Raw genomic sequence first — 72,089 nt, forward strand, 5'->3', positions numbered from 1 at the left:
ACTTTTAAAAAAAAAAAGGGGGGGAATGTTTCTGAGTCATATTTTCTCACGCAAAAGTTTATAATTAGTTGGTTTTTTTTTCGATGGTACCAATTCAATATTTAACACTATAATGTATGGGGAAACTTTGGATTCAGAATATTTATTCATCGTTCTCTACTGCTAGAAAAGTTGTTCGAAAATTTGAATTCGGTTCTACGTAATGAACATTTTTAAAAATGACATATAGTTTACAGGTGTGAACAAATCTTATGTACAGGTAGCTAAACGAGGTGTATAGATGTGAACAAATTTAATGTGAAACTAGTGTACATTACATTAAACCAAATGTAAACATGTTTACTGTACACGGCGTTTGGTGTGAACACGGCCTTAGTTGTAAGCTTCCCATATCTGAAGAGCGTTAGCTACCAAGATATGAGACAATTAAATCTGATTTGCATAGCAGTTATAGATAAATTGACCCCTGATCAATGCTTTTGTGTGGCAGTATGTATCTCTGTACTATCTTAACTTTTCTGATTTAATCGTCAAACCCTTTTTTGTGCCGATATATTATATTCTTAATCTACATTTATTCTCATGTTTTCGTTTCTGTCGCTGGAGAAATGCTAGGAGGTGGAAATGTTTGAAATGTTTCGAAAATTTCTTATCAATGTGAGACTGTTTGTGTAAAATAAAACATGTATATTGTTAGAATGTCTCAATCAACTCTTTTTCTAATTCATAATGGAACAGATTTGTGTGATAGAAAACTTTAAATGTACACTGACTCATAGAATCTTTTTTGCAAGAATACTGAAGAAAAACATATTTATAGTAAATCCCGTATCAATTTAAAATCCCAATACAAATGAGTTTTGAAATACAAGTACATGACGTAAGAGAAAATTATAAAAGTACTTCAGTTTTTAAAATTGCATGTTCATGATTTTTCGCATTTTTCTCAGAAACGATATTTCAAGGATTTCCAAATTTTGGTTTCAGTGTTATATCAGTCAGCTATACCGTGTGCTGTGTTTTCAGGTGCATCAGCCAATAACTTCCAGTCTATCAAACACTTGTTTCATTTAACACATGATAGACAAGTTGAAAATTTTCGTCACATTTTTCTCAGGAACTACAATACAAGGATTTCTAATATTTGATTTCAGGGTTTATATAAGTCAGTTATATCTGTGTTGCGTTTTCAGATTTATCACTAACAAGCACCGACATATTTGGACGGTGATAACTTCAGTGAGCAGTAGATAGCAGTTTCATTTGTTTCACTTGTCCAAAGACAGAACTCGTCTTTAAAGACCAAACAGCCTATTGTTTATGCGCATCAGCTAACGCAACTTGGTAGTGACATAAAAGCTCTATGACGTTGTTTCTAGCAATGAAAAAACGTCAAATTATAACGTCCTATTTCGCGTTTTTTCACGGATTCCAACATGGTGTACGCTACGTAGGTACGCTACGTCTTCCAAGAAAAGAGGAACTATTATGCGTCGCGCTACTTTAATATCCTGTGGAGATTTAACACAAATGGACACATAAGATACTACACTATATTTAACCTTCGTTCTAATAAAAATAATAAAAATAAATTTTGATCTCGACTATTTGCATTTGCGCCGTTCTGCATTTCATTTTTTTTATTCTATCACATGCGTAGATTATGTCTTATATTTGCGTCGATCTGCATTTCATTTTTTTCTTCTTCACTTGCGTAGATTTTGTCTTTCGTTTGCGCCGATTGTGTACAGGTAAGGTGAAAGGGGTTTTTTTTGCCCGATTTATGGGCATTATGTTTTCTGGTCTGTGCGTCCGTTCGTTCGTCGTACCGTCCGTCTGTCCCGCTTCAGGTTAAAGTTTTTGGTTACAGTTTTTGGTCAAGGTAGTTTTTGACGAAGTTGAAGTCCTATCAAGTTAAAACTTAGTAAACGTTCCTTATGCAATGATCCTTCTAATTTTAGTGTCAATTTTTCAAAAATTAAAAAAAATGAGTATTCACAAGGTTAGGCCGATAATCAAATATTCCTCAAAGTTTTGACATACTGGCAACATGTGTGTGTAACTGATGTCTGGATGATTCTCGTAAAATAATGTCCGATCTTGCAATGAAGTTAAAATTTATTTATACTGCTTATTTGACAAAATCTTATAGTAAAAATAAAATGATAAAAAAGGGTCATTTTTGTTTGTCATTTGGTTCATTTCAAATTGTCTTAAGGAGAAATGATAAACATATTGTCTAATCTCACTGAAACGTACAGCTAATTTCCTAATGTATGTAGATCAACACTTTGGTTTGCCTGCTTGCTTTGTTTGTATATTTTGTATAATTATATTTTGATAACGTCCAATTCAATTAAATAGCATGTATACAGGTTTACATACCTATATATAAAGATGCCAATCTTAATAACAGAGCTTGAGTAAACATTAATTAAGGAAGCCAACCAAAGTTTCACCCTACATTCATTAGGAAATTAGCTGTAAGGCAAAAAGTATTAATAAAACTAATACTCAGCGAATGTGAATTAAAATCAAAATGTTCGGTGTTTAAAACTAAATTGTTGTAAGTTTAACTTATGACAAAAACAATTGCTCCAAGAATAATATCTTAAATAAAATCGCTCCTTTTCATTTAGCTGTGACCGGAAAGATTGAAAACAAATTTCGATTTTCAATGCCGGCATCAACCTTTTCTTTGTTTTAATTTCCAAAATGAGCAGTTTAGATTTACTACATTTTATCCTGTTGGAAAAATCTTACTTTGTAGTTTTCAACGGAAAATTATTTCTAAATAAATTTTTGAATCAAAAACTTTTTGTATTTTATATTTTCTGTCTCGTTTATTGAAAACACATGAGGTAGTAATAAAAGGATTGTATTTTAAGATAGATGTATAACGTTTTAGAATCAAAACTTTCATTCATATATAATACCTATAATTTTAATTTCCTTATATCTTAAATATTCTCAAATAATGAATTCACAAACTCGATGCAAAAAAAAACGTTCGTCCTAGGTCGGCAAAAATAATGGTATAAAGAACTCCGTCCATGCTTTTGTATGTCCGTCTTTCAACAGTACCGAATGAGTTCGTTACGGCAATCTTCTGAAATTGACGCGAAAAAAAAACAAGCACATCTAGTCTGGTATAGTCAAATACTCTGTAAGTTAACCAGTGCCATCTTTCATTTCTTTTATTATTTTCAATCATTTTGCTTATGTGGGACAGAGGACAAAAACAGACTTTCCTAACAAAAGCGGTGTGAAAGGTTATTTTAAACAATTTTCCATTCCGACGGATGGTGTTTCTGAAGGTTGATATTGTGCGGCAACATCGTAAGATCTGATACTGACACATGCATTTAATCTCTTGTATTACCGGATAATAAAGTAGCTGAATATAGTTGTCATTCTTGGAAATTTAAATGTGGGTTTCAAACCTCCAATTTGCGATTTTTTTTTCAAATAGTGCGCCAGCAAGGAAAGTTTGTACTATGACGTCAGATGCAATGTTATGAAGAAAGACAACTCTTTTCTTCAAAATGAACGAGAAAAATACATGAAAATTACTCATAACTTTTTTGAAAGGTCGGTGACATACGCTTTTTATTGCTTTATTTTGAAGAGTACACATGGCACTTTCCTTCTTGAAATTATTATGAAGAAATCACTGGTAGATATTTTTTAATACTGGAAACGTTTTTCATTTTTACGTTTTATTTTTGGCGGGAATGAAATAAATCATATTTTTAAAGATCAAAACAATACGAGTCTTAAACTCTTGAATCTGTATTTGATAGATACAAATCTACTGTTTAACGTGAAACAAGAATTATGTTTGAAGGTTTGATATAAAGTATTTTTTGAAGAGTTTATATAATTTGTCGTTTATCCACTGATGAGTTATGTTTTTTTTTCTTGATTCTTATTTAAATTAAAAGATGTGAAGTCATTGAACTATCAATGTAAAAATAATTCCAGCATTTTCCCTTTTTTCCCACGAATATAGAGGACGAACCGTGCACAAACGTTAAAGTCACAGTTGGGTATTCAACATTGATAAAAAAAATTAAGCAAAGAAAATACCAATGCGATATTGGAAATATAGTGGGAGAAAACAAACAATACCATGGACAAAAACAAAAAAAGGCGAAAATACAAATAAGTCCAAAAAACAACACTGAAACATAAAGACTGAGCAAGACGAATCTAAGTTATGGATGATCTTTGGTGAGCAAATCAGTATGGACTAGTGGCAACACACCGTGTTGCTTATCATAATAGCAAGTCAACATTTGGTGATATGTTGCATTCGATGACATCACAATTGAGAAAAACAGGGCAGGATAGTGCCACTTTTAACGACTTTAAATATAATTTACTTAGTAAATAAATACTTACTTACTTTAAAGATTTTTTAGTTGTTGTTTTAATGTTGTAATGGTTTCTATTCTATGCTCTTTGTAATTTCAAGGGTGAACATGTCATTATTTTCATTTTAGGCATTTATCGACATAAAGTTCCGAACTATCCATTGTAATCAAGTTATGGAGTCCAATATGTGTATTGCATTCATACTAGTTTTGGGGGCTGTAGATGTTAGTAATTCGTTTCCGTGTGTATCGAACAAGACCATGGACGAACTCAAGACATTTAGAGAAAAACTAAAACAGTTTGGAATCGAAATTAAAAACAAATTCAGTGGATTTGACACCGATCTTCAATCTATGGAGAGCGATATTGCAAGTAAGTTGTAAGGTATACGACTATACTTTTTTTTTTATTTCCAGTGTACTCATTTCGATTCATGTTCTTATATCGGACAAAACTAAGAAATGTAAGAGTTAACTAGAATTGCCATTGTAAGCAATAGCGGATGTCACACTTCCCCCTATTGCCACCAGATTGCAGCCAGTTTTAAAATTTTAAACAATGAATGCACATATATACTGATGGCTATACATCTTTCTGTAATTTTCCATGGCAACATAGTAGTTCCAATGATTGCCAAAAACATCCAACACCAGTATATAGTGGGCATCTACATTGTATTAAAATATAATTATTCTAAGCTTAAGCATATCCAAATAGTTCACCAACCCAAAAACCGTATTTTTTCACATTTGTTCTGTTTCCCAGGTAACGGCAGCAATTTTTTGATTGTGTTTAAGACCTACTGCAACCCGAAATTTTGTGTTCCTCCTTATAGTGAACTATCATTAAGATTGGTTCCATTGGCTCCAAGAAATATGCCGGACAAAAAAGTTGGAAGAATAATCATTACCAAAGAAACAGAGGAAAAGCAATATGTCACCCGACATTGTCGATCGGGTGACATAAATATCTAATAATTCGTATCATGTAGCAATTGCCAGTGTTTGTCGATTTTTTTCTGAACAAAATATCGATTAAAAAAAAAGTTATCTCTGAGGAATATTAGAATAGGCTTAATTCTGATAATTACAAAACTTGTCTTCATTAATTACAGTAAGCAATGTCAAATTGGGTAAAACAGAAAGGCCAATAACGGTCCCAAAATAGAAAGTCAGTTTTTAAATGATACGTGTGAACGTTTTCAGTTTGATACTGTGTCGACACGAGTTTGACGTTTGATTTTAAGTCATCACGATAACAGAATCTTATATACTAGATAATTAGCTAAATACGTTAATGTATTGACCATATCTTTACATAACCTTAAATCGTTACATTTCTTTCAGAAAGAACGTTTGAAAAGTATAATGGACATTGCTATTACTTTGGAGAAGACAATCTTAGCTGGTCTAACGCACAGGTATGATTTAATTTATTTAAAAAATTGAGAATGGAAATGGGGAATGTCAAAGAGACAACAACCCGACCATAGAACCGACAACAGCAGAAGGTCACCAACAGGTCTTCAATGCAGCGAGAAATTCCCGCACCCGGAGGCGTCCTTCAGCTGGCCCCTAAACAAATATATATACTAGTTCAGTGATTATGAACGCCATACTAAACTCCAAATTGTACACAAGAAACTAAAATTAAAAATAATACAAGACTAACAAAGGACAGAGGCTTCGACTTGGGACATGTTTATGAGATCCCAACCCTCCCCCTATACATCTAGCCAATGTAGAAAAGTAAACGCATAAAAATAGGTGTTTTAGTTTATTTGTCAAACATATGTACAATGCCTTGAGCTGCACTTGTCTATTACATATTGTTTTAATATTCAACGCCGAGAAAAGGTGAAGGTATCTAATTTATGACCCATCCGTCAGTATTCCGTTAGTGTTTTTGCCAGACGCTACCTCAAATACATCATATCGTACTTCAACTTTATTTGAATATATAGTCAAACGTTAAAAGGGAAGATTCATATTATTAATATTAAAAGTTACTAAATTAAACCGCAATTTGTACCGAAAAGTGGTTTCCTGCCAGTGGTGCTCAATCAAATACTCCATATGAGATCAAAACCTACATACAAATCCATAGGCATTTTAGGATCCTTATTTTTAAAGTTGGGGTCAAAGTTACTAAAATCAACTTGAATGTATAAAAAAAGAAGTTACTGTCGAGTTATTGCAGAACAGAAGCATGTTCTTAGGTAAACAGAAAACACTAACTGATACGTTTTACTCTTAGATGATTGTTAGCGTGTGGTAAATGAGTGTATACAGATTTTGATCAGTTCGTCAGTCATTTTTGGCTTCTGGATGTTTCAAATACTTTATACCAGATTGCAACCATCCTGGATATCAAATCAGATATAATGGAAATAGATCTCTATTAATTGTTGGTATACTACTTCCAGACTTTTAAGTTTTATTTTACAGCGGAAGTGTCAACTTATAGGAGGAAATCTGGTTAAAATTACTCATCTGAAAACAGTTGGTTGAAATCCAACACCAATGGTAAGTTTGTTTTTTTACATTATGCGCATTTGAAAAACCCCAGCCATCATCCCTCATTGCAATTATTCATTATCGTTACAGTGAAGACTTTCTAAAGATAAAATGCCACCCCATGTCAACATATTTATTTGCTATCACTTTAACCATCACGCTATACAAATAAATTGTTCACTTGTAGGAGCAGGATTGGGCTCTCTGATCTTGTCGAGGGAGAATTCCAATGGACCAATGACCAAGAAGTTGTAAGCTATAAAAACTTTAGACCTGGAAAACCAGATAACGCAGGAGGAAAAGAAGATTGTGTTTATCTCCACTACAACACAGGAAAATGGGAGGACTATCCTTGTAAAAGTAGCCTAAATTACATATGTGAAAATGATTTCTGTAAGTATGTCTTATGTTAGATGGGGGAAAACATTTTACAATAATTCATATTTATAAATATAAACAAGAGGAAGTAATTAATTGCAAATGAGACAACTATCCACAAGAGACCAAATGACAGAAGCTTTATGTCTCCATACGGTCTTCAACCATGACTATATGGCATAGCTGGCTTTAAAAGGCCCCTATATTACAAACGTAAAACAATTGAAACGAGAAAACTAACGACATAATTAATGTAAACAAAATGAAGGAAAAACTAATATTTAACATATTTACAAACGACTATCACTGAATTATAGGACCCTGACATGTGACAGGCACAAAAGAATGTGGCGGGTTAAACATTTAACCGGGATCATAACGCTCTTCCTGATCTGAGATATTGGTGTAAGGTTAATACAAGGTCTATTTTCATTTGTAGTATATAGTTATTATATCAATTATATGGTCATTTTTATAAATTTTCTGTCTATAAAACTGAATTTTTCGAAAAACTAAGGATTGTCTTACCCCAGGAGTAGATTACCTTAGCCGTATTTGGCACAACTTTTTGGAATTTTGGGTACTCAATGCTCTTCAACTTTGTATTTTTTTGGCTTTTTAACTATTTTGATCTGAGCGTCACTGATGAGTCTTATGTAGACGAAACGCGCGTCTGGCGTATAAAATTATAATCCTGGTACTTTTGATAACTATTTACACCACTGGGTCGATGCCACTGCTGGTGGACGTTTCGTCCCCGAGGGTATCACCAGCCCAGTAGTCAGCACGTCGGTGTCGACATGAATATCAATTATATGGTCATTTTTATAAATTTTCTGTCTATAAAACTGAATTTTTCGAAAAACTAAGGATTGTCTTACCCCAGGAGTAGATTACCTTAGCCGTATTTGGCACAACTTTTTGGAATTTTGGGTACTCAATGCTCTTCAACTTTGTATTTTTTTGGCTTTTTAACTATTTTGATCTGAGCGTCACTGATGAGTCTTATGTAGACGAAACGCGCGTCTGGCGTATAAAATTATAATCCTGGTACTTTTGATAACTATTTACACCACTGGGTCGATGCCACTGCTGGTGGACGTTTCGTCCCCGAGGGTATCACCAGCCCAGTAGTCAGCACGTCGGTGTCGACATGAATATCAATTATATGGTCATTTTTATAAATTTTCTGTCTATAAAACTGAATTTTTCGAAAAACTAAGGATTGTCTTACCCCAGGAGTAGATTACCTTAGCCGTATTTGGCACAACTTTTTGGAATTTTGGGTACTCAATGCTCTTCAACTTTGTATTTTTTTGGCTTTTTAACTATTTTGATCTGAGCGTCACTGATGAGTCTTATGTAGACGAAACGCGCGTCTGGCGTATAAAATTATAATCCTGGTACTTTTGATAACTATTTACACCACTGGGTCGATGCCACTGCTGGTGGACGTTTCGTCCCCGAGGGTATCACCAGCCCAGTAGTCAGCACGTCGGTGTCGACATGAATATCAATTATATGGTCATTTTTATAAATTTTCTGTCTATAAAACTGAATTTTTCGAAAAACTAAGGATTGTCTTACCCCAGGAGTAGATTACCTTAGCCGTATTTGGCACAACTTTTTGGAATTTTGGGTACTCAATGCTCTTCAACTTTGTATTTTTTTGGCTTTTTAACTATTTTGATCTGAGCGTCACTGATGAGTCTTATGTAGACGAAACGCGCGTCTGGCGTATAAAATTATAATCCTGGTACTTTTGATAACTATTTACACCACTGGGTCGATGCCACTGCTGGTGGACGTTTCGTCCCCGAGGGTATCACCAGCCCAGTAGTCAGCACGTCGGTGTCGACATGAATATCAATTATATGGTCATTTTTATAAATTTTCTGTCTATAAAACTGAATTTTTCGAAAAACTAAGGATTGTCTTACCCCAGGAGTAGATTACCTTAGCCGTATTTGGCACAACTTTTTGGAATTTTGGGTACTCAATGCTCTTCAACTTTGTATTTTTTTGGCTTTTTAACTATTTTGATCTGAGCGTCACTGATGAGTCTTATGTAGACGAAACGCGCGTCTGGCGTATAAAATTATAATCCTGGTACTTTTGATAACTATTATTAAAGGTACCAGGATTATAATTGAATACGCAAGACGCGCGTTTCGTCTAAATAAGACTCATCAATGACGCTCAAATCAAAATAGTTATAAAGCCAAACAAGTACAAAGTTGAAGAGCATTGACGATTCAAAATTCCAAAAAGTTGTGCCAAATACGGCTAAGGCTATCTACTCCTGGGATAAGGAAATCTTCAGTTTTTCAAAAAATTTCAAAGTTTTAGTACAATAAATTTATAAATTGACCATATAATTGATATTCATGTCAACACCGAAGTGCTGACTACTGGGCTGGTGATACCATCGGGGACGAAACATCCTACAGCAGTGGCATCGACCCAGTGGTGTGAATAGTTATCAAAGGTACCAGGATTATAATTTAATACGCCAGACGCGCGTTTCGTCTACATAAGACTCATCAGTGAAGCTCAGATCAAAATAGTTACAAAGCCAAACAAGTACAAAGTTGAAGAGCATTGACGATCATAAACTATATTACACTAACATTGATATTTTATATAAAATTCCCTATTTCGTTATTCTACATATTATGGTACAACGTGAATATGTCTTTCAATTTTGATTGTGATCGAAAAAGGATATCCCTTTTTACTATTTTCTAGATTTGCACAAAATAATATAGGAAAGAAAAATTAAAACTGTGTAAATTTTAGATATAATTAAAGCATGTGGATTTCGTAACTATTTACGAAATTCCAAAATATTTACAAATTGAACACAAAACTTTCTCTATATAGCGGGTTTTTTATATTGATTGGACTTTATGTCAAACAAACAAAAACCCAACAGTTATCCTCTTTATTGAGAACTGTGTATGTATTGTCAAATTAACACAAATGAGATCATTCGATGGTCATCTAGGAGAAAAATACAGTATTGTTAATGTTTCGTGTATTAAACATTCATGAAAAATTACAACATTCTACAAGAGATACACGTTTGCTTTCAAGTAGAAGCAATGTTCGATGCGAATAATGACTCCGTGAGCAAGGTCGTACTTTAACCTGTAATGGTTTACTTTTAAAACATGGTGACTTGGGTTCAGAGTTGTCTTATTTCGTAATACGATGGCCGAAGTAAGCCGACAAAAATACAATTTTAACTTTGTATAGTACTGTACAGAAAGTTTGCACATAGTACTTTCTTGTCGTTTTACTTCCTGGTTAAAAGATAGTACTCTGTACAGAAAGTTGGTACATAGTACTATCTTGTCGTTTTACTTCCTGGTTAAAAGATAGTACTCTGTACAGAAAGTTTGTACATAGTACTATCTTGTTGTTTTACTTCCGGGTAAAAAGATAGTACTCTGTACAGGCAAGTTTGTACATTGTACTATCTTGTTGTTTTGCTTCTGGGTAAAAAGATAGTACTCTGTACAGAAAGTTGGTACAGTGTACTATCTTTTTATGGGATCAGAAAGTACAAGAGCAGAGTTTGTGGAGACTAGCTATTTGATTTATAATTAAATGCGGTTCCTTCAACCAACATACGTAATAAATCTCAAGACTTTACACCGTTTTTTTAAATTTCATTTAATGAAAGCTAGTTGCCTATAATTAAAATAATAACTAACAGTGTTTCGGGATTTTTTGCTTATACTATTAAAGCATGCTCAATGTTTAATTGTCAAAATATAACCAATATGATACAAAACAAGTGGCTAAACCGATAACCGGAAACAAGTAAAATTGTCCTCACTTCTAAATGCGAAGTCGATAAAATCAATAGTAAAACAATGCCGGCGAGGATACTGATCAAACGTTATTTCTGAACAACAATAGTACATATGTACATGTACAAGACAAAGACATTATTTGTTAAACTGTGTTCCTAGAAATATACATGCAAATGTTTTATGATTATTGTTTATCGAGATGATTGCATTAGAAGTTTGTGAAAATGAAATTTGAAACAGGTTATCTTTGCTGTATATTGATGAAAAGAATTTGGCAAAAAATCATTAACCTACAAAATCAAAAGATCTGCTATGTCCCAAAAATATACGGAGTGTTCAATATATTCCTTAACATGTTAGAATTTTTCAAAATATACCGTAACTTGAGTACTATGAATATAACTATTTTTTGTCATAAAAAAAATATCCGAAGAAATCTTGTCTTTTCGTGAAAATAGCAATTTAAAAAGTTTGTGCAGGTTTAAAAATTAAAACTAGTAAATTATCCTTAAAAACCTTTTCTCTTTTTCATTCATCTTTAGAAAAAGTTTGCTTCGATATTTTTACATGTACAAAAATAAGTATATCATGTATGTACGGTCTATTCACAGTAACTTAATTTAAAGGTGTTAATTCTTTGCTGAATATCATTGAGTTATTTGGGATTGTCCATCTGTACTTCTCTGATTTAATTACATACATATACGGGTAATTGGCGTGTTCAAGAATCTGATACAATGTATACAGCAACATGAAAAAGGACCACTGAATAACAAGCTGCTGACTTTGGACAGGCATTTACAGAATGTATCGGGTGCTTAGCCTCTTCCTAACCTCGGCACAACACAATAACAAATAATGTGAAACAATCAACAAAAAACAAATGTCAGAAACAAAACAAACAAAAACACTTCGTTAGTTTGTAATTAACATATTCTTTAAAGATATTATAACCTATTGATTTAGAATAGTACAAACTACTTCATAATGTATAGCTCTACTAGAGCTCATGCACCATTGCAGATAAGATTGTATGGTAAATACAATTTATCATAGCATTGTTTTTTTTTTTCTTTTATAGGTTATTGAACATAGTGATATATCAACAACGACAACTAAGAATCTACAGTATATACAAATAAAGTAAAACGCCTGAATTGAAATTGTTTGTTTTATATTAACAGTCACTTGAGGGACATGCACGATATAAACCAATGCTAGAATAGTAAAACATTTGAATTACAATTGTCTATTGAATTTGCTATAAAAAAAAGTAAAATAATTAAACAAAAACAAACTCTAAGGAAAAATAAAATCGGATAGTCCTTTATCAAATGGCAAATTCAAAAGCTTAAACAAATCGAACAAATGGCAAACAACTGTCATATCCCTGACTTGGAACAGACATTATCTTACGCCGAAAATGTTGGAATTAACCATGTTTTATATCTAGCTAAACCTCTCACTTGCACACAACTCGCATAAAATTCCAATATATTGACATCAATGTGTGAATAAATCGAACAGACATATTAGGTAAAAATGTCAAAAATGGGCTATGAAAAATTAATTATGTCAACAAAGAAAAACAAAATGACCATAACTGAAAGACTACTGTCGCCTTTATTTATGAAAGACTATGTTAAGAAATATTCTGTCAAGTTATTCTGTCAAAACCTTATGAAGTAAAGTTCATACATTCTTACAACAAAAAATAACAGTTCAACACTGCAAGACTTTTGTTTATCATGGCCAGAACCATGTTTTGTCATTATATATTCACTTTTCTCCGAAAACAAATTCCAATGTAAAGCATATTGGGTTTTTTTTCAGTGCCTGTGTTTATCATGCTCGGAGCCTCTAGTAACATGTATCCTGAAAAATCTTAACTATAAGAGGTGTAGACAAAGAAGGATAATCCACATGTCATAGTCATATTAATGATAGGAAACGTATGTTTCATAGAATGTATGAATCACGGTGTCAATATTTGCATGGAAAAAAGAAATGGGTCATGTAAAAATTAAAGCACCCTGTTTTGCTAATATGTACTACCCGGTTTTGTCCTTAAATTTCACAAAGCAGACCTGGTTTTGTGATCGGTGATTGAAAAGAAATAAAGGTTTTGTAACACAATTAAGATATTTTCTTATATCAATTATGTAAATTTAAATTTTAAAACTAAAAGAGTGTACGGCCTTGAAAATTAACATGATTAAAGGATGCACATTTGATATGTGATTACTGGGACAACAAGATGGTTATGTTAATGTTCCGCTCTATCTTAAGTGGGAGGCTACATGGTCGTTTGAAAATAAATATTCTGAAACTAACTGTCAATGAGAAAGCAAGAGAAGAAGACAAATGCATGCTGAATCGCCCTAGAAAAGGAATTTATGAGTAATGCAAATGCTCACTATAATTATGCGTTCAATATTGTTTTTACCCCGCCCTTGTTACGAATATAAATCATGTATTCTGTGTCATTTTGGTCTCTTGTGGACGATTGTCTCATTGGCAATCATACCACATCTTCTTTTTTATATCCAATATACATCAGTTCTAAACTATGATGGTAGGCATTGAACACATACATCGTTTGTTGAAGCTTTTACAAATAGCTAGTAAAGTGGCAGTGGCAGTGGTTTCAAAACTTCTTTTTAGATTCTTCAGATTTATACTTTACCTCGCAGGAAACTTCCGTCTATATAAAAAAAAACGTAATCAAGTGGTTTGACAAATAACCTATAAAAATAGATTTCGCCCTTAAACTGTTTATCTTATATTTGATTCACTGATATAAGTTAAATCATTAATAGAATAGCATTGTCTTGATATCTATTTTAATGTTTTGCAGAAAAACACGGCACACGTCTTCCAACAATGGCGTTTTTGTTCTATTTGATTACAACGGCGAAATGATAAATATTGAGTAATATAATATAAACAATTCTATAAGCATTAAGTGATGTAATTGAACAACAATAGATTAGTCATTTACAAATCACTTGAGACATCGGAAATAAAACGATTTCCTGTTCAATATATTTCAATTTCAAGTTTTACATATTTAAGAGTATATATATGTTTCTTTAATATCATTACCATCTAGCAGAAGGATTTATTTTGATTTTTTTTGTCATCTGGATAACATCAATTGATTTCAGTTCTTAAGAATACAACGTTTATTTGTAAGTATGTAACTGCACTGATATACACTAGTATATGAAGTGTACAGATAACCCTATTGGTTGTATAAAATGATATATAAAAAATACTTCATAAACTACATCTTCGAGACTCGTTGTCTATCACATTAGTTTTTAAGACTGAACAAGGACTCTCTATTTTCTCCGTTTTTACTTCAGAATTATTTACATCAAAAGGTCAGTTTATTTTAAATTTGCTTTACTTTTCTTACTTAGATATTCATTTTTTTTATATAGAAGTAAAAATTTTAGAAGTACATATCAATTATAATGTTTATATTTTTACATTATATACCTCCATTACAAGTAATCTAAAGGAACACAGACTATAAAAAGGGGCTCACTTAAGGATGGAGGCACCAAAAATGTAGCCAAATACGTCTAAAGTTTTCTTTTCTTACCCTGATTTTGGGTTGAATGACTGTAAAATAAGTAATTGGTGAAGAAAAAAAATCATATGATGGTGCACTTCTCTTTAAGCTACAGTACTTTGAAAGTACCCAATTTTGATAATTTTCGGATTTTTAAAATTTTTTTTTACCCATTTTTGGGCTATTGTCATGAAAAAATCACAGTTACCCAATTAAACTTTTTCTCAAACTTAAAATAAAGATGAAGTGGACCAATCCGATTAAATTGAACATAAAACAAACTATAGGTAGGTGTTAATATAAGAAATTTTTATCATGTTTTGTTGCTTCTTTATGTCAAATTTACCATGCTGTTAATTTTGTAAATTTGGGATTTTTCGCTGTTTTTAGAACCAAATGTATATTATTTCAATGTCTTTGTTATAAATAATTGAAAAAAAAAAAACAAAATACATATCTAAGAAATTTGAAAAGAGAAAAAGTAATATGGGATTTAAATGATTGTAATAAAATCATTTATTGTACCCCTCATCTATTTACTCAACATTTTGGCTAATAAAACTGACTTGAATGGCAATAAAATTTTAAAAAATTATTAGTAAACGACAAGAAAATGGGGTACTTTTGATTTTTGGATTTGGGACCCGTTTTTTAAATAGGTTCATATTGAAGTCTAAAGGGTAGAAATTTAAAAAAAAATAATAAATCAAATGTCCAAATCTTTTAGTTCTTAAACAACATCAATTATGTATCAGAAACCTATGCTATGTCAAATATATAATCACAAATACTAAAAAATAGATATAGCCTAAAATTTTAATTATAAAAATTATGTATAAATAAAGTTTGACATTTACAGTTTATTATTAGATATTGCGAAAAACAAATGATATTTTAGAAATAGTTTTTTTTAAGAACTTTGTGGTAGGTAAGTTTGTTATTCTGTAAACATTAATTTTCGGACTGCTATTAATTTTATGACGCGAATTTCTTTAAAAACTTAGCAAATATTGTTTATTGATAAATAGATTAAAATAATAGATTAAAGTCCTTTTTTTTTTAAATCTTTGACCGCATTCACACTGTGTTTGAAACCTATTTTGTGTTAAAAATTTAATCACATTTAAAATTTGGAGTTGTATCAATCTTGAATGTAGTGGTCATAGTTTCCCAAACTGTTCATGGTTCGAACTGTGTGTTCGTATAAGGCTTCGCCCCGCGGAGCATTTTATTTGAAAGCATATCGGCAGTATGGATTTTCATTTTCAAAATGAAACATTGAAGCATAAATGTATGGGCTTTGCTCATTCTGGAAGGCCGTACGGTGGCCTATAGTTATTAATGTCTGTGTCATTTTGTCTCTTGTGGAGAGTTGTCTCATTGGCAATCATAACACATCTTCTGTTTTTATAAAGTTGTTTCTTTAGTGTATTTATATTGTACAGTAATTGCTATTAGGGGAATTTTCAAACAGTTTACTTTGCTTTATATGGACTGGTAACTTACGTAAAGTCTTAAATTATTACGCACATATATACATCCTTTTAATGTGTACTTTTAATTCGGAAATTATCTATTCATCATGTTCACTTAGATGAAAAAACACTAAGTGCAAAAATAAAAGTGACATGTCTGTCGCGTGCTTCTATATTAAGTACATCCCCCAAGTTCTGTTTATATAAATTAATAAATTCAAAAGAATACACAAGTTGCACACTTGGATAGTGACACGACGTACTAGTACCTGATTCAAAGAAAGTAAAAGTAAGTAAATGAAACTAGAACGAAATTCAAAACAGTGTAGCTGTGGCCATTGATTGACACATTAAAATCATCCATTGACTGGGACAATTTAGGTGAACGTTTGTATGTAACGACCAATGCTCACTATGTACTTTTTAAAGACACTTAAACTATGGGGTCACCAAAGGTTCTCAACACCTAAATAAAGTAATTCGAAAAATTAATCAGAAATAACACGATATTTTGATTTATATCAATTATATAAATCAAAACCCAAAGGTTATTCCTGATTAATTTTTCGAATTATTTTATAATTAAAGGCGTTAAGAAACCTTTGGTGACCCCACAGTTTAAATGTCTATCGTAGGTACGTCGTGAACAGTGGTCGTTACAGACAAACGTTCACGTAAATTGTCCCAGTTAATGGATGATTTTAATGTGTCAATCAATGGCCACAGCTACACTGTTTTGAATTTCATTCTAAGAATGGAAATGGGGATAATGTCAATTTGTCAATTTGTATGTGATAATATAGAGTTTAAGGTGCACGAGTTTACTCACCAAATAATCATAGAGTGACTCCAAATTATATAAGTTTTTTTTTTGGTACAGACAACAAACCTTTAATTATAAAAAAGAAGATGTGGTATGATTGCCAAATGAGACAACTGTCCAAAAGAGACCAAAATGACACAGACATTAACAACTATAGGTCACTGTACGGCCTTCAACAATGAGCAAAGCCCATACCGCATAGTCAGCTATAAAAGGCCCCGATAAGACCATGTAAAACAATTCAAACGAGAAAACTAACGGCCTTATTTACATAAAAAATGAATGAAAAACAACTATGTAACACATAATAAACAAACGACAACCACTGAATTACAGGCTCCTGACTTGGGAAAGTTCTCTCTTTTCATTCCAAGAGTGTTAATTGTCAAACCGGTTATCTTTGTTTTGGTCTTTGAGTTTTGTTAGTTTTGCGGGTTTTTATTTTTATGTGGCTTGAGAGTTTCCTTTTGTGTTTGTTTCTCAATGACTTGAACATTGGTATTCCTGTTTCTTTGTAATTTAGGGCTTTAAGTGTCGCTTTCGCTTCTGCGTGTTTGTCTTGTTCAAAGCATGGTTCCCATTAACATATTCGCGTCCTGATTTTTGTGTAATATTTGCCACTGGAGATTAACCATCAATCCAACATCATTACATCAACAAGCTGATAATAAAATGATAGCAAGCTTTCAGGACTTCTAAAAAATGTTTCTGTTCAATAGTTGACAGAAAAATCACATAACTCCAATAATAGATATACGGCTTTTTTTTCTCAAGAGCCAAAACAAAAGTAAGTAAGAAAACAATTCAACCAGAATGCTCAAAGTAAAATAGGCAAAAGACAAATTAATCAAAAGGGACATAAAACTAATAAATTGCCCCATTTCTCTTAAGGAAGATCAAATTAAGTGGCAGTCATTTCATGTCAAAACTATATTGATCCTCATTTTTACTTAAAATTTCAACAAACCTTTAATTGCACATTAGAGCGTACTGTTTTTCAGTAGTTTGATAGTACAAAAACAGGTACTCCTGATCTGAAAAACAGGACAAATGTACCCTCATAACATGATATTATACACCCCTTTATTATTCAAAAGAAAACTGTCAACAAGGGTTTTTAATTAATCCAAGTCCCTAAGCTTTCATTTGAAACAAAAAAATATATCGTACACTCTTACGCTTTTTCTTGGTTTACTTGGTATGCACAAACCTGAACCTTTGAAAACCAGTTATGTACAAATACGTAGAAACTAAGGATGTATATAGACGTATAAATCAGGAACGTATAAATACGTATACGTAGGAACCAGGGATGTGTAAATAGATAGAAACAATTGCAAGGGACGTATAAATACGTGGACACCAGGGAGGTATAAATATATAGAAATGAGGGACATTTTAATACGTAGAAACAAGGGACGTATAAATACGGTGAAACAAGTAATGTGCAAATACGTAGAAACCAAGGATGTATGAAAACGTAGTAGAAACCAGAGACTTATAAATACATATAAACCAGCTAGGTATAAATTTGTAGAAACCAGCGACGTATAAATACGCAGAAACCAGGGGCGTACAAATACGTAGAAACCAGTAATGTATAAATACGTAGAAACCAGGGACGTATAAATACGCAGAAACCAGGGACGTTTAAATACGTAGAAACCAGGGATGTATAAGTACGTAGAAACCAGGGACGTTTAAATACGCAGAACCCAGTAATGTAGAAATACGCAGAAACTAGGGACGTTTAAATACGTAGAAACCAGTAATGTATAAATACGCAGAAACCAGGGACGTAAATACGTAGAAACCAGCCAGGTTTCAATTTGTAGAAACCAACAAAGTACCAATACGTAGAAACCAGGGATGTATCAATTCATAGAAACGAGGGATGTATTAAAGCGTAGAAACAAGGGACGTATAAATACGTAGAAACGAGGGACGTATAAATACTCAGAAACAAGGACGTATAAATACGCAGAAACAAGGCATGTATACAAACGAAGAAACTTTGTATGCTCCATAATTACGTAGAAACTGGATATACGTATAAAACAGAGATGTACATTGTATTAATACGTAGAAATGAGGGATGTATCAATACGTAGAAATGACGGGTGTATCAATACGTAGAAACGAGGGACGTATAAGTACGTAGAAACGAGGGATGTGTCAATACGTAGAAACGAGGGACGTATAAGTACGTAGAAACGAGGGATGTGTCAATACGTAGAAACGAGGGATGTGTCAATACGTAGAAACGAGGGACGTATAAGTAGGTAGAAACGAGGGAAAAGTATAATGAAAATATCGTACTCCAAGGCAAATTCAGTAAGGAGAAGGCCATAAAAATTGACACAATCATTCCCTATCAATCAACAGAACCAATCAAAAGTAAAAACACAAAAATACTGAACTCCGAGGAAAATTCAAAAAGGAAAATCAAAAATCAAAAGGCAAAATCAAAAGTCCAAACACATCAAACGAATGGATAACAACTGTCATATTCCTGACTTGGTACAGGCATTTTCTAATGTAGAAAATGGTGGATTGAACCTGGTTTTATAGCTAGCTAAACCTCTCACTTGTATGACAGTCGCATCAAATTCCATTACATTGTCAACGATGCATGAACAAAACAAACATACTCAAAGAGTAAAAATGTCAAAAATAGGGGTACAACAGTCAATATTGTGTTATCATCTTAATATCACTACATAAACAACAAATGTAACAAAGTAGCACAAAAAGGCATACATCAAATTTAACATTCTCATTTTGCTTTTCTTTAACTTTTTTCTTTTCTCAAAGCAACTATATATTTTTTTTAATTTATTTTTTAATACTACAAAATTTTTACCAAAGTCTAACAATAGACATCAGATATGTTTCATACATACAATGTTGGTGACCTTCTGCTGTTGTCTGCTATATGGTCGGGTTGTTGTCGCTTTGACACATTCACCATTTCCATTTTCAATTTTAATCTTTATAAATGTATAAATCAACCCTAAGATTACAAAGTGAAGAATGAGATATTATTTTTATTTGTATAACCTGATATGGGGAGATTTGATTTACTTAAGAGAGTATGCTGGTTAATTATATGTATACCTCAATCATTTTCAGTTATTTTCAGTGACAAACAGGAAGAACATGGGGTTTGGTTTTCCATGCACTTATACAATGTTATATTTGTACCTTTAGAAACTCATGAAATTTCCTCAATATTTTCAAATCATCATAATTCATAGTAAATACAAATGAACTTGTTTATATTTAATAGTTTGACAAGCATGACTTGCCAAGTTTAAATTTAAACTTTATTTCATGTCAATAGATACACAAATTCATAAGATATAATATAGATAAAATCATGTGCCAAATTTAAATTTAATATGGAAGTCAGGTGTATTATTAATTATGAACAATATGTGAGTGATGAGATAAACAAGATACCCCCTTTATCTGTTTTAAAAAAGATTTCTGGAAGATATGTTTACTTTAATTGAGTTACCGTGTAATTTCAATGTAATCGAATAACAAGTGCGTGATTGTATGAAATTTTAAGTATCTATTTTTATCTAAGTGATTTCCCAAATATGATTGTAGATCATTGTAATATTGTAATCGGGTAATAATATAAACAAAGGATAGAAACATGGCAGGTGTTTATTTAGAGGAAGAAACCGCTCTCAGGTACATACATGTAACACTGCTCGACATATAGATACAATATAAATACATAGTAATATATATATAGTATGAACATTAAGTAATCTTAAGAAAAGTATATGAAAGTTCGTAATGTCAAAAAGTAAATGAAAGTTCGTGATGTCAAAAAGTATGTCATTTGTCAGTTCTATATTTAGTATGCGGATTTGTTTAGCATACAGATACACATACACCCGATCGAAAATGTGATCCGCGCCAATAACTCTTGATAAATTATGATACACAGTTTAAGTGTAAAGAAATTAGTTTGCATACTATATCCCCATTAACTTTATCGTTTATCGACACTCGTCCACACTTATAAATACTTCCTTATTGGAACACTTGAAATAACTTTAAGAAATAACCAATAAGTTGCATCAAGTACACATGTATAGATGTATTTATTTACTGTAGCAATGTCCATAACATACATCTCTCTCTCTCTCTCTCTCTCTCTCTCTCTCTCTCTCTCTCTCTCTCTCTCTCTCTCTCTCTCCACTGATCATTGTACCCTTTATATCAACCCTTTATATCATCAAACCACTGATCATTAATTTTCTCCCTATATGTATTCAAACATGGATTTACTTAGAACATTATGACTTCTATTTATGGATTATATCAATAGGTAATATAAATGGTAGATTTTAGCAGTAAATAGACTAAAACTCATGTGTAAAACTTTTTGTTAAGGCTTAACAACGTTTGTTCAAAAAGAAGAATTTAAATTTTAAAATAATATTATCAGATCTTGTTCTTTGTTGACTGAGTAATATAATCGATCATGTTTTAGCGTAATATTTTCATTTCATTCAATAAATAATGTGAACTAGCTAGTCATGACATACCTATGTACTATTCATCGAGTTGTACAAAAATGATTTACAAATTATACTATGTGGCTACCACGGAATTAGTTATTTTGTGTCACCCAAATACAACATTTTTGTGGATTTGAAACAAATTATAAAATATGAAGACGTCGAACAACAATGCATACTTAAAAACAGACATCAGGTAATGTTATTTTGTGAAATTTTCACTTTAATTTTCCGGTTATCAAAGTAACCAGTTAAAGATTATGCATGTTAAATACTTTATCTATCTAAGAAATTAATTTTGAAATACCATTTATTTTTTTCGTTTTTGTAGTTTTAACCTTATTTTCATCCAAGTTCTTCAGTTTATTTGCAGTTGAGGCATCAATTTGTACATTTATTTTTATTCTTCTTTAAGTATCGGTTTCTACTTTATTTGATGGTTATATCTTTACTACATAAAACATTTTATGGATTTTGAATCGTAAAAGTAAAAGTCAACCTTGAGATTTGTATTACTTTAAGCAATACAATATATGTAATGGTTTTAAAAGATAAGATAATATATTTTATGTGTTATATGATGCACTCTTTTGTCTAAAGTTTCACTTAGAATATATATTTTTTGAAACGTGTTACATGTAGGTTTGTCCAGTCCTTGTTGCAAGAATGGTACATATATTCTTAATAAAATCTATAAATAGTTTTTTGGGATGCTAGCATTGATATAAATATCAATAATCACACTTATGGTCTTTTTTATTCTTGTTCGCTGATGCTTTCTAAAATCAGAATTTTGTTTGCTTAAGCTTTCAGAAATTAAGGTCGCATTTATATGTTTGGGTTTCTGTTGTTTTTCCTCTCCGAACCTTGCTCACCGGCAAAGCTTTCAGAGATTTCTATGCATCAGAAAGGTTGTGTGTTTGAAACTTTTACAGATTCATTGCCATCTTAAATGATACATGATTCTCCTTTTTTTCGTTTTTTTCTTTTTAATTATATCACCTTTTTTTGGTGAAAAAAAACTTTCTTCAGGAAGCAACGTTTATGATGAATGGTTGCATTCCTTTCTGTTTTAAGTTTAACGTATACATTTTCTCGCTGTGTTGAAGACCTATTGGTGGCCTTGGACTGTTTTCTACTCCTTGGTCTATACACAAGAGTACATTTTCTCGCTGTGTTGAAGACCTATTGGTGGCCTTTTCTACTCTTTGGCCTGGTTGTTGACTCTTTGCCACATTCCCCGTTTCCATTCCCGATTTTATCAGTTGTAAAAGAACATCATTTGTATTATTAAAATTTATATAAATGTAAGTGCTATTGATTTATTGTCTTCCCGTTCCTACTTCGCTGATATTTTCCCGTTTGCCGTTACCTTAACCACAAGAACTTTCGTTAGAACTTTGGCCATTGCACATCGCAAGTGCTTAAGGAGGGGAAAGGGAGGGGGGGTCGGAATCGTGATGAAGGAATGACAACAAACGTGCACTGAAAAGGCAAATAATAAAACATAATTCTTTTACAAAAGCACAAATTTGATACAGCAAATTATTTCACAACTTTAAGCAAATAGGAAATCATAGATAATCCGTTAAGCTTCGTCAACAAACTCGAAAGTTTATAGCCTACGATACACAATAGCAGTATGAAATATTGTTTGTCGATTCACGCTAAAGATTTGTAACTAACGTACAAAAACAAATAGGCCTTTTGCAGTTTAATATGCGGGATGGGTTTTACTCATATTCGAAGGCATTACGGTGCCCTATAGTTGTTAACTTCTGTTTCATCGGTCTATTGCGGAGAATTGTCACATTGGCAATTATACCACGGTTTCTCATTTTATAATTATGTAAAATTTGTTCTTCATTTGGAATAACTTAAGGCTATGAATTTGTATGGATAACGGTTTCTTTATAAAGACCGCGTGTACAAATGTACCTCGGTCTTTTGATAAAAAACATGTGTTACTCTGGTTGATATTTGAACTTTTGTGTTTTTGTTTACTTATTTCGTTAACTTAAAATACCCCTCAACTGCCCTTATTCAAATTCTAAATATTAATTCGGACTTCATATCATTTTCTATCGGAAATAATTATTTTTGGTGACAACTTTTCTTTTTTCCTCCCTTTCTTTGATTACACAATGAAATGATAAAAGTTTGTTTTTGATGAGGTTTTGATGGTTTTCGTGTATTCATTTAACCTCTATAGTGATATTCTGTAAGGTTTGGTGACAGATTGATACTCCAAAGAACACGACAAACTATCAAACACGAAGGCTAATTATTATTATACATCATATGCAAAGCAGTATAAAACAATATCTACACTTTGATGGCTAATTCATGAATGTAAATAGTAAGTCTATACACAATCTAATTACCATCAATCAAACAACGTTTATAAAAATACAAACGCCATTTTTTTCTGAACGATTGCACTTTTTTATTCGTTAATGAATGATTACTTTTTTTAAAACTCGTCCAGTCAATCAATCAATCAAATTCTAACACCTACAATTCCGACTGTGTGGATCGTGTTCAAGTCAGATTGTGTGGATCGTGTTTCTGTCAACAAGTCAGATTGTGTGGATCGTGCTTCTGTCAACAAGTCAGATTGTGTGGATCGTGCTTCTGTCAACAAGTCAGATGTGTGGGTCGTGCTTCTGTCAACAAGTCAGATTGTGTGGATCGTGTTTCTGTCAACAAGTCAGATTGTGTGGATCGTGCTTCTGTCAACAAGTCAGATTGTGTGGATCGTGTTAACGTTTCTGCCCCCCCCCCCTTTTCGTGGGAGAAAAATGGTTGATTATATAGGGAATCACTGAAGCATGACTGGAGCGGGCCCCCCTTAGGTCAGTCAGGGAATCCCTTATGGAAAGTTCTGGATCCGCCACTGGCTTCACACACACACACCCATCCATTCCCATCCAGCCCTAATCCTTTTACCACAAGAAAGAGTTTTTTACATTTCTTTTTTACGTCCTTTAATTGTGATAAGACTTTCAGAAAGTTTGTTAAATTTTAGTTTCAGAAAACATATAAGAGTTAGTTAAATTTTAGTTTCAGAAAACATATAAGAGTTAGTTAAATTTTAGTTTCAGAAAACATATAAGAGTTATTTAGAAAACATATAAGAGTAACTTAAGATTAAAATAAGTAGTGTCGATTTGATCTGAAGGAATATTCAGGCTATATATGAATTATAACCAATAAAATCTATGCAAAAAGTACGACTTAATAAGATATAGGAATTAGGGAATGCATCTCTCCCTAGCAAAGATCAAGATAGGCAGTGTTTTTACCCATTTTTGGCTTGATCAGCACTTAAATATTTGTATATGAGACTGAAAATTTCACACTACTATTGCGTTTTTCATCCCTGACAAGACTTAATAAGATATAGGAATTAGGGAATGCATCTCTCCCTAGCAAAGATCAAGGTAGGCAGTGTTTTTACCCATTTTTGGCTTGATCAGCACTTAAATATTTGTATATGAGACTGAAAATTTCACACTATTATTGCGTTTTCCATCCCTGACAAGACTTTAACTGTCTCAGAATTATCTGGTTTTAACCAAATTGGAACCGTTTATGTAAATGATATGCAGAAACCTGTAATAATTATATGTAATTGCCCGTATGCAAAATCTTTCAATTGAAACAACAACCAAGAAATGTGTATTGTCCTAGAATAAATGCCAGCCGACACCCCTGGTCAGCAACAGTTGGATAGGTTTTTGACAGATATGTAGTTTTCTGAGACGCCGTCGTGACAAAATTGACATCCATAATTATCGCAATCATTTGTTATTGATAAAGTTGTTACCTGAGGGTCTGTTGTGTCTACGTGCTGCTAAAAGGTGTTAAATTTCATAGTCGAGTGGAAGTGCAGTTTTTGTTGGAAAAGCACGGTATCTACAGTTGCTTTTATATTCTTGCAGGGAATTTACATTGAAAAGAGGTTTGCGTTTATTTTTAATGTTACATTTAATATCAATTGGGACTGTTAGTATAATAGTCCCAGTTTTCAATAATGTAAGTCTGAATGGAAGCAATTTTATTTTTGAAAATAACAATTAATTTTATAATTTTTAATATTAATTCACTTGTTTGCCTTTATCATCATGTTTATGTGTTTAAAGTATTATTGCAACTTTATACGTTAAAGAAATCTAAATCTCTAAATAAAAAAAATAAAAAAACATGCTATAATATGTATTCTTACCGATACGAGAGGAAAAACAATGTGCATGTAGGGTAAAAACTTTGACATGGAGGTTATACATTTCTCAGTTATTTTTGACAAACTATTGTAGATGAATTTTAACCATATTGTTGTTGGACTATAACAATACATTAGTACTTTTATCGGAAGTAGAATGGCGGTTTATCATTTAAGTAGGAACAGGTTCCTATGTATTGTCTATCCGGTTACATTTATATGTGTGATCAATGTATATTTATGTACATTATCATTTATTTAAAACAATGTCGTGTGTGGTAAATTTGTAAATAATGGAAATGTCGTTTTCAAGACTAAAAGATTCGTGAGTATTTTTGATGTTTTAGTCACATTTGAGCATTCATTAGGTTTAAGTAGTTAGTATTTAAAGAACAATTGTAACTATTGTACCTTTTCTATACATTTATATATATTTAGTGTGTTGTATGTATCATGATTTCTTAGAAATTCTGCTTTAAATTACAAGTATAAACGCCGACATCTTTCCTTCAATAGCGGACATTTAAAAAAGTATTTAACATATTGGATATAATCAAAGCCAACGTCTTTCCTTCTATAGCGGTTTCCTCCTAAAGCGGACCTTTAGAGTCTATACTGGATGACCTTCCAATTACAATGAACACAACACTAAATTAATCTTTAAGTTACATTTAAAATAGATTGTATACTAAAATACCATTGACTTAAGAGCCTTTTTTTTTACAAGATTTTGTTTATTTCGGATACAAACTGGCATCGATTAATGTTTTTTTTCCTAAAGTTTATTAGATAGATAATCATAACAGTGAGTGAGAAGTATAATTGATAATTGTCTCCCTACACACACAGAGATCTGGAAATTATCAATGTCTTCTCATTAAAAGAACTGCAGCCAGTATTGCTATCATTTTAAAATCTTATCGTGTATCGTTGGCTACAAAGTTTGACATATATAAACTCTTCTTCTCAATATTTAAATTCGATCCTGTGAAACTATAATCGGCTGCAGGAAATTCCTGTCTTTTTATGTAAAAACATATGTCATTATTAACACATAGTAATTGGCATTTATCTGTTCGGACGGTTCGTCTCACTTGCCATGGGCAAATATGTGTTGATGCTTATCAGAAAACGATAAAATAGTCTTATTTGGTCTTTTTATTTTTATTAAAAAGAGATAAACCAAAGGTACAGGAGCATTAATTGTTTTATAACATTGCAATATTTAAAATTTAGTATTCTTCAATAGCAAAAAACCTTTCACTTTAGAACGATACTTATGTTAGTTAGAGAAGATTAAATAAATGTTCAAGTATTTACAATAATACACGTAATTCTAACTTGAAGTTATGATTATTGTTAATATTGAAAAACCTATGCTATTGGTGTGGCGGTCCGATTGTTCACTTGTTCTTTTTATGTCAATTTCATGCTTAAAGTTATTAACCACATCATCTTCTGAATAAATCCTCACTCAGTCTATATTCATTAAATGGAAAGGAGAATTCATTAAGTGGAAAGGTGAATTGAATTCAAGAATCTTTGATGAAAAATCTCACTTTTTATGTGTATTCCATCTTTCTTGTGAACAAATACGTTTTCCTCAATCATATACATGTAGGATTGCTGGATTCGACACTGGGTTCATATATTGAATAAAGAGGACCTTGACTTTCTATTGATATTTCGAACTACAAATAAAAAAAAAAAATGATTCGATCTCTAATATCCGTGAACAATACCTAACAAGCGATAGCCTTTCAAAAAGTGCTAAATTCGACTCTTAGCTGATGAAAATGGAAAGAGCTCTCGCTTTGTAGATTAATTCATTTACTAGAATAGCCACGTGCATCAATCAACAAATTTTACCACACACGTGAGGTCACACGTTATGAACTTGTAGTATCGTTTAACGTTGTTGTTTACTCCAGAAGATTCGTCTATTTATAGATAAAAGTTACCTGTGTAAAATCTAATTGCTAAAATAGAGACGACAAATCCGATACTCTACGGGATTGAAGGACAGTTACTTGGTTTGGATTGTTCTAACCAATCAATAAATTTTAATTATTCACGTCTCGTGATATCTTCCAATCAGGAAGCAAGAAAAATTCACGCCCTTAGTGTCCATCGTTCAATTCTTAATCTCGACTCCTAGGAGTCGAGAATAATGGATGTTTTACTCTGATGACAGAATGACAAAAATATACATTTGTATTTGATTATTCTAAAATGTTAAAGTGTTTAAATGATTTATAATAATAAACCCTTTCAATTAATAATGCATTGGATAAAACATAATTTAAAATGATATATACTTTGATTAACGAATGTGCTGATGATAAGTTCAAATTCTATAGACAGAAGGAGACACATTTAAATACATATGTTACCAAGATAACGTGATGTCGTTTTAGTTTGATGTTCAGCATATTAATTAAAAGAGCCATTGATATACAAAATAGAATCTTTTCGACATAGGGACCTTTGTAGTTATTTTTGTTCACAAGTCCTTTGTATGGGTTTTGTTCGTGTACGTGGATTGATAAAAAAGGAACAATGTCTTCTCAGTTGAATTGTTTACCGAAGATCTGCACCGACACAAAACTTTTCCATATATATTCATAACAATTGAATTCAATTTCCTTTTTTTTTTCGAAGGAAACAAATTTTACTCTCTAAATTCATTTTTTGTATACTTCTTTGTTTAAATTGTCATACAATTTGTCTTTTGTCAAACGGAAATTCCAGGGAACCTTATAGTTTTTGTAACTAATTTCTATATTTTATATTGACAGAGGACCAGAGTCCGAGAAAGATCTACCAGGAGTTATGAGTTTTGCTTGCCTTGTTTGTCTGCGGAAAAGACTATTCGTGTTACCATTGATAACAGCTATATGGATTATTGTCTCTTTTTTCATCACGTATGTACAAACTTATTCACAATTATCCAATTTGCAAAATTTGATGCTATCTACATGTACAATGGGGGTATGGCCATGCTCCTATAAATGTTTTATTAACTTAATTTACGAAAACATAAACCAAGATTTTACAGACCGAGTTTTTGAAATATCCGCATTCCAGCTCTAGTGATACATGTATATTATAGTCGTAGCGAATTCTTATAAACTGGCTACTGTAAGGTGTACATATTTTTGTTAAAGTTGGCATTGACAATTTGAACGAAAACGATTCAATTTGTATAACAATAGCTTTAGTTTCAATATAAAATTTGTTATGATTTGTAAAGACTTTCCACACATTTTTGGAAAAAAATACCTTATCCCAGATAATTCTGGAATATTGATTAAATTAATGTTAATTTAACTTCTGACCAGTCCATGATACACTGTATGTTGGTAGAATTTAGATTCAAAGATTCTTTAAGTGGTATCCCGTTACAATTAAATGTAGAACAGGAAAATGTCCGTACCTCTGTTTTTCATTTGCTAAATGATGGCGCATGGGCATCATGGTTACAAGGTACATTACATGCATAGAACAGTCGCCATTATGCGTTGCTTTTTATTCCATTTAATGTTTTTGAGGTGATGGTATTGTTAGATTGCTATACATGGTATTGTAAGATTGCTATGCATGGTATTGTTAGATTGCTATACATGGTATTGTTACATTGCTATATATGGTATTGTTAGATTGCTATACATGGTATTGTAAGATTGCTATGCATGGTATTGTTAGATTGCTATACATGGTATTGTTACATTGCTATATATGGTATTGTTAGATTGCTATACATGGTATTGTAAGATTGCTATACATGGTACATTTTGTATTGTTAGATTGCTATATATGGTATTGTTAGATTGCTATACATGTTATTGTAAGATTACTATCCATACGTATTTTTTTTAAAGAACCTGCACATCATACACTCAATATGCGTTAGTAATTTAATTTGTGAATCCCCGACAGCTTAAGAAATTTCTTCGAAAGTTTTATTGATCCCATCACCATTCAGGTGACTGTTATGGCAAAACTATATCACGGACGACCTCCAAAACATGAAATTGTCGTATCATACACACAATACTCATTTCTTCGATGCCACGAAAGCAGGAGTGCAAATGTTGGTCTTGGTAACCCTCAGGTAAGAAGTAGGGTCATATTCAGCAATCTGCTTTAAGTCAAAGGTTTGGCTTATCAGAAAGTAATATACATTAATGTCTTTATACATCTTGGAGTGTTGGGTGTGACTTATCAGAAAGTAAAAAAAAATAATGTCTTTATACAGCTTGGAGTGTTGGGTGATGGGCGTTAAATACCAACAGACACTCAATATGATGGATATATTTTGTAGGTACGCTATTGCAGTAAGTTATGGTCATGTAGAACCTGATTTTCCCTATATAAGGTAAATATAAGTTTATAAGAATTGGGTTATCTTTGTCATAGACGTTTTATTTCTTTTCTGATCGTTGTGTGTGCTGGGTTTATTATCATCTCTATCAAATTAATGCACTTACGATCTTTTTTCCATTTTCATAATCATACTAATTTACGGTTTTGTGTTTTGAATAATTCTTGTTAATGTGCTAACAGAAATTATGCAGTCAGTTAAATAAAAATTCTGTGTAGTAAATAACAAAAATCATCATGAATGATTCTTTTCTTAGTTACGCATTATACGTGTTAATAGTATATGCATTATAAATTGTCTTACATAGATAACACTTCATATTTAAACGTTTGATTGATACAAACCTTAACACGATAAAATATTCATCATGCCAAGATTATATCAGTGCTTGACACGTTAGTTTTTTACGTGTTAAGTTTATTGTGTAAATATCATGTTTAAACACCCAAAACGATAAAACGTTAAATCATAAGCTTACTGCTTTATGTTTATGTTCAGATGGTAAAATACGAAGAACACATGTCTACAAAAATTTATTGAAAATAACACGAATAATGCACTATTATATCCCAATAGGGTTGATGGCATACATGAAAACAAAATAACACATTACATAATTCGTCCAATTTTTTTTTTAAATCAATTAATACATGTACATATATTTGTACATATCCACTCTCCTCAGAGACCAGGACTTATTTTATGAATGGAGCCGAATACCTCTTGAAAGTTCAAAAGTTTAAACCTATTTTTGATATTTCTTTGTTGATACTTGCAGCCACACAGCCAGAGATTCTCCTGAAAGATGTGTATTTGGACAGCTAATAAACATTGGTGCTGTTATGTGTAAGTTTTATTGATGTAATCCGGTCGATAGATATTTTTCTAAGCCGAATTATTAGCAAAAGATCGATCATCTAAATAGTACATAAAAATTATAATACAAACTTTTAGAAAAATGACATAACTACAACAAGCAACCACCAACAACACAATACTTCGATCAAAACGACACATTCAAATATTAACCATATTCGTGGCTTAAAATTGTTTAATAGACGTATGTACAAACCTTTGACTTTTCCTATCTTCACTATTTATCGTAAAAGTAAAACGCACAGTGTTTAATCGCAATATGTAAGCACTATATTTTAAACAAAACAAAACAAGACGGTTTACAAGATTAAAAAATCTGGTTCAAAATGTACTCCCTTATTCTGAAAACGGAAGTTCGTTTCTTTGTTAAATATAATTACTACTCAAACGATTAAAAAAAAACACTCCTTACATGTTCCCTAAAGCCTCCTGATAGATTTGTGAGAAACCAAAAGGTACTCAAAATCATCAGACTATCCGCAAAAAGAACAATATCCATTGATCAGGACGTTTCTGTAAATAAAACATTTTGTTGGTCATCTATGACATAACTTATCAAGTTGTGTTTTGGTGACTGTAAAATTAACTTTAGGACTTCCAGTTTCAGTTCAATTTTATTATATGTAGAAACCTATATCAAAACATTTTTTTAAGCTCTGTTACATTGATTTACCTGTTGTTATACTCCATACATCAGTTGTAGTATTTTTGATATATTGTTATTTGTATTTCATATAAAGTGGGCATGAACGTTATTGTAAGATACTGGTATTTGAAGGAAGTTTTTAGACAGAAAAAGTTTTCAGATGATGTTGTATGGTGGCAGAAGTTTAATATAGCTGGTGCACTGATCGGAATTGTATCAGCACTTGGGATCAGTATGGTTGCCAACTTTCAGGTACAATGTAGTTGTCAAACTGTTTAAATTTGAATAGCTATAATTGTTACTATATAATGTTCAACATTTTATTTTAATGCAGACTCACGTCAAAAATATATCTGAATTCTACGTACAATGTCAAAATGTTACTGCAATAAAGTTTGAAGCTATGATAAGATTATAAATTTAAGTCTATACATTGTCAGTTTATAACTGATATAAGTATATTATATAATTGTTTTGACAGAAAATTGGCTACCTTTATTTCAATAAAAATTTCGGTTTTTCATAGAATATGTATATTGCGTTTTTTCTCAAAAAATAATATTATGTTTCAACGTGTTATTATAGAATTTTTTAATTATCTGTATTACTAGGATCATTTTTGGAATAGAAAGAACACCATTTAATCTATTGTGCAACAAAAATGTCATCATAAATTTATTTTACAAAATCTATATGATGTTTGTTGAAAAAAATATATTTAATTATTTATTTATGACCCAGATAACGGCAAATTGCAATGTTTCTATTTCATTATTCATTTATGACCAAGATAAGAGCAATGTCTTAATACAACTGATTTATGATTTTTTCAGACAGACGCACAGAAAGCTCTACATTACATTGGAGCAGGACTGGCATTTGGATTGGGAACAGTTTATTGTTTTGTACAAACGCGGTTGTCATGGAAACTCAAAAGTAATAACATTGGGAACAGATATATAGCCATCGCACAACTAATCAACAGCATAGCTTTAACAGTGTTACTTGTCACTTGTATCCTTTATATGATGTCCACGAATAAAATAAAATATAGTATAAAACATATATAGATAACTGTATCACATAAAAAATATAATTATACAATAATTATCACTTCATGAATTATTCCCCTTTTAAATACTTATGCTAATTATTTCTTCAATTTATTGAGTTTTCGTTGTTATAACTTTTTTTCATACAAGATTTCAACTAGGGACTTTTTTTGACATGTTTATATTTATAAACGTTAAATATACTAGAGATGTAGACCTTTTAATCTATCCTCTAATAAAATAAGGACATTTTTTTTTGGAAATTTTAGACTTATGCTAGATTTCTCCTGACAATTCTATTCATTTGCAAAAGCACATTTTAAATCATTTTTATTTTCCTTACATCGCTTATTAGTTGGTATATCTAAAATATTGTTCAAACTGAAGGAAAAAGAACATGGATTCTCAGAGGCAAGGGTGAGTTATACATTATAATTCTTTTATGTGGCTTCTTTTGTTTTATTTCACTGGTTTCGATTTAAAGAAAATGTGCTCAGAAACCAATATACAAATTATTGAATGTACTAAGTCACGAACCATGCAACTGATTTGTATTAAAAGGAGGGTAAATTACTCAGAAACCTTGTTTAACCTCTCTGAATTGAACCTTTGTAGCAAGTTATGATCTATGACGCTTGTTGTGTAAAGGTTTATCTTCCTTATATTTTTGTCCTTTTTAGTATATAATAGACTTGTTTTTATCTAGTCAAATAGAAGGTGGCAATTTCAGTCTATATATTAAGACATAAATTTGAGTTTTAAGAATAGCTGGCCTATTTCAGGCGGTTTATCTAAAATATACTGTTCGCGATATTTTGCCTATTACAGAGAATGAATGTACAATTATATATTGTTCACGATATATTGTCTAAAATGAGTTTTGTTTCCGTTGCTCGTCCTTTAATTGCGTTGTGGCAATCTTTTTATGATCTATAAATGAAATGTTTTTTACGATTTCTTGTCTATTTCAGATGATGTTTAGAGGCGTATACTTGTTATCCACTATATCAGAATGGTTTCTAGCCTCTGCTATATTAACCTTTGCTTTAACATATACCTGGGACTTCCGTTATGTAGAGATGGAGTCTCCTAAAATATTACTCAAATTACCAAACAGAACTGTTACAAACCAGGTAAGAGAACACAAGATTACTTTAATAAATCAAACAACAGAACAGATCGAAAATAGGTTAGAGAACACAATATTACTTTTATAAATAAAAAAACAGAACAGATCGAAAGCTGGTAAGATAACACAATATTGCTTTAATAAATCAAACAACAGAAAAGATCGAAAATAGGTTAGAATACACAATATTACTTTTATAAATAAAAGAACAGAACAGATCGAAACCTAGTAAGATAACACAATATTACTTTTATAAATAAAAAAACAGAACAGATCGAAAGCTGGCAAGATAACACAATATTACTTTAATAAATCAAACAACAGAACAGATCAAAACTAGGTTAGAGAACACAATATTACTTTTAATTAATAAATCACACAACGATGTGTTCACGGGAAATATTGCTTCAGTTCTCACGTGACGTTTTGCTTGGTGCATATAAAGTTCAGCATTTTTCTTCAGATAGCATGTCACATATTGAATATCAATTTCAGCCATTTCTTATTTTTGTAACGGATTTTTTTTTCAAATCCCCAAAAAATGAATAAACTATGCTCATTTATTTACGACAACAACTAAATGCAAATATGAAGTTATAATTTTTAAATTCCTGTCAATGAAGCTTTTTAATGGTTACGTATCTCTATGTTGTAGAATGGTGGAACAGAAATGACGACCCAGCAAGTATAAGTGTAACAGTATAGTGATCATTTGAAATCCTGATGTAATATGCCATGTTTATGACGTACCGCTGGATCGGTTACGATATCTGGAATATCAGCTTGTACAATACCAACAGATGCTATAGTGTTTGATAAGATAGTTTGTCCGTTTTATAATTCAGAATCCTCAAAGACAGCCTAATATTTTCTCACCATCAGTTTCACACAGGGATTAATCAACAATGTTGGTACTATGTATTTTAAATTAGCAATGTAAACATAATACTCATTTGTCTGCTCAAATAACATATTGTGCCATATGTCTGCTAAAATGGCACATTGTGTCAAAAATCGGCTTAAACAATACATTGTGCCACTTCTCGGCTAAGATAACACATTGTCTCATTTGTCTGCTTCGTATAACTATAACAAGTTGTTTTATGTCTCAAGACAATTTCCAAATGAGAAAATAGATATTTATAGTGTTTTTGGATGTATAGCAATCATGTCAATGTGGCTTCTTTTTTTGTTATGTGTTAGAAAAAAATGCCAGTATTGCATTTTGTTATGTTTGAATGAAATAAAATAGATGTAAAAAGTGAATTTTAATATTTAGTATGTTACTTTAACCTATGTCTTTAATGTATATTTTAAAACTCTGCCTGATTTCTTGCTTCGTTTGGTCATCTGTAAATTACCACGGAATACCAATATATCGTAACAATATAATATAGTTTACCGAAGAAGAGGCAACAGCAATTACCGATGTTCAAATTTTGAGAAAAAAATACAAAGAGTAAAAACAAAAACATAGGCGAGATAACGTTATGACTAGTTGAGCGTCTCTCTTGCTATAATAGCAAAAAGTAAAATAACAAAAACACCGAAGAAAATTCAAATAGAAAAATCCAAAGCTCAAACGAATTGATAACAACGGTAATTTTCCTAACTTGTTACAGGAATTTAGAAAATGGTTTTATAGCTAGCTAATCCAGTTAACGTTAATTTAAATTAATGCACCGATTATTACTTGGTCAATTCACTTGATCCATATAATGCATTTCCAAGGGTTACGTTTTATTACTACTTATGATAATCAAAATAAGGTTTGAGAAAAATCAAAATAATAAAACATTTTCCCTGGAAACGTCTTTTGTATATTGACTCATTTGTCATTTCAAACTGTAATTCTGAAGAAAAAAAAGAAACAGAGGCACTTCTTTTTAAATACAACCTACATTGTTTTTTTTGTTTATGAATTTTATTATAAAAAACGAAAATACCTTTATAAGAATTAATTTAGTTTTACGTCTGTTTTAAACAATTATCAAGAGAAATATTTGACAAACACTGATATCGACATTTATGAAATTGTAAGAAAACAATTCTTCTTAAGAGATCTTTTTTCCACACAAACATGTAAATTATTTAGTTAAACAACACAAGAATGAACATCGGATATAGAAAAATTCAGCATGAAAGTATAGAATATTTGAGCGTTCATTTATAAAGTATATTGAAGAAAAAAAATCAAAGATAATTAAATTTACCGAATGGTAAGCAAGAGATAAGTACTAGTATTTATAATTGATCTGATGTCAGTTCAAAATAAGGCGGGAATCTGATGAACCATGTTATAGATAAAAATACATTATTTCTACCATTTCTAAATGTGTTAATAGTTATCAAAGGTACCAGGATTATAATTTAGTACGCCAGACGCGCGTTTCGTCTGCATAAAACTCATCAGTGACGCTCATATCAAAATATTGATAATGTCAAACAGGTACAAAGTTGAAGAGCATTGAGAATCCAAAATTCCAAAAACTTGTGCAAAATACGTCTAAGGTAATCTATGCCTGGGATAAGAAAATCTTTAGTTTTTCGAAAAATTCAAAGTTTCGTAAACAGAAAATTTATAAAAATGACCACATTATTGATATTCATGTCAACACCGAAGTGTTGACTACTGGCCTGGTGATACCCTCGGGAACGAAACGTCCACCAGCAGTGGCATCGACCCAGTGGTGGAAATAGTTATCAAAGGTACCAGGATTATAATTTAGTACGCCAGACGCGCGTTTCGTCTGCATAATGTTAAAATTATTTAATGGGACGTTGAAGTCTCTACGCACGATACTGATGGAATTATACGGTATTTTACAAGAAACAGTTTTATCTTTTATTAGGCCAAATCACCGCGTTAATAATTTTCCTTCCATAGATCTAAATATGGACTTGGAACCTCATCACAATTTATACGACGATTCCTGAAAAAAGACAAAAAGGCGTTACTACAGCAATTCAGTGTTATTAAAACAGTTATAAGCCAACGATACCGTAAAACATATAGATGCAAATTTGCGACAGAGATACTTTTATTTGTATTATTATATCTTGTTTCATTGAAGAACATTGCTTAAGTAAACGAGCTCCACGAAGTCAGAGTTTAAGAAAACAAATAAACAAAAATGATTAATGTTAAACAAGTGAACTAAAAATGATATACACAGAATAACCATAACATTAAGTGCGTTTTAGAATATGATCTACTTTGTAAATATTTCCGAATATATCAAACAATTGTTTTACAGATCTCAAATAAAGGTTGTAATCTTTAATTCAGTAAGACAAGTTGTGTTCTTACTACTTTTAAAGATATTCTGTATTGTCAGACACACTGTTTATAAAAAAAAACATCGTCACAAATCTTACTTTTATCAAATTGAAAATAACGAATATACAAATAGTGAACAAGCACAAAAAGCTGAGAGAATCGAATGCAGCCGGATGTAGAGTTCCTGGTTGTGTAGACTCCAGAAGAATCGTTTTCTTTTTACGCATCGACTGCCATGCGTACGTGTTGTTCAGTTTTTAGTTTTCTATGTTATGTTTTATTGTTGATGAAGTATTATTTGATTAAAATTTAATTTTTAAACAAAACTTTCTTGAACTGAAAGTACAAATAAATGTGAAAAAAAATGTATGGTTGAAGGCAAAGGGCCTACGTTTGAGACATATTTTGTGGTTACAAAATCCATGGACGACATAAACCATCAACGAACTTAAAAAAATAGTACAGGCTCACGCTTGTGCATTTAGGCATGGGGATTATCATTCAACACTCATTCTATAGGAATGCATTATTCAAAGATGAATTAAAACTAAAGTTCTTGTACCTGTTTCTATACAAAACATTGATAATCATGATAATGTTCCATAATTGCTGATTAAAAACAACAATAACTACACAAAAAAGATTATAAATAACAAATCCGTGTGATTTTTGTGATTGTTGGTAGTAAAAAAAAATATTAAAATTTAGTTGGGAGTTCAAGCACTTTGTTTCAAATTAAATAAAAGTTAAATTGATAGAGTTGAGAATAACTTAAAAGAATACTTACCCATAACCTCTTTTTTCAAAAACTTTCTCTTGTATGACAGAAAGCTTCAAACTGCGACAAAATATTCCAGCAAATGTCTGTTTCTTAATTTCATTTACTTGTTCTGCAAGAATGAAGACATACATTGATCAAATGTGAAGAAAATCCACTTCTTTTAGAAAAAGATTGTAGTGTTTTACTGGATACTACACAAACATACAACTCGTTATATTATTGACTTTTAAAATGACGATTTTTACACTTTTGTCAAGTTTGACTACACTTTTTATTGAAATTGAGAATGGTTATGGGGAATATGTCAGACCAAAGAGCAGATACGTATTTGTCCATCACTAAATTGTCTGAATTTCGTCGACTTAATATAGCTTTGATAAAAACTATATATATTTCGACCTTTTAAACTAATGTTGTTGTCGGACAGGGGCAAACTATATCAAAAGGACAGTCAAAACTGATAAGTCGAGGAATATCATTTTTTTTGGGGGGGGGGGAATCGAAAGAGACTACGAAAAGATAAAATAGTCTACATGATGCTACAAAGAAACTAAAGACTAAGCACACACATGAGTCCCAATAAACGGAGATTCTCTAGTTTGTTTGCTGAGATCATATTTAATAATGTCTCACAAGGAATATATATAAAAAGATTTTCAAGTGGTGAAGTTGAAATCATCGCTTCGAAATTATTACAGGCGCTATCTCGAATTGGTTGATCATTGTAGAATATCTGTTTCAATGATGACAATGGATATGTTCGTCTTTCTCCCTGAATGTGACCTACTGGTATAGACTTATCACCGGGTATGTACTTACATAACATGAGCACAATAATGGGTGTCACAGGTGGAGCAGAATGTGTATACCCTTACTGAGCATCTGAGATTATCCTCGGTTTTTGGTGGGGTTGGTTTGCTTAATGTTTAGTTTTCTCTGTTTTGTTTTGTACGCTGATGTTTGTCTTTTATTGTTTTTTCGCCATGTCATTGTCTGTTTATTTTTACTTGTGAATTTAAATGTCCATTTGGTATCCTTTCATCTCTCTTTTACAAGTGATATAATGGCCAAAGTATACTAGTATATATCAAAACCTTATTGCAATCCAATTTGAAAATTGAGATTAGATATTTGCAAAACCTACGAGTAGTGAACCCTGTAGTTTGGAAAGGGTTTTCGTAGAAGAACCTATCTCCTTCTTTGTATCTCTGGAACTGTTGTGCTATCAAACATTTAAATGTTGGTCCTAATATATCACCGTTCTGGTTTGGTTTTTCTGATATACCACCAACAAACAGATCAACGTCATCCGGATGTCTGAAAAGTATTTATAGCACCTTTAAACCAGTTTATTATATACATATAGTTTATACTATTCTATAACTTATTAAATGGGATGACATTTGCATACTTTTATGAGTTAGTCCATCCATATCTTTCCAGACAAACCCCTTATACCTTGAGGAATGAAAATAACACTGTTCACCTGCCTCAAAAGTGGACCGGATAAGTTTTATAGGACTGATGATATATTTAAACATTTCAACTATGGGATAAGGAAACTTAATATAAGTCATTATCAACTCAGAAAATTAAACAATGCTAGCAACCTAAAATCTCATTTGTTTAATCAGTTCTTATCCGAGAACACTATTTGTGCAAACTGTAATCACTCTGTTTTGGATAACCAACATTTCTTTTTTTATTTGCCCTAAGTACAATGATGTAAGACAGATCCTATTTGATTCCATTTACTCCATTGCCGATAATGTTGACATATATGTTAATATTGAATTATTACTTTTTGGAAACCGATTATTTTCATGTTATATGAATATTGCTAGAAATGGATACACCATTTGAAGCGGTAAAAATTACTTCTCTCAAGCACAACCGGAAAATCCTCTCACGGTTTTCGTTGCAGAACCAAATGTTCTGCGTGTGTAGATTACCCGCCATGCTCATCACAACCGAAAAATCCTCTCACGGTTTTTATTATAGAACCAAATGTTCTGCGTGACTGTGTAGATTACCAGCCGTGAATAGACAGACTATATAGTGGTGCCATCTTTATGTTTATCATTTATTAGTTTTTGTTATTGTCTTTATAACACTGTAAAACTGCAAAATATACTGGTAAGTTCTTGTTGATATGTTCAGTTTTTAATGGATAAACCACTCATATTATATGAATATATTATACACTCTGTTTGTATGTTTTCATTGCTCAATCCTGAAATTTTGTATTTTTGTTATTAAATTTGTTTTGTTTTATTCTATTTGCGAGCATAAAAATAAATGGAACTTCATGCATTCATTAAAATTGCACAGCAGTGTTAAGTCTTGACGACTAGAAACTGAGCCATAACAAGTTAGGTATCAACTTCTACGTTTAGGGACTTATATCAACATATACATGTACGCATCTTTGTTTTCCTGACATGTTTTTCTTTTTGTTAATCAATTATCTGTCATCAACAACGACTATTCATATTCCTGCCTACGTACCTATATACTTGTCGCAGTTTTTCTACAGTTTTGTCATCATGATCTCGGAATCCCATTGGTCCATCCTTAAATATAGTTGCGGGATATAAACCACAGAACTCTCTAAACTTATTGTAACCAGGAATGCCGTGATCTCGTCCTCTCTGGATGTTAAAGGCAGCTAGATCAAAACCATTACTAGGGAAAGTAAACTTGGTTTCAAATAAATGATTTCTCACTTGGTCGGAGATAACTTCGTCCCTTTCCCTCATTACGGTTTCTGCCATCCATCGACCAATACGATTTGGGCCTATTGTGGGGTCACGAATTTTCTCGTTATCAAAAAAGTCTAATCGTAATTCATTTGAGGTCACTTGTTGGAAATTTGATTTCAGTGCCCGTGTGAAACTTCCAACTAAAGAATGACCGAATCTATAGGCAGCTACTCCAAACCCATTGTTAGTACCTGGGTTGACGTGGGAATTGTAACTGTTTCGATGGCCTTTGTTTGCACTTAACAAGTTAGAACCAAAGGCTGTACTATGTCCAACCAACAGCGGTAGAAACTCGTTATATACTATATGTTGATAAATTCCTGTCAGAATTTTTCGTGCTTCCTGAAATAGTCTTTCGTCGTCCCATTTCGGGTTGATGTCATGTAATTCTCCAGCTATACGATTATGCTCCCTTAGGAAGTTAATGTGAATAACGGTAAGCATAGGAATTTCCTGGAAACGATCATCTCCTGAAAGTATATACAAAAGCAGATTATCCACAGTTGAATTTCATATTCTTAGCAAAAGCGCAATGTATATCAATGTGTATATTTTTTTTTTTTTTTTATAGACTTATATATTTATACACAAACAATGAATTTAATATTCGGTGTTTTATACCACCACAATTATAAGGAATGACCTTTCAAATTTTCAAAATAAAAAAAATGTTGTTTGATTTATTAAATGATATAAGTACCCTACCTGATCTTTTTTAAAAAACGCTTCAAAATTTAAAATGCGTCCCCATTACACGGATGCTCATCCGCAATATCCTTTTCTATGTTCAGTGGACCGTGAAAATGGGATAAAATCTCGAGTTTGGCATTAAAATTCGAAAGAACATATCATAGGGAACATGTTTACTCCGTTTCAAGTTGATTGGACTTCAATTTCACCAAAAACTACATCGACCAAAAACTTAAACCTGACGCGGGACGAAAAGGACGGACGGACGAACGGTACAACGAACGAACGGACGGACTGACGAATGCACAAACCGGAAACATAATGCCCATAAATGGGGCATAAACATATTCTCTTTTAGGAATCTTTTTTTATGTCATTTTTTGAAATAGGAACCGCTTTGTATTAATGGACACATGCGATCAATTTCGTATAACATAGTATTCTGGCATACTGATATATCAAATTGTTGCAAACCAAGGAACACAGATGCTGTTTCTTAAAATTGCGCAGGAATGATTTTACCACTGATTGTCGACCAATATATTGTTGGTGACACTAGAAATTAATTTGGAATTGCGTAGTATGCATTTTTACTTGCATTGATCTATCAAACAGTGAAGTTCAACACTCTTAACATGCATGAAGAGACGTTTTTTTTTATGCCCCCACCTACGATAGTAGAGGGGCATTATGTTTTCTGGTCTATGGGTCCGTTCGTTAGTCTGTCTGTTCGTTCGTTCGTCCCGCTTCAGGTTAAAGTTTTTGGTCAAGGTAGTTTTTGATAAAGTTGAAGTCCAATCAACTTGAAACTTAGTACATATGTTCCCTATGATATGATCTTTCTAATTCTAATGCAAACTTAAGAGTTTTTGCCCCAATTTCACGGTCCATTGAACATAGAAAATGATAGTGCGAGTGGGGCATCTGTGTACTTGGGACACATTCTTGTTTATGATATAAAGATACCATCAATCAATACACAACTGTTTTAGTTGTTTTTGTTTAAATCCTTGTAAAAAAAAAGATAATTCGTAAATTTTCTAATTTGTTTTTTAAAAACAAAATCAACATTTATGTTTCTATTACAAATTTGATAACTTTCACTAACTGTTGTATTCAGGCTACTTACTTCCAGAGATTCTGACTACATTCAGCTCTCATCGATTAACAGTTAAGACTCATATATTATCGTTGATCATCTCAATAAGATTGATTTTTTTTCGCTTGAGCCAGAACGGCCCTATTTTACCTTTACGATGTCGTCAATTTCTTGTCAGTTTCATTATCAAGGACACGGGCCTCCTTAGTTTCTAGCAATAATTTTTAATCTAAAGCGAGAAGCATTTTATGAAAAAAAAGATCAAAAGAAAAATGCATAAAATAGGAATAATCCTTTTTATTGAGGATCAATTAAACATACTCTATATCTGATTTTACTCATCTTGAGTACTTATGTGTAATACTTACCAGAAATAAAACAAATTTGCTTTTTTTTACAATCATCCACTCGTGGACCATCAGGCAGGAGATCATCTTTACTTGCATCCAGTCTTCCACCTTAAAATATGAAAGACATCTAATGTCAATAAACTGGTTCGTCAAAAATTCAACGTAGAATCAAAATATTATTGTATGCTCTTCACGAGGTAGAACCAAGGTTGAAGAGATAATTTCTAAATATGTTCGGGAATTATTTTATAAATATTCATGTATCCTTGGATTTCAAATTTTTGTCGTCTAGGGAGTGTAAATGTTCCGGACCACATGAGTATTTGGACCATACGCGTATGGTCATGACCATATGGGTATATACTCATATATTAGACTAAACTAAATTAAAATAAGAAGTTTCACACAGTTAATTGTACTTCCGTGTCAAAACTATAATAAACATATGTTATACCGATGTCCATTACCGATTTGTTATTACGAGTGAATAGCAATATGTCGACCTAAAAGATAACTCCCAAAAAAATATTTCAATAAACTGTTAAACAAGAAGTCACTGGCAAGGAATATATTTTATTTAATAAGTTGTTTGTGAATATGGTGTACTGTAGTCATATTACGAGACTTGAAATCAAGAGCTTCATAATCACCGTAGACACATCGGAATAACTCAAACCCTCGGCATCACTGCACGCAGCTGCAAAGAATGCTTTCTTTTCACTTGGTATAAGGTGTAACTGAAAAAGTTCGTGTACAACACAAGTGTATTGTATTATTGAAACGTGTGTAAAACATATTTGAAAAAAATACCAATCTGGTCAAAATACTCATATGGTCCGGCCCATTAATAACCATACGAACCATACGAGTATATATGTTACAGTGAATTTGTATAATCAGGGATTATGTAGAATCCCTAAAATTTTCAGGGATAATGTATAATCACTGGTTAGTTTAGGGATTATATATAATCACTAAAACTTTCAGGGATTATGTATAATCACTAGAAAAAATGTCAGGGATTATACAGAATAACTGAAATGATACTAAAATATATAACATATTGAAATATCTTAAAAGTTAACCTTAATATATCATAACAATAACCTTAATATTTTAAAACGTTAGGCATAATTTATTAATATGAAAGACACAAAAATATTGAATGGTAAACACAAAATCATTAAATGATAAGCACAATATAATTAAATGATAAGCAAAATATATATAGAATAAATTGATGTTTTGTTTTTAATACTGACTTTATCAATAATAATATCAAGCAAGCCCTTTTCGATATTGACTGTATTAGTATAAATAATATCAAGCGAGCCCACACGGACGGGTTGATGAAGTCAGTATTGAAATATTAAATTGCATAATGATTATTCTTTTTATCGTATTGTTTTAGCAATTGTTTTTAGGTTGATAATATGAAATAAAATGAAATTGTCATTAAAACTATTTTTATGCGTACAGTCGTTTTAATAAATATTAATGTTAGGTATAACATTTTAATATTAAACATTTTATTTACAAACTAAATTTGGATGGCATCGACTATTACACATTTGCCCTGATTTTCTAAAGGCATTATATCTATCAAGTTCACATCTGTTTTTACCACGATATCAACATTAGAAAAAACCCTTGTCCTCAACATCAAATCAGATTTTACGGCACGTCTCAGAGAAAAAGAGTTTTCACTATTGAGGCTTGTAGATATATTGCAAAAAATTACAGAAGAGACATTGCATACTATTTTCTGTATTAAATGATGATCGTAAACAAATCAAAATTTTCCACGATTTCCTCCCTGAAAAGATGTATGCAAATTATAATCTTGATTTTTTGGGGAATCAAAAATATTTTTTTATTTCTTTTTACTTCAGATTTCACAATGTTCTTACCTTTAAATTGTCTTAGGTCATTTAAGCGTGTTTTACTGCTCCCATACGTCGACGATAGATCCAAGAATGAAGTCCGTTCATTTAATTGTTCCCTTGTTTCTACAATTATGAAATAGATTTTTATATAGAAAAAAGACGAGGTAGATTTCAGGATTTTGCTGACGGGAAGTAAAATCACTGAAATTGAATTAATTCTTAATTGTTAAGTGCATCTGCGACCTCATGTTCTGATTCTTTGTCACATATATTCGTCAAGTCAACCCACAGGAGATGTTATTTATCATTGGGAACAAGACTTTGGGGTAGACTACATATTATCTATACTTTTAAGCCAACTAAAAGGGTGTTTCTTTTTTATAATGGGTTTGTGGAACTTGTATCTAAATCCGTATATTAGTCTGAATACCAGTGGATCAAAATTTAGAAAGTCAAGTACCATGTGATAGCAAAGTTATGTTTTCTTTTTTGTAATTGGTCCGTCAAACAAACATGTGGAAGTTACTAACTTGCCATACAATCCTCTCCCGGTGCTGGTTTATTCCTCACAAAGTGCATACAATTCTTCATAAAGTTATCATCTGGAACTTTAATTGGAAAACAGTGTTCTCTAAACCAAATAAAACAACATTTTAATAGTTGAATAATTGTTGTTCGCATTAACCTTTATATCATGCATGTAGATGTAGCAAAAACATTTAAAACATATAATTTTCAGTAGGCCAATGTAAGATGTCATATTTGTTATTTTTCAGAGATAATATTAATGTAGATAAACATAATTTTCACAATTGCACTTTAAAGTTGCCGTAACGAGACAGCAACGTTTTTATTAATGCCCAAGAGCTGAAATAAATTAGACATAAATTTAGGTTTCGTAACCAGCGACTACAAATGGAAGTTTTTAACGACCTTGACTGGCTATACAGCCCGCGCACAGTCGGTAACCAGTGAAAGCTGGAAATTACTTGATATAACTCGAAATATTCACTTCCAGTATGATATAAAGGAGCATTTCCCGATTTTATTATAATATTGAAAAAAAATTGAGACCTGGCATCTGATTTCTTTGAAGGTAAACACATTCCTTTAGTGAAACATTACTGTAACTCACACATACACATACATATGTACTAGGCCTCAAACAGTTTAGTCATAAATTTGCTTCCGGTGTAAAACAATAACATCAAACTTTTTCAATCATATTAATACGTACTCTTTAGAATGGAATCAATAGAATATTTCCGGGTAAAAAGCATGAGTGTTTGATGAAAACTAAAATTTCAATTGCAACATGCAAAACGAAAACTGTTCTGACATTGCAAGTCATTATTTAATTAAACATATCACACTCCGTTCAATGCGATTAGAGAAATGTCTCTTTAGAGAAATGTCTCTTCTTTACGCGGGAGAAAGAAGTCAAGCCACAACTATACCAGAAAGGCATAACGACAAATTAATTATTGAACATGTATTTGAAAAACAGCATATCATATTAAATCATATTAATTCGTATATTAAAAATGCAATCTATTGTACAAAACATTACGTTTCAAAATTACTTACTTCGGATTATCACAATCTGCATCACAGTCTTTGACTTTTATTTCGTGGTAGGGATCTGAAAATTCAACAGAACATGCGATAATACAGTTGATAACCTTCAACATTGCAACAAGTGCTTAACAAAAATGCCTGTTGAAAACAACTAACGTGCAATGTCTCATATATTGCAGACTATTAGAAAATATTTTGATAATACTTCTCAATGAATTAATTTGTTTGTGATATTGTAGTGATAGTCATATGATCAGGAAAAGGACGCCACAAGAAGACAATGCTAAGCAGAGGATAATATAGATGTTCAACTTGGTTCTTTGTGAAATGCAATATATACTTATTGTTAAAACATCGAAATTCAGTCTAGAAAAACATGTACAAAGATAGGACATACTACAGTAACATTGGGGTTAAGGAACGACTATTTAACTTCAAGGAAGGAATTTTAGTTTTTAGTTTTTTTTTTAAATATTTTACGATCCACAATAAGTTAATTGGCAGCTCCCTTATATGATATAAAATGATTGACTATTTCCTAAAGACCTTGACTGTACTTACCGTTTGGTAGAGGTTTTGAAATCTTTGTTGCAGGAGTTTTTACAACATCATGGTCTACAAACTGTGCAAAATGTACCAATGTCAAAGTATGCCTCGAGCTTTTTGGGGACCTAAAATTTGGAGTAGTACTTAGGACCACATTTGATATTTTTCTTGCACTATCCAGCTCCTCTCCATTTTTTCCGTGTGTTCTTGGAAGGTCTTCTTTACCGCCATCTTAATAAAATACTATACAAGTTCTAATTAATACTACAAAACACTCAACTTAAAAACATATAATTAAAACCTAAAACTTCATGTTGCAATATAAAATGTTCCATATTAATAGATATAGGAAGATGTCATGTGAGTGCCAATGAGACAACTCTCCATCCACGTAACAATTTATAAAAGTAAACCATTATAGGCTAAGGTACGGTCTTCAACACGGAGCCTATGCTCACACCGAACAGCAAGCTACAAGGGGCTCTAACAATTACTAGTGTAAAACTATTCAAACGGTTTCAATGAGATACATGATGTGTCTTGAATGCAGTGTTAATGCACAAAATCATCAATTTCGCCTTTATGTGATCTATCGTCCTCCTCCATCTCGGAAAAATCTGCTGAAAACTTCGACATTTCTTGAGGAGTGGTCAGACTTCCTTGACTACATTGTCAAAATTCCAGAAGAAATCATTTTGACTGGGGAATAAAATTTCTATCTCGACGATAAAGATAATTGTGACAACCGTAAATTTGAACAAACAATAAGCGATCATGGTCTTATACAGCGCGTTGTTAGCGCTACGCATTATCCGTGGACACACACTCGACGTTATCATATGTAGGGAGAATAGTTCCGTTCTTGCTAGAGTGCCATCAATTGAGGATATGCCAATCTGTGATGACAAAAGCATTTCCTCGGTAGATCATTTTGCAGTTCTTTGTGACCTTAATATAACGAAACCACCAAAGCAAAGAAAGTCCGTGAGTTTTCGGAAGTTCAAAGAAATAAACATTGAAAACATCGAAATGGATATAAACAATTCTCTTCTCCTAATGAGCAAAATACTTCGGTTGAACATGTTGTTGCGTCATACGACTTGGTGCTTCGAACTGTCCTCGACAAGCATGCTCCAGAGCAATCAAAATTTATTACTCAGCGACCAAACACCGAGTGGTACACTGATGAGTTGCGATTAGCTAAGCGCGAACGCCGCAAAGCAGAGCGCCAAATGTGAACAAAACAAACCTCGAAGTACATAAACAAATTTACATAGAACATTGTTCCAGGACAAACAAACTGCTCTTCAAATGCAAGGCGGATTATTACTCAAATAAAATTTGAACATGATCAAAAGAAACTGCATAAGCTCACAAACGGTCTAATGGGAAACACAAACGATGTGGTTTTGCCATTGCATCAGAGTGATATAGATTCGGAAATGTTTTCCTTGGAAAAATCGAAACAACAAGGACCAACCTTTGTTTAGTGAATGAATCGTCTGCCTATGAGAATGAAAAATTCAAATACGATTTAAAATTTGAAGGCCATCCACTCACCTTCTTTACACCTGAATATGTACAGACAGTACGTAAAATTATTTTGAAAGCTCCAACAAAATCATGCGAATTAGATCCACTTCCGACAAAGATATTAAAACCGTGTTTGAACAGTTTGGCTGTCGTCATCACCAAGATAGTGAACTTGTTACTCGAACAGTGTTGTGTACCAACATCTTTCAAGGAGGCAGTTGTTCGACCACTCTTGAAAAAGGCCGATCTAGACAAGGAGTTATTGAAAAAAATAGACCCGTCTCGAATCTTCCGTTTGTATCCAAAGTAGTCGAAAAGGTTGTTGAGACCCGCCTTGAAAACCATCATACGACAAACTCTCTTCAAGACAATGTACAATCAGCCTACCGTGCGTGTCATTCGACCGAGACAGCATTACTTCGTGTACATCATGACATCACTGTTGCACTTGATAACGGCTGTTGTGCCGTTTAACTAATGTTAGTCCTATCGGTTGCTTTCAATGTTATAGATCATCCTATTCTGATTAAGCGGATAGAATACTCTTGTGAAATAACCGGTACAGCACTTATTTAGTTGAAGTCGTATCTCAAGACGCGGACTCAACGAATCGCTATTGGGTCTGTTTTTTCAGATTAGATTCGTCTCCGATTTTGGTGTTCCTCAAGGATCGGTCCTGGGACCAAAACTTTATTGCATTTTTTCAAGAGCAATTGGCGAAATATGTAAACGCCATAACATGAGTTATCACTGTTATGCAGACGACACACAAGTTTATAATTATCACATGTTCAAGCCACTTGATAATTAGAAGAACATACCAAAGCGACTTGAGGCTTGCGTAGCTGATATCAGCAATCGGATGTGCTCGAACATGTTAAAATTAAACGAGACCAAATCGGAACTAATAGTATTTTGATCCAAAAAAAAAACGAGTGAAGGACCTTTCAAAATTTAATCTCAATTTTGGTGAAAACATTGTTAGTGATGCTGAGTGCGTAAAAAACCTAGGCATTTATTTTGAGAAAACTTTGGCAATGGACAAACCAATTAGTGCTGTTTCAAAATCATGTTTCAATCAGAACATTGGACGAATTCGACCATTTATCACAGAAGAAGCAACCAAAACGTTAGTATGCTCTCTTGTAACCTCTCGTTTAGATTATGGGAACGCATTACTGTATGGACTCCCAGCAACACTATTTAAAGATTACAACGAGTCCAAAACACAGCATCCAGGATCATTACAAGGACGAGGAAGTACGACCACATAACACCAATCCTCAAGTCTCTCCATTGGATGACAGTAACATACCGACGCCAGCATAAACTTCTTGTGTATGAGTTTAAGGCTTTGCACGAGGAGGCACCAGTCTACCTACAAGAACTCGTTCAAATATACAAACAAATGCGAGCACTTAGATCTGATCAATCCATGATTTTAACAGCGCCACGTGTAAGAATGGGGAATGATGATTTGACAAAGCTGCAGCCGTTCTGTGGAATGATTTACCAAGTGATCTACGAAACATCCATTGTATGAACGATTTTAAGAAAAACATGAAAACTCATTTATTTAGACATGCTTTTCAAAGTTCTTAAAATATTTCTATATCATAATTTGTAATTTTTGAATTTTTAAGCAAATACTTTTTTTTAAGTTACTTTTATTGGTTATTTTACATTTTTTTTTCTTCAGCAAATATTTTTAAAGTTTTAACTTACGGTTATTGGTACGGATTCAATATCTTCTTAATTTTATCATGCCCATTTAATATAAATTGTATTGTTTTATCAATGCTATATTTTTCATTTTTTGTTTTTGTTTTAGAAGTTTCAAAATCCACTGTCAACTAATATCTTAACTTATTAAACTTACAAACTGTTTTACGTGTGAGTGTATTCTTTACTTATCACAATTCACGGTCCGTAACAATAAGGTTCATCATACCATTCGATTTCAATTGCTGATATAACATTACTTATATCTTATATTCTTAAAACACATTAAAGATAACTATTTGTACTTTGTAATACATATGCTAACAAATTATGCAGCATTCTCATTGATAATTAACGTTTGTTTTTTTGTTTGTTTTTGTTTTTTTTAATCAAATATGTAAAATGAATATTTTTTATTTCTTTATTTTTTTCATTTTCATTTTTAAGAGGTTTATTTATTGGTAAGCTTTTGTTATTCCATAAAATACACCGTCTAACATTGAACATATCTGAATTGAACATCAATTATTAATAAGGCGTCATAATCATAAAACAATACAGAAATATACAACGGCAAAAATGTCACAACGACAAGAAGAAGAAATGAAAAAATATCTTCCTGGGTACAAGGTTCGAACTTGTGATTGATAAATACAATCCATCCCAATCGGGACAAATCATGTACATTCACTTATTCATTATAACAGCTATGATTACATATATTCTCTGAACAATCAACGATTGTCAGTTGTATAACATTTAAGTTAATAATATATTTGACTTTTTGTAAACTTGTGGGATGTTGTAATAAAGATGTTGTCCGTGTGTATTCAATTATTTTATTAGTGTTTTTTGCCATAGCATTGCCAGTTTATTGTTGATTTATGTCCCTTTTCTTGTCTTCACCTTCCTTTTTCAACTATTGAAGAATACAGCAGACAAACTATTACATTATTTTTATTGTAATTCCTTTGAAATATCGATATAGTTAAAACATAAAATGGCGTCATTGTACCAGGGGCCGGTAACAAGAAGCATTCTTATGTCTTACGAACGTCTAAAGGGCGTCTTCAGATTTAAGAATGTAACAAGACCCAACCTCAGACCTATCTTATTATGATTGACAGCCCTTAATGTTTTGAAAAAGTGCATGATTTAAGAAAAATTCTTACGTCTACCTTAAAGTGATCTTACTAATTCCGGTCACACAAAATCATTCTTAAATTTTAGTCAGTTATTAAGTGTTCTTAAAACAACCTCAGCAATTCAGGGGTGTACCAAGAACAATTCGCAATAGCTTCAATTGATTATTTTTGTAAGAGTGGTCCCGACTACTCTTAGCTATAAATTCACTTGTTAATAATAGAACAAGTTGCTTAAAAAATGTTAATACGTGAACCTTAGAACTTTTTTATTCTAATTATTAATTCATCTGAAAAGGAAATTATATATTAGTGTTTTCTCTGCCATGTGTGTGGAGGATCTCTGTATTGTAAATCATTTCAATTTTGGCTTGTTGAGAGAAGTGTTAAATATAAAGCAAGTAGAAATTTGTGACCTTTTTCAATTTTAAAACATAGTTCCAATTGGTGAAGTTTAAATCATCTTTTCTTAAATTTTACGGAAGCAATCATGAGTTGGTTGACCGTTATGGAATATCCGTTATGTAGATGATATCGGATATGTTCATTATGTCGTAACTACAGTCCCATTCCCTTTTCACGAATGTGACCTAACGAATCAGACTATTTACCTGTTTCGTAATATAATGAGCAACACGATGGGCACAACACGTGAAGCAGGATCTGCTTACTCTTCCGGATCATCTGAAATCATCCCAAGTTTTTAGTGGGTGTCGTATTGCTGTTATACACATATTTTTGACATTTTTGCCTATTGTGTCTGTTTTGTTCACGCATCGTTATCAATATATGGAATTTAATAAGACTGTCATACAAGTGAGAGGTTCAATTCTTTAAACCAGATTGAATCCATCATGTTTTTACACTTTGAAAATGTCTGTAACAGATCAGGAATATGACAAGTGTTGTCCATTCGTTTTTTTTTTTTAAATTTTATTTAAGTAGGCTTTCAAAATGTGAAAACAAAAAATTGTTTAAAGTGAAAAGATATAGGAAGATGTGGTATGAGTGCCAATGAGACAACTCTCCATCCAAATAACAATTTATAAAAGTAAACCATTATAGTAGTGATTTGGCCGTAATGAAAGTAGGATAGAAAAATAAGCCTTCGTCATTTATACAAGATTCAAATCCTACCATTGGCCTGGTGAATGATAGGGCACTCAAAAGAAAAAGCACTGATGGATTGTCCTGAGACAAGCATAGTTTTATTCAAATAATAATGGTCTATAAACAGTTAAATTTCATGTTTGAACCGGTGCTAATTTTTTAATTCAATTTGACTTTTATCAAAAAAGCATTGTAGCAAAGGGGAAGAATAATGGTGGTCTGAGGCCAGAATTATTTTCCTTAGGTTAAAAGGGTAGTTGATTGTTATACGCATTTTATCGTTCATTAAAACGTGTTTATGATTCATTAAAGGTGATTCTAATATCTTTACGAGGAACCAAAAACGGAGACGCCAGAAAATTATTATGAGCTCTTAACTTAAAAACTATTACGATGCAACTTAAGGGGGAAATAAGACCGATCTACGAACAACCTGAGGGAGCTTTGATTTACACTCTTTGAATGATCTTATAATTATCTTATCTTCCCCTTAAATCAATACTTACGACCTCTCTTAATAAAATTTCTTGTTACCGGCCCCTGATATGTAACACATTTTACCCCGATACATTCTGTTTGTGGCTGTCACAAGTTAGGAGTCTGGAGTCAGGGGCCGGTAACAAGAATTTGTTTTAAGAGAGGTCGTAAGTATTGAATTAAGGGAAAGATACGATAATTCTAAGATCATTCAAAGAGTGTAAATCAAAGCTCCCTCAGGTTGTTCGTAGATCGGTCTTATTTCCCCCTTAAGTTGCATCGTAATAGTTTTCAAGTTACGAGTTCTTAATAATTTTCTGGCGTCTCCGATTTTGGTTCCTCGCAAAGAAATTAGAATCAGCTTAAATGAATCATAAAAACGTTTTAATGAACGATAAAATGCACATAACAATCAACTACCCATTTAACCTAAGGCAAACAATTCTGACCTCAGACCACCATTATTCTTCCCCTTTGCTACAATGCTTTTTTTGATAAAAGTCAAAATGAATTTAAAAAATTTGCACCGCTTCAAACATGAAATTAATTTAACTGCTTATAGACCATAATTATTTTAATAAAAATATGCTTGTCTGAGGACAATCCATCAGTGCTTTTTCTTTTGCGTGCCCTATTATTCACCAGGCCAATGGTAGGATTTGAATCTTGTATCAATGACGTCAGCTTATTTTTCTATCCTACTTTTATTTCGGTCAAATCAGTACTATAATGATTTACTTTTATAAATTGTTATTTGGATGGAGAGTTATCTCATAAGCACTCATACCACATCTTCCTATATATTTTCACTTTAAACAATATTTTTTCTTCACATCATTTTGAAAGCCTTCATACAAAAAATAAAATCTCAAAAATACTGATCTCCGAGGAAAATTCATAACGGAAAGTCCCTAACAAAATGGCAAAATCAAATGATAAAACACTTCAAACGAATGGATGACAATTGTCATATTCCTGACTTGTTGCAGGCATTTTCAAAGTGTAAAAAATGATGGATTGAACCTGGTTGAAAGAGCCGAACCTCTCACTTGTATGACAGTCTTATCAAATTCCATTATATTGATAACGATGCTAGAACAATGACAATAGTTATCAAAGGTACCAGGATTATAATTTAGTACGCCAGACGCGCGTTTCGTCTACATAAGACTCATCAGTGACGCTCATATCAAAATATTTATCACTTTCAGCCAAACAAGTACGAAGTTGAAGAGCATTGAGGATCCAAAATTCCCAAAAGTTGTGCCAAATACGGCTAAGGTTATCTATTCCTGGGATAAGAAAATCCTTAGTTTTTTTCGAAAAATTCAAAGTTTTGTAAACAGGAAATTAATAAAAATGACCACATAATTGATATTCATGTCAACATTGAAGTGTTGACAACTGGGCTGGTGATACCAAAACAGACAAAATAGGCAAAAATGTCAAAAATAGGTGTATAAAAGCAACACGAAACCCACTAAAAACTGGGGATGATTTCAGATGATCCGGAAGGGTAAGCAGATCCTGCTCCATGTGTGGCGCCCATCGTGTTGCTCATTATATTACGAAACAGGTAAAAAGTCCAATTCGTTAGGTCGTGAAAAAGGAATGGGACTGTAGTCACGACATAATGAACATACCCGATATCATCTGTATAACGGATATTCCATAACGGTCAACCAACTCATGATGGCTTCCGTAAAATTTAAGAAGAGATGATTTAAACTTCACCATTTGGAACTCCTGGTTTGAAATTGAAAAAGGTCACAAATTCCTCCTTGCTTTATATTTAACACTTCTCTCAACAAGCCAAAATTGTAATGATTGTAGTGAATGTACAGCTAAGAGTAGTCGGGACCACTCTTACAAAAAATATCAAGTGAAGCTATTGCGAACTGTTCTTGGTACACCCCTAAGTTGCTAAGTTTGTTTTAAGAACACTTGATAACTTACCAAAATTTAAGAATTATTTTGTGTTACTGGAATTAGTAAGATCGCTTCAAGGTAGACGTAAGAATTGTTCTTAAATCATGCACTTTTTCAAAACATTAAGGGCTGTCAATCATAATAAGATAGGTCTGAGGTTGGGTCTTGTTACATTCTTAAATCTTAAGACGCCCTTTAGACGTTCGTAAGACATAAGAATGCTTCTTGTTACCGGCCCCAGACTAAGATTGAATGTAAGTCATAAACAATTAAGCATACTTAAGATAAATCTTAGTTGTAAGTTGTTTCGTGAAACCGATTTCTGAATTTCAGTGGTTGTCGTGTGTTGCTGTATATACTATTTATATTTCGATCGCTTCTTTCAATTGTTTCACATTTGTCATTTCGCGGCTTTTGACTAAGTGTAAGGGTTTCGTTCATTTTTAAAGGCCGGACGATGACCTTTATATGTCAACTTATATGCAAAATGTATAACCGTAAAAGTAAAATATAAAATATATAATAGTAAATGATCTATATTATCGTTTACTCTGAGCCATGGCAGGTAACCAGACATGATTGAAATTGTTCACAAAAACTTATAATAGTTTGGCAATGTAATGATGAATAGATTATATATAATTATTTGACTTACCCTGCTCGTATTCCGAGTCCACAAATCGTGGCTGAGCAGTCTGTGCCGCTCCTCTTAAAATATTTGGATTAGGATTATTACATGATCCGTCGGGATATCTGTATGGATACCCATCAACACAAACAGGTCTAGATGGCTGCAAACAGTTTTGTTTGATAAGATTAGTCAGGAGAGGTAACGTGTCTTGGACTTGACGACTCCGAAATGAAATGCCTTGCCTGCAATAAAATATTTACAATTGAAAGCACGATAGAATAGTTGATCTCAGCAGAGTTATATATGAGAATGGTAGAAAATAACATACATGATGTATGTCCTATATTATAGGACGAAACATAGAGAAAACACCATACCCGAACCTAAGTATCTTTATTTTATACAAGTAAGAAGATATGTTAAAATATCTAAATCAAACATTATCCGGAAGCGTTGGACCATGAACATTTATAGCGCTCGCATGCTCAGTACGTCGGTCCATGCAAGAAATGTTTACTAGGAATACATTTCATTTAGTTCTACCCGTTTTTTACTTCACCAAGATATCTAATTTAAGCCATATTTATACGACTGCATTATTTTTGTTCCTCCGTATGTTGCAATGATGTTGTTGTCGTCGTCGGCTTCGTCGTCTGCGTAGTAGTCGTCGGAAGACACAGTTGGTTTCCGGACAGTAACTTTAGTTAAAGTGAATGTATCTCTATGAAATTTAACAAGAAGGTACAATACCACAAAAGGAAGTTTGGGAGGTTATGGTACCAACAGTTTAGGAACTTAGTAGGGGCCAAAAACAAGCATTTTTGTAGTTGCCGAGGAATAACTTTTGTGTAAGTGTATAGATCTCTCTGAAATTGTATCATAAGGTTCCAAATTTCAAGGAAAGTCTGCGAATAAGTTTGGGTGTAATTGCCAAAAACATGCAGGAACTAGGGGCCAAAAAGGGGCCAAAAACAAACAATTCATTTTTTTTATACAAATAAGGCCGTTATTTTTCTCGTTTGAATTGTTTTACATTGTCTTATCGGGGCCTTTTATAGCTGACTATGCGGTATGGGCTTTGTTCATTGTTAAGGCAGTACGATGACCTATAGTTGTTAATGTCTGTGTCGTTTTGGTCTTTTGTGGATAGTTGTCACAATGGCAATTATACCACATCTTCTTTTTTATATGATTATAGTTTCCAGATGATAACTTGTGTTTAAGTGTATGGAACTCTCTAAATATGTACCACACGGTTCCATATTACAAAGGGAAGGCTGGATTGATTTTATCACTCCTATCGGGTGGGGGGGGGGGCAAAAAAATTTGGGGGATATTTTTTTCCAATTTTTGGGGGTACATATTTTTTTTCTTAAAAAAGAAATTCAAGAAGAAATTATCTCAGATCTTTGACCACAATTTTTTTTGTCAGAAACCTATATTATGTCAAACATGCAAACACAATCAAAATTTAGACAGTACCATTGCCAAGCTTGAATATTGTGTCCTAACTTGCCTAAACTGTTAAACCTCTGCGGTCGTTTTAGGCTGTCTGGTCTCTGCGAAGCATTTTATTAGTAAATGTAACGTATTGTATTGATTGTTACATGTATAATCTCCCTTACTCCATGTGTCATATACATGTATGATTATTGATGGGTTATTTCCCTTTATTGTTTACCGCCTAACGATCATTATTAGGCGGTAAATGTGCCTTTCTATCGATCACATGTGTTATATTTTTCTCTGCTTACTGGCGTAAACTTTTTTATAAAATTTTTCAAGTATTGTCCTCTTTTACATTATCAATTTAAAACTCGGTGTCGGTCAGTATGAAGAGCTTGAAATATGTACTGCGATTGGAAAATAAGGATAAATTGGATAAAGACTGAAATTAAGCCTTGCACCACGCCCCCTACGGACCCCTCAACAAAAAAGGGAAAAATGTATCGGGTTTCAAGTGTTGAATTGACAGTGCGTCTCCCATACAAGGGCCTCTATTTTAAGAATTGGAAAAAAGTGATGGCATAATGGATAAATAATTTTGACAAGAAGAATTCTGACTTTAGACAGTGTAGGGATATGAAAACAAATAAAATATTGTACTTGCGTTTCAAACTGCAGATAAGCGGTCAATGTAAAACTATTTAAAGCTAAACGCTATGGTTTCATTTTGCAAAAAACATTGCAAGATTTTCCGATATCAATGATAAAATTGAGAATGGAAATGGGGAATGTGTAAACAAGACAACAAGCAGACCAAAGAGCAGAAAAAATACAAATATTAAAATGAAATTCGATTTGCGGAACAAATAATCCCAACATTAAAGACAAAATCAGAAACTTTGAATTTAGGGTGTAAAACATGTTTTTTGTATCGTCGTGTTTTTGTTTCAATGACGCTTACCCTTTTTCTTCAAAATTATTATGCTTTTAAAATATTTCAATCCGAAAATATTGGATTTTTGATGTCAATTATAAGTGAATGAAAAACCCGACGGTTAAAGGCCTGGCCAATTTATGATGCTGGCATCCCAGTTGATGAAGTTTTCTACCACATTAAGTGCAATGATGTGAATCACTCCTAATATATGGACCCGGATGCAACCAACATGATAGGAAGTCATTTGTGTCATGTATTTATATGATATATATGATAAGTAACGCACAAAAAGGACAGTTTAAAACGTTGCTATATGATGTCAATGATCAAATTTAAGACACTTACACTTAGACAGACAAAAATGTAGTATGCCACATATTTAATCTTAACTTTTAAATTAGGTGGATACTCAGATAGACTTTTGCTACTTTTATCTTACTTGCTTTTCAAATTAAACGCTTTTGTAATACATGGAGTTCAATATAATATGGACAATATAAATATGTTGCATAGAATAACAAAATAATAAATGCAATACAAATAAACATGTCATTTTTAAACATTGAGTGTTGCTGTCCCTTTGACGCTTACATGTACCCAATTAAATATAGTGCAAAACACGTCCATAACTTACTGTCCTACGTTATTTCTAAAAACTGATGAGAGTTGTCCTGAAAAAGTATTTGCAGATGCTGCTGGGGGGTCTTCTGTTTGTCCACCAAACAGGTCAAGTAAATCTTGTGGACTATTTCCGGTTGGCGCTGTCGGCGGAGGAGCAGCAGCAGCTCCTGTTGGGCCCCTCTGACCAGCCTGACCAGCTTGACCAGTTGCTGTAAGACATTTGTTATTTATAGCTTACATTTAATGACATGACAAATTGTCTTTGTATTGATTCATCCGATTCTTAATAATTGATGTAAATTATTCAAGAAAACATCAAAATAATTATATGTCCACGTTGACGTCACCATCACGATGGGTGACACACGTGTAGCAGGATCTACTTGCCCTTCCGAAGCACCTGAAATCATCTAGGTTTTGTTCTTTAGTTTTCTTTGATGTGTTTTCGTTGATTTTTTTTTATCTTTTTGGTCGTCTTTCGATCCTATTTTGTCATGGCTTTGTCAGCTTATATCCGTATTGAATAACCAGTATTTTTAACAATTTCAACAGAATCGTTATAGGAAATGTTGAAAAAAAATCTTTGTTAAAATCCTTTAACGATATCATTTTTTTTTTAATATGGTTTTTATTAACTTACGCCGAAGTCTAGCATTTGTTGATGCAGTTCCTAATGGTGCTACAGTGTTTAATGCATCAGTAAATGCCTGTCTCAATATGGCGTTCAATGTGTTGTTAATTTGTCCTTCTATTACTGGTATGGTCACGTGAAGAAAGAAAACAGCGAAGAAAGTAATCTGCCTCATCCTAAAACAATACGAGAAACTATTAAACAAAATTGTCACTGTAAAAAACACACAAAAAAAATACAAATGGGAAACTATTAAAATATCATGATATTAAATAAATCACTATAAAAAAACACACCAAAATAACGATGACAAATGAAGATTGCACACATCATCAGTTAATAGAGCTCATGATGAATATCTCAAATAAATATTAGAAAACCAAACAATTCAACAAAGTGGAAAGGCAACGGAAGTTGAATTAAAAAAAAACAAAAAAAAACACAAATTTTAACTTTTAAATTATGTGGATACTTAGATAGACTTTTGCTACTTTTATCTTACTTGCTTTTCAAATTAAACGCTTTTGTAATACATGGAGTTCAATATAATATGGACAATATAAAATAAATAGAAAAAAAAACTTACTTGACATTTGCGTATTGGTGAATCAGTTTATCAAACAGTTTGATATTGAACTCGCATCATCTTTTATAATACTTCCGTCATTTTTAGCAAGACCTATTTAGTCTAAAGGCACACAAAGGGTTGAAGCAGATACCTTACGTCCAAATATCTAGCAAAACCTGACCAAGAAAGTAAAGAAGTTAAAACCAAGTTAACTAATATTGAATCAAACGATTATATAAAAAAAAACATGCAATAAACGACCATTAATAATGTAAATTAATACTAATGTACATTAATAAATCTTAGACTTTGTGTCCCTCTGCAACTTAAAGCAACAACTGTTGCATGAGGTTTTATGGCGGAATTTAAAATTTGCTTTTATTTGCATTTTATAGAAATAAATACTTCTTAATTTACTTATAAATAAATATTAACCGTCATTACATCTGATTTATCCAAATGCGGTTAGTAATATTATGTCAATATCCGATGATTGGGTTGAGTGAGGTTATTTTTTTCCGGGCTTTTATAGGCTATTCTAACAAGTAGTATGTTTCTTATTTAATGGTTAAAATCAACAGACCAAACGCAGTGTATGAATAGATTTAATTTTCTATTAATTTTTCTCCTCTAAAACTAATGAGACAAATTTAACCAAACTTGGCCACAATCATCATTCGGGTATCTTGTTTGAAAAATGTGTCCGATGACCCAACCTGATAACCAAGATGGCCGACATGGCTAAAAATTTAACATAGGGGTGGAATGCAGTTTTTGGCTCTTATCTCTGAATTAAAAGCATTTAAAGCAAATATGACAGGGGCTAAACATGTTCATTAGGTCAAGATCTATCTGCCCTGCAATTTTCAGACAAATCAGGCAACCCGTTGTTGGATTGCTACCCCTGAATACTAGTGTGGATCTAGCCGGCGTTAATATTCATGAGGCTAGCCGTCAATAATATTCATGAGATCAAAACCGCGTTCGATGAAATGTTTTGGGTAGTTATTAGATTGTGACAATAAAATAACTTTTGCTGTTAATATCCATTATGGTTATGCTATTTATAGCAATATAAAGTAATTAGGAAATAGTAAGCCAATAGGTGTCTTCTGCAAGGTCCACGTCATTTAAAATGAAAGTAAATGAAAAGTTTAATTGCATTGCCTCACACAACACAAAACAATTATGAACATTAAAATGTTGTTATTATTGAATCGATGTAAACTATAGTAATTAAAACAAGATGATTAAATATAGGGTAATTAAATGGAATTAATTGTCATATGGGCATTCCATAATCTGTTCGTTGTCTACAAATATAGTCCAATTCTAAAACTAAAATATACAATACATACGATAGTATCACACAATTAAAAAGATCAGAAAAACAAGAAGCATAGTTTATTGAAGGAATATAATAAACAGAAAAATAAAAACTGTCAATTACTATTTCAATGACATAATTCTTCAAAATTACGGAGATCAATAAGAGTCTTTAATCTCAACATTACCAGTCCATTTAATTGCCTCTAAAATGGCCCATAGCACTTATGCCCTAGACCCGTACGAGTTAGTTAGAAAAAGATAAGGGGGGTACCCTGGTATATCACAAATTCGAAAATGAACTATTGCCGGCTGGCCAAACGAAGAGATTCTCCACGTGGGCAATGATACCAGAGGAAGAGGTACTTATTGCCTTTAAAATGGCCCATAGCACTTATACCCTAGACCCGTACGAGTTTGTCAGTAGAGGGTTCAAAGGGGGGATATGGTATCCCGGATACAACGAATTCGAACTGAACTATTGCCGGCTGGCCAAACTAAGAGATTCTCCACATCGACCATTATACCAGAGGTAGAGGTTGGTATTGCCTCTAAAATGGCCCATAGCACTTATGCCCTAGACCCGTACGAGTAAGTCAGAAAAGGATAAGGGGGGTACCCTGGTATATCACAAATTCGAAAATGAACTATTGCCGGCTGGCCAAACGAAGAGATTCTCCACGTGGGCAATGATACCAGAGGAAGAGGTACTTATTGCCTTTAAAATGGCCCATAGTACTTATACCCTAGACCCGTACGAGTTTGTCAGTAGAGGGTTCAAAGGGGGGATATGGTATCCCGGATACAACGAATTCGAACTGAACTATTGCCGGCTGGCCAAACTAAGAGATTCTCCACATCGACCATTATACCAGAGGTAGACGTTGGTATTGCCTCTAAAATGGCCCATAGCACTTATGCCCTAGACCCGTACGAGTTAGTCAGAAAAGGATAAGGGGGGTACCCTGGTATATCACAAATTCGAAAATGAACTATTGCCGGCTGGCCAAACGAAGAGATTCTCCACGTGGGCAATGATACCAGAGGAAGAGGTACTTATTGCCTTTAAAATGGCCTATAGCACTTATACCCTAGACCCGTACGAGTTTGTCAGTAGAGGGTTCAAAGGGGGGATATGGTATCCCGGATACAACGAATTCGAACTGAACTATTGCCGGCTGGCCAAACTAAGAGATTCTCCACATCGACCATTATACCAGAGGTAGAGGTTGGTATTGCCTCTAAAATGGCCCATAGCACTTATGCCCTAGACCCGTACGAGTTAGTCAGAAAAGGATAAGGGGGGTACCCTGGTATATCACAAATTCGAAAATGAACTATTGCCGGCTGGCCAAACGAAGAGATTCTCCACGTGGGCAATGATACCAGAGGAAGAGGTACTTATTGCCTTTAAAATGGCCCATAGTACTTATACCCTAGACCCGTACTAGTTTGTCAGTAGAGGGTTCAAAGGGGGGATATGGTATCCCGGATACAACGAATTCGAACTGAACTATTGCCGGCTGGCCAAACTAAGAGATTCTCCACATCGACCATTATACCAGAGGTAGAGGTTGGTATTGCCTCTAAAATGGCCCAGAGCACTTATGCCCTAGACCCCTACGAGTTTGTCAGAAAAGGATAAGGGGGGGTACCCTGGTATATCACAAATTCAAAAATGAACTATTGCCGGCTGGTCAAACGAAGAGATTCTCCACGTGGGCAATGATACCAGAGGAAGAGGTACTTATTGCCTTTAAAATGGCCCATAGCACTTATGCCCTAGACCCGTACGAGTTAGTCAGAAAAGGATAAGGGGGGTACCCTGGTATATCACAAATTCGAAAATGAACTATTGCCGGCTGGCCAAACGAAGAGATTCATCACGTGGGCAATGATACCAGAGGAAGAAGTACTTATTGCCTTTAAAATGGCCCATAAAAATTATACCCTAGACCCGTACGAGTTTGTCAGTAGAGGGTTCAAATGGGGGATATGGTACCCCGGATACAACGAATTCGAACTGAACTATTGCCGGCTGGCCAAACTAAGAGATTCTCCACATCGACCATTATACCAGATGTAGAGGTTGGTATTGGCCCTAAAATGGCCTATAGCACTTATGCCCTAGACCCGTACGAGTTAGTCAGAAAAGGATAAGGGGGGTACCCTGGTATATCACAAATTCGAAAATGAACTATTGCCGGCTGGCCAAACGAAGAGATTCTCCACGTGGGCAATGATACCAGAGGAAGAGGTACTTATTGCCTTTAAAATGGCCCATAGTACTTATACCCTAGACCCGTACGAGTTTGTCAGTAGAGGGTTCAAAGGGGGGATATGGTATCCCGGATACAACGAATTCGAACTGAACTATTGCCGGCTGGCCAAACTAAGAGATTCTCCACATCGACCATTATACCAGAGGTAGAGGTTGGTATTGCCTCTAAAATGGCCCAGAGCACTTATGCCCTAGACCCCTACGAGTTTGTCAGAAAAGGATAAGGGGGGGGGGGGTACCCTGGTATATCACAAATTCAAAAATGAACTATTGCCGGCTGGTCAAACGAAGAGATTCTCCACGTGGGCAATGATACCAGAGGAAGAGGTACTTATTGCCTTTAAAATGGCCCATAGCACTTATGCCCTAGACCCGTACGAGTTAGTCAGAAAAGGATAAGGGGGGTACCCTGGTATATCACAAATTCGAAAATGAACTATTGCCGGCTGGCCAAACGAAGAGATTCTCCACGTGGGCAATGATACCAGAGGAAGAGGTACTTATTGCCTTTAAAATGGCCCATAAAAATTATACCCTAGACCCGTACGAGTTTGTCAGTAGAGGGTTCAAATGGGGGATATGGTACCCCGGATACAACGAATTCGAACTGAACTATTGCCGGCTGGCCAAACTAAGAGATTCTCCACATCGACCATTATACCAGATGTAGAGGTTGGTATTGGCCCTAAAATGGCCTATAGCACTTATGCCCTAGACCCGTACGAGTTAGTCAGAAAAGGATAAGGGGGGTACCCTGGTATATCACAAATTCGAAAATGCACTATTGCCGGCTGGCCAAACGAAGAGATTCTCCACGTGGGCAATGATACCAGAGGAAGAGGTACTTATTGCCTTTAAAATGGCCCATAGCATTTATACCCTAGACCCGTACGATTTTGTCAGTAAAGGGTTAATAGGGGGGATATGGTGTCACGGTATACAACGAATTCGAACTGAATTATTGCCGGCTGGCCAAACTATGAGATTCTCCACGTTGGCAATTATACCAGTGGTAGAGGTAGGCATTTCCTCTAAAATGGCCCATAACAATCATGCCCTAGACCTGTGCAAATTTGACAGCAGACGGTTTAAAGGGGGATATAGTATCCCGGTGTACAACGAAGTCAAAATGAAATATTGCCAGCTGACCGACTAAGATAATCTAAACGTGGACCATATTAGCAGAGGTAGAGGTAGCCATTGCCTTTAAGATGGGCCATAGCACTAACCCTGATTGCGTTGTCAAACATATCAGATGTATGGAATAATGTTGCCTCGAAAATTACCCATGGTTCTTATGTCCTAGACCCGTACCTGTTGAACAGCAAAGGGAAGTATTCTTGTATATCACAAAGACCAAACTAAGAGTTTCTCCTTGTGGGCTAACAAAAAGATTAGCGTAGGTGTTTTCTCTAAAAAGGCCCATGTATCGTATATCATAGATCCGTACGTATTGGTAGGAAAAGGGTAAGGGAAGTACTCTTGTATATCAAAATATTCAAACATAATTTTACTTGCTGGTCATTTTAAAGGTAATTAGTACCTTAACCTCTGTATCATGGTCCACGAGGAGAATCTTTTAGTTTGACAAGTCGTCAATAGTTCAATTCGACTTTGAGATATATAAAGGTGCTCATCTTTCTCTTTGCTGACTAGGTCGTACGGTCTAGGGTATAGTAGTATGGGTCATTTTAGAGGCAATTCCTATGTCTTTCTCTGATATAATGACCCACGTGGAGAATTTCTTAATTTGGCCATCCGGCAATAGTTTTTTTCGACTTCGTGATGAATCGGAGTACCACAACCTTTGTTATCCCCTCCTGACAAACTCGTACGGGTCTAGGATATAAATACTATGGGCCATTATACAACTACTACATATACCTCTTGTGTCATGACCCATGTGGAAAATGTCTTGGTTTGGACAGCTGGCAATAGTTCATTTCGACTTTGTGATATATAAAGGTACCAACCTTATCCTTTCCTGGCTAAGTCGTACGAGTCTAGGGCATTAAAGATTTTTGTCATTTTTGAGGCAATGGATACCTCTCCCTCTGATATAATGACTCGTGTGAATAATTCTTTCTATTCAAGCTCTAATGTCAACATGTCACACATGTTACAATGAATATGGGCAGCGAGAACGTTTGTGATTTTGCTCTTAACATACTTGGGCCGCACATGAATATTGAATTACTTTAAAATAAATGAAAGTGATCACAACATTAATTAGTTAAGTTCTAATAAAATAAATTACTAGTAAAATTTTAAAGTTTATATGTAAAATATTTAACAGCCCACGGTTTAAATTCATTTTAATGTGACTAATGTCTATATGCTAATCACACGTTATCATTTTACTTTTCACGATTTATATTTAACACATGTTAGTCTATGTTTTTATTTTCGTCTTTTCCTCACTCTGAGCTGCTATATTTTCAAGTTCCAAAGAATTCAAGTTTGATGATTGGCCTAGATATCAAAGCAGTTTTTGTTCGAATTATGGCTGGTCGTGTAAGTCCATCTTTACCGTAAAATAATTTGTCAATGATCGCCAAAGTCCAATTTACTCTAGATACATAGTCCTGAATCTGAACTACATATTTCCGACGTTAATGTTCTATGTGTTTCGATCTGTGTATCGGTAATATTTCCTAAGCGAATTTATGTATTCCTGCTTCCATCTTTTTATGTAGTTTTTAAGAATTAATGAAAGAAACTTCGATTGTCTAGCCAGTTACTGGTTCATGCGTAGTGTCTTTGGTTCCTGGTTGTAAACTACAGTCTTTAAGGCCGTTATACGGTAGCGTCTTGGTCCGTTTTCAATATAATAAATGTGACGGAGTAAGGGGTTCGTTGTCCGCGTGTGATCCGATGAAACGTATGTTAGTGGGCGATCACTGAGTAAACGTTCTACTTCAGTCATTATGGTGTTGAGTGTTTTATTGTCCATATGTGCTCGTTTAATGCAGTTTTTCGTTATTCCTCTCAATCTCTCCCACCATCCACCGAACAAAATTGTTCCATAAGGATTAAGCTTCTCGGTTACATGATGATTTTGATAAATGTTCAATTTCTTATGCTCTCGCATCATACAAATCATTTACAAATACTAAACGTGATGCATGGAAGAAGTATAGCAAAGCTCTTTGTTAATTAAAGCTCGATATAATATTGTCAACGTAAAAGTATTTCTTTAACATTGCTGTCCAGTCTGTTGAATTGCAGTCAAATGTTTACGTATAACAGCATTTAGGATTAACGGAGAGAAAGTTGCTCCAAATTATACTGACTTGAATCTGTTTGCGGTTAGTTGACTATTTGGGTCATCCGGGTTACTACGCATAAGAGAATCTGGTAACATCACGATCCTCTTCATCCAGCCCATAATAAGTAAGGCTTTTTTCTATACCTGTCGAGACGGCGTATTTGTGCATTCTAAATCGGAGAAAAATTCCGGTTAAATCATTAAAGTTTGGCCAAAGATCCATCAAACAATCATTTAAGCTTAGATTAATAGGTGAAGGTTTGCAGCTACAGTCAAATACAATTCTGATTGGCGTGGTTGACGACTTTTTACGGAAATGATGGTGCGGTATGGAATGAACAATTGTTTTGGCTGATCGTTCATCAACTCTCTCGATAAATCTACGTTTTTCTTGTTCATTAATAATTTTTCCGTTTTTCTGTAAAAGTGTAAGTTCACGATTAAGACGCTTAATGACATTTTCTGTTCTCCGTTATTCAATACTTCTGTTGTCTAGTAAGGTGTGGTGTTCCTCCTTACAAGGTAACTTATCAACATATCTTTATGTTTCCATATGGTAACCTCTACCATCTGATTTATATACATCTTGGAATTGTCTGTTTTCAGATTTGTTGTCACTATTATTTATACTAGCAGCTTCAACTTCCATAAATTTCTCCTTTATAAAAGTTCTACTCTTCAACTTTGTGACCTACTAATATGTTCATCATTGACGTAAGTGTGTGATCTGGATTTGCAGGTATTCAATTGATTGTGCCGGACAGAAGGTTACGGATTTCCGACTTGACGGTAGTAGGTCCTGTTCCTCATACTATTCTATCATCGACAATTGACCAGTAATAATCGAATTAGATATAATTCAATAGAGAATCTTCAACCATTGAGTCATGTGAGACCGGATGGTCTAATTTCAAGCCAAACAAATACTTTAAATTTGTTATATTACGTACATAAGTCTTCATTGGTACAGCTATTTCTGGTACAATCAAAACGTTGATAGGTAATTTGCCGTTGTCTGTGCCATTACTTGTGTCACAAAATCCTGACAAGTTTATGGTCTTCTGTCTGGTAATTGTCAAATCAAGCTCTGTAGCTTATTTTCCTGTGATGAGGGCATCTGTGCGACCTTGTCAAATAATGTGTTTGTGTAAGTACATTGAATTCCCGAACTTACTTGCGCTACGACAGTTTTTAGTCTGTGTCTGTGAGTGAAGAACTGTACCCGTTTTCTTCGCGTTGTGTTGTGTTTACTGAATTGTGTTACTAGTAATATATTCATTAGTGTTACTCTGTTTTTCATCTTTTTAACCTCGTCTTTGCATAAACTAGTATGCTGCTTTATTTTACATTTCCTGCAACTTTTGTGTGATTTGCAATCAGCTATATTGGGGGTCAAAGACAGTTAAAACATAAACGATGCTGTTTAACAACAGAAATATTTGCTGTTTGATCAATTATCTTAGTGCAATTAACGGGAACATGTGATTCGTTACAAAAGTACACATGATTTTACGTTTATTTGTGTTGATTTATTTTGTACGTACCTTTGCATTGGTGAAAAATGATGCTGTAGTGGTTTAAGTTTCTGTATGATCAGAGGAATTGCCTCTCTCCATAATGTTGAGTTCTTGAGATAGTATATGTAGAAGTTCATTTAATTGCCAACTATTTGATTCATGGTGTCTTGTAAGATTAATGCGTACGTCCCCGGTAACTTTTGCAATATGATAGGGACCAATAATGGGTCATATGTATTCTCTGTCTGACCAAGGGATTCTAAACCACGTACATATGTTTCAATTTTGTCGTAAAAAATAACGTAAGCTCTTGTATGAAGGTATGTAAAATTATGCATTCATGTACGTTTGCGTGATGTTGCGAACTTGTGGCATTTGTGTTTAGCGTTGATGTTTGTACTTAGATAAATTTTGCTATTGGCTGTATTATTTTTCTAAATTAAATAAATAATCATCAGAGTTAACGATTTCTGTTTCGAAGGTTATTGGAATCAACAAGTTTTGTGCCGCTCTCCCCATTTTTCGTCGAATTTCTGGAATATTCCGGAGACGGCACTACTATGTCCTGCTAGTATCGATTTCAGCTGTAAATTCATCCTGGTCACTTGACACCAATATCGTTAAGAGGTTCACTTGACACCAATATCGTTAAGAGGTTACATCGGACAACTATATAGCTAACAATAACAAAAGCAAATAGAATGTATGTATATCTATTTTGACTCTAATGTCAACACGTGACACTTACGTAACATTACAATGATTAACAACAGCTAAAACTTGATCAATTACTCCTTAACATATTGTCTAAGTATCGGTACCCAATACGATTGTAATACGTAAGTAAGCGTAGCATTGAGTCCGAATTAAGTGAACGCTCGTGTGCGTCTGTCACTATCAGTTTGGTAAGTAAATGATTCGCAGGTAACAAATACGGAAATTTGGTATTCTCTAAAATGATTCCGCTGTGAATCCTTCCATTGCATCTCAAAAAGCTACCGTCATCTACAGCCCGTAACAGAGAAGTGATCGAATTGATGTTTCTTAACCGTCAAAATTAGCTACGTTATCGACAAACTTAATTGAGTAGTGACCGAACTATTGGTACTTTAACGTTAAAAAGATTGACAATGCTGACTAACTTTCATGTAACAATAATCAAGTTTAATACCGATAATATTGAAAATAATTCTAATAATATGAAACAAAATATGTCCATGCACCATTTCGATTGGGCGAAAAGTAGTCATTTCTTTAGTCAGAACAGAAAAAAAAGATTTATGGAAGGACGTCTTGATAGTATTATTTCCTTTACAATTTTACCCAAAACTAAAAGAAATATAGTGATGAACAATTAAAAAGGTGTTTGATAGGAATGAAGTCCTTTATTTTTTCGGACTACAATGTGTACCGTATGTGTGATGGATTTGAATGTAATCAATAACATTGAAATGTTTTCTCAAATGTATACACAAAAGGGACTGGTATTTGTACTTCTGTTAGAATATGTCTTCGTCCGTTTCACATGCCAAACTTTTTTCTAGTATAGTTTAAACAGGAAAATTTTGTTGAGAGTTTTTTTTTATATGACAAAATAACGAGCAAAACTATTTCTTGCAATAGCACACACAGAGAATAATTTGTTTAGTAAAAATCTGTAAAAATAAATTCTCCAAAATACACCATGGCCAGGACCTGACAGTTTTTAGCAGTGTACAAATGAAAATCGTCCGGAAAACTCCGCTTGCTGTCATTTTGAGGGATCATGCAACATTTCACCTATTACCCATAAACAACATAGGTTCGCAATTATACTAAAAAAGTTCTAAAAGATAATTTCAAATCAGAGTAAACATATTAACTTCCTTATATACAGTCGAATTTGTCTAAAGGTTACACAAAGCTGGTTCTTCAAACGTTTGTATCGGGGAAAACATTTTTCTTTGACTTTTGAAGCATGTAGGGGAAACGGAATTCACATATAATATTCCGTATTTCTGACTTTTTTGTTCGATAACGTAAATTATACGACTTTTTTATGACTACGTGAACTTGTGCCATTTATTTTTGCTGGTCTTTAGGAAGACAATTTACAATTGTGCAGTGAACGGAGGCACTTATACATAACCTTATAATTCTGTTTGGAAGCAAAAATAAATTCCCAATATATAAATATACATGTATGAATATACAGGTATTATATGTTGTGTTCATGATTGGATTTTATAGATATAACTACCGCACAGAAAAAGTATCATGGATTTCGAGGCTTTCATATTCAAGGTTTTCAATCCTTGTTGAAAACCTGTGGAGACCTCTACAGTTCCTTAAAACATCAATTATTTTTTTGTAAATTGAGTGCCGTCTCCCTGAACATGCTAACACTTAAGTCATATCTTTTCATTTTCATATTTTTCCCCCTGTTTGTCTCTGTTGTCTTGATTGTTGGAACGATTAGTGGTATCTAACAATATTTACGAAAACTTTCTGAGAATTATGAATATTTCTTCTCTGTCAGATATGGATCATTACCAATGATAAAATGAAATGCCGTACATCACATCTTAAAGAGGTTTAAATTTCAAATATTCGTCAATAACTTAAGATTTAGAGCAATTTTGTCTTCAACATTTCAAATGTTAAAGGGTACATTTATATATTTTTACTTCGATTTGAAGGAAATTTATTTCAGTTTTTTTCTGCGACAAAGTACAAGCATGTCGGTATTGCAACAATGTATGATTGGGATAATCCCGGGGACATAATAAACAGTTAGGTATGAAAAAGAAAATATATGGGGTATTCTGTATTAGACGAAAGAAAAACTATTACAGTGTTGAATCCCATAAATATTCAGAGTGCAAGCAGTATATAATATCTACATTGAGAAACATTATCTTTACCGTTAAAATGAAAATGCCAATGACAGAGGTTGATTATAAAAAATGTTTTACTGTGTTAAAAAAACTTCGACTTAAACAATGAAATCTTACACGTTGGACATGAAATATTTTGTCGATGAAGAAAATTAAATTATGTCACTTCTGAAATAAGTTTGTCGATAACGTAACTTATTTTGACGGTAAAGAAACGCGAATTCGATCACTACTCTGTTACGGGCTGTATGAAGAGTCACAATTGTCTAGTGCTAGGATATTGCCTTGTGTTTTTATCTCAGATGTTTGGTATATCGGTATATTGGTAGTTAAGTATGAACCGCTGAACGTAAGCAGTTACTCAAATCACTTTCCTGAAAATTTCAATATTTCCAATTGTCTATAACGTTACTGATATCATAGTGATCAGTATGAACTTCATTGTTTAGAAATTCCTCGTCTTCGTTTTTTTCTGTAATTGTCAATACCGTTAACTAAGTCTGTCTTTTTTTAAAGGACACTATCGATGTATTGATCGACGTCAATTCCTCGTGTTAAGAGATTGGTTGGGTTGCATTCTTTTGGGCAATATCTCCATTAATGTTGATTTTGTAGATTTTGTTATTCCTCGCGCTCGATTCACAATAAATAGTTTAAACAGTTTCGATGATTTAGCCAGTGCAATACTATACAGCTATCCGACCAGAAAGCCACGTTTTTACATTAGAAGGTCGATTTTACATGAAAAGCTAGTCTAGTTCCAATAACTGCGGCCATAAGTTCTAGTTGCGGTTATGTAAGGGTTTTCACTTGCGCTAATCTGCTTTTCGCAATCACTAACGTAATTTCGGTTCCGTTGTTCAGATAGTCAGTCGCAAAATACGTGTAGTTCAATGTATACCGAAGATTAGATGAAACAAAGGAGAATACAAAATTCGATCAAGTAGAAGTCATTACAACACTAGGAAAACTTGTGCAAACACAAACATTGTTTTAGGACTTGAATGAACAAATTCTAAAGTTAACGGAACCGGAAGATGTGGTAAATTAGATTATTTCATTCAGATGAATTTTCGGTTAATATGATAACCTTGATTTGACACGTACGTAAGTTCATACAAATGTCCAAAATCCTGCAGTCCCGTCACATTGAATCAAATACTAAAGTACTAGAACGCACACTTTAAATCCAAAAACTATACCGTTTGTTTCAACGCAAAACATAGCAAACCTACACAACGCACTGTCGTTTGAAAACCAGTTTGCCCAAGCCATTCTC

General features: G+C 33.1%; 2 protein-coding genes and 1 long non-coding RNA gene across 9 annotated transcripts; 2 read left to right on the forward strand and 1 right to left on the reverse strand.

The window, feature by feature from the left end:
• Positions 1 to 4,503: 4,503 nt before the first annotated feature.
• On the forward strand, positions 4,504 to 12,249 carry LOC143084381 (uncharacterized). The gene is made up of 5 exons (XR_012981042.1): positions 4,504 to 4,749; positions 5,724 to 5,797; positions 6,825 to 6,902; positions 7,081 to 7,286; positions 12,174 to 12,249. It is a non-coding gene; the product is annotated as an uncharacterized LOC143084381 (long non-coding RNA).
• A 1,872-nt stretch (positions 12,250 to 14,121) lies between these two features.
• Positions 14,122 to 35,089, forward strand: LOC143082255 (DNA damage-regulated autophagy modulator protein 2-like). 7 transcript variants are annotated; one of them, XM_076257854.1, is made up of 9 exons: positions 14,122 to 14,283; positions 28,535 to 28,660; positions 30,061 to 30,114; positions 30,899 to 30,966; positions 31,737 to 31,894; positions 32,476 to 32,656; positions 33,050 to 33,111; positions 33,666 to 33,827; positions 34,479 to 35,089. In XM_076257854.1, the coding sequence occupies exons 2-9, from the start codon at positions 28,569 to 28,571 to the stop codon at positions 34,512 to 34,514; spliced, it is 813 nt and encodes a 270-aa protein (XP_076113969.1). In that variant the 5' UTR covers positions 14,122 to 14,283; positions 28,535 to 28,568; the 3' UTR covers positions 34,515 to 35,089. The 7 variants fall into 7 exon arrangements, with proteins under 7 accessions (XP_076113969.1, XP_076113971.1, XP_076113966.1 ...); XM_076257851.1 differs by lacking the exon at positions 14,122 to 14,283 and adding an exon at positions 20,551 to 20,672; XM_076257850.1 differs by lacking the exon at positions 14,122 to 14,283 and adding an exon at positions 21,564 to 21,707.
• Positions 35,090 to 36,654: 1,565 nt separating this feature from the next.
• LOC143082257 (salivary peroxidase/catechol oxidase-like) lies at positions 36,655 to 59,690 on the reverse strand. Its single transcript, XM_076257857.1, has 13 exons — positions 59,561 to 59,690; positions 58,984 to 59,150; positions 58,357 to 58,552; positions 55,364 to 55,581; positions 46,811 to 47,026; positions 46,259 to 46,313; positions 45,202 to 45,302; positions 44,696 to 44,794; positions 42,804 to 42,893; positions 40,393 to 41,116; positions 39,029 to 39,201; positions 37,891 to 37,993; positions 36,655 to 36,756 (listed from the first exon to the last, which is right to left on the reverse strand). Exons 2-13 carry the CDS (start codon positions 59,147 to 59,149, stop codon positions 36,690 to 36,692), a joined length of 2,208 nt encoding a protein of 735 aa, XP_076113972.1. The 5' UTR covers position 59,150; positions 59,561 to 59,690; the 3' UTR covers positions 36,655 to 36,689.
• Positions 59,691 to 72,089: the final 12,399 nt, after the last annotated feature.

This window comes from Mytilus galloprovincialis, chromosome 7 (genome assembly GCF_965363235.1).
Source record: "Mytilus galloprovincialis chromosome 7, xbMytGall1.hap1.1, whole genome shotgun sequence".
NCBI classification, from domain to species: domain Eukaryota; kingdom Metazoa; phylum Mollusca; class Bivalvia; order Mytilida; family Mytilidae; genus Mytilus; species Mytilus galloprovincialis.

Excerpts from the sequence above, each read along its gene's own strand:
- LOC143082255 (XM_076257850.1), top strand. The coding sequence starts at position 21,664 with ATGAAGACGTCGAACAACAATGCATACTTAAAAACAGACATCAG. Across the intron at positions 28,661-30,060 it reads ATTGTCTCTTTTTTCATCAC|GTACGCTATTGCAGTAAGTT; the intron begins GTATGTACAAAC and ends TATATTTTGTAG. Across the intron at positions 31,895-32,475 it reads GTATGGTTGCCAACTTTCAG|ACAGACGCACAGAAAGCTCT; the intron begins GTACAATGTAGT and ends TGATTTTTTCAG.
- LOC143082257 (XM_076257857.1), bottom strand. The coding sequence starts at position 59,149 with ATGAGGCAGATTACTTTCTTCGCTGTTTTCTTTCTTCACGTGACCATA. Across the intron at positions 55,582-58,356 it reads TTTAGAAATAACGTAGGACA|GCAAGGCATTTCATTTCGGA; the intron begins GTAAGTTATGGA and ends ATTTTATTGCAG. Across the intron at positions 41,117-42,803 it reads GCAAATTTGTTTTATTTCTG|GAGATGATCGTTTCCAGGAA; the intron begins GTAAGTATTACA and ends ATATACTTTCAG.